This window comes from Carassius gibelio, chromosome A16, assembly GCF_023724105.1.
Source record: "Carassius gibelio isolate Cgi1373 ecotype wild population from Czech Republic chromosome A16, carGib1.2-hapl.c, whole genome shotgun sequence".
NCBI classification, from domain to species: Eukaryota; Metazoa; Chordata; class Actinopteri; order Cypriniformes; family Cyprinidae; genus Carassius; species Carassius gibelio.
In genome coordinates, this window is record NC_068386.1 from 26,504,770 (window position 1) to 26,567,470 (window position 62,701).

Sequence of the window (62,701 nt, forward strand, 5' to 3'; positions counted from 1 at the left end):
TCCGGTAAATCTGCAAACAGCAGTGTACTTGATAACTTCAGTCAGCTGACCATAGGCCACTGCAATTTTCCTCTCTGTATATTTACAATAAAACGAAATAGGATATCAAATACCACTGCCTCCTTTCGGTTTCATTTTAACATTAAAACAGCTGCAGAAATGTACTTAGTTCAGGGATATGTGTATATATATATATATATATATATATATATATATATATATATATATATATATATATATATATATATATATATATATATATATATATATATATATATATATGCAGCCATTACAATGAAACAAAATATTATATAAATTTGCCTTTTTTTATTTTCATTTTAACATATAGATAAATTGAATACAGAGCAAAGAAAACCTGTTAGATTTACCCCGCAGCTGAATTATATTTTATGTTTATGTCATGATTCTGCCTTCATGTCCTGATTTCCCTCTGGTCTTGAGGCAGGATCATGACAGACCCGTGTTTTGGCCTTGTCTTTGGGCCATGTGCTTGTGTTGTCTCGTTGCCCTTGTCCCGCCCCCTTGTTATCCTAGATTGTTCATTACTGTCTTACCTGTGCCACCTGTTGTGTCTTGATTAGTCTTCCTACTTATATCCCCTAGTGTTCTCTGTCTGTTGTGGTTCATTCTGATTGTTTCCTAGTGAGATTTGGTATCATTGTTAACCCTTGAAGAAGTAATTGTATTACCCAGGAGTGTTTGTCTGTAGTTAGTGTTTAGAGTCTTCGTTTATCGTGCCAACCCAGTCTTGTTAAGTTATTTAGTCTCTGCCCTAGTCGTTGTTTTCCCCCTCGTGGGTTTTGTTTTCCCCTTTTTCCCTTAATAAACCCTGTGTTTTGTGCATTCCTGTCTGCGCTTGAGTTCGTCCCAACCCCCCTCATGACAGTTTAACCACTAAAGAGACATCAGAGCTCACGGCACACATCAGAAGGTCTAGCTGAGGTGAGGCTGCTTCTCGGCGGATAGATGATCACTGAGCTCTCGCTGATTGCGTGGAGCTGACCGTCTTTGAGATCAGCGAAACACATTTTTAAATAGACGCTGTCTTCATAAATAAACCACAGATTTGAGTTTTAAACAATTACATTTTCGCCTGAATTTTTTTAAAGGGGGGGTGAAATGCTGGTTTTCACTCAATATCCTGTTAATCTTGAGTACCTATAGAGTAGTACTGCATCCTTCATAACTCCAAAAAGTCTTTATTTTTATTATATTTATAAGATAAAGATAGTCTGTACCGATTTTTCCCGGAAAAACACGAGCGCCTAGAGGCGTGACGTGTGGGCGGAGCTAAAGAATCACGAGCGCCAGTAGGCTTTTGCGTTGAGAGCATGTGGAAGCTGTGAAACAGATCCAGAGGCTGGAATTTAACAAGAGCAGCATCAGCAAAGGCGGTATGCTATGTGGTATGTTCTGAAACTGTATATATTTGCTTAGCGGTTTTGGAAAATGACTAAGTTCCACTTTATGTCGTCTTTTTTTTTTTTTTTTTTTTAAGCTGTACATGTGGAAAGTGCAGTTTGATGACAACATCGCATGTTGTTTACTTGATGTGCTTACGCGCTGATAGCTAAGTTAACAACACAGAGATATTTGAAGCAGTTTTACTCACCGCATGCCGTTCCAACACACAATCGTGACCCTTTTCCGTTGGGACTGCATTATCCTTAAGAAATAAACGACGTGCAATCCGAAATGCAGGGAACAAACAAAAACACTTGCACAACTCCGTTGATGCTCTGTAAAAATAAACTCCATCCACTGGTCCCTTAATGCTGTTTCTCTTTTGGTAATCTGTGCAGGGTTGTCTTGCCCTGGCAACCAAAAACACACTTCTTTTGTGACTTTTCGCGACGCTCTCGCTCTGATCAGGCTGTGCTCAGCCTCTCTCTGCTCTGCTATATGGGAGCGCGCGCTCTTCCGGCAGAAGAGCGCGCACTTAGGACCCATATAAGGAAATTCCGCTCCATCTAACGTCACACAGAGCCATACTCGAAAAAAACTTTCCGAAACTTGTGACAAACCGGAAGAGGTTTTTTTGGAACAAAAATACTCCTTCAAACGTACAACTTAATTTTTGAAACTTTGTCCATGTTTAGCATGGCAATCCAACTCTTTAACAGTGTAAAAAACTCAGTATGCATGAAATAGCATTTCACCCCCCCTTTAAATTACATTTCATGACTCAATAACAGTAATATTTTGAAAATTTTGATCCGAATAAATGGTGGTTGAACTCATCCAATGCTGCGTGAACTCAACCAATCAGCATGTTTAGCGTTCAAGTCCCGCCCCCAAAAGTTCCGGAACTTTGAAAAAGTACCACCTCGCCAGCAGGGACTTTCTGAAGGGCATTTTTTTACCCGGAACTTTATTTAGTTCCTGGTTCCTGCGGTGGAAACACACCGAGTACCAGGCCAAAGTCCCTAGTTCCTTGGTAAAGTTCTTGCGGTGGAAACGCTGCATTTGAGGTGGGAGCCTCTCGCAGAGGCGGAGCGGTGGTTGTGCTCGCGGGATTCGCTTTCGGATCTGCTGGAAGGAATGTAAGACGGTCAAGTCCTTATCCCAAGTTCCTATCTTCTTCCTTAACCACCAGATCGGGCTCCTGCTCTAGGAAGCCCACCTCTGTGATACTTTCTCCCCAATGAGAGGGCGCGACGCGCTGCCTGTCTTTCTCTGAGGAGATTGATGTGGAAGTCGTCGATTAGCTAGCTTGTTGCACAAGCATCAGTTGCACAAGCACCAAGCATATTATGCCTAATATTATAATAAGCAGCATTAATGAAGAGTGGAGCTCGCACAGTCAGTTCTCGGGGGGCTGATTGTGTTTTTATAGCTGTTAAGTGCTCCTCTCTCACTGGGATGGCTGAGATGGCTCGTCCTATCTCCACCCGTGTTCACTAGATCTAGAACTCGTTCTTGAGGCTTGGAAACCCGTGCTGCGGTTTCTTCGTTCACAGAGGCAGAGCTCGCTGCAGCATTCATCTTTCTCTGAGGAGACTGATGTTGTTTATGTGACCGAGTAGCTAATAATAATAATAATAATAATAATAATAAAGTAAAAAAGACACGAGGCAATGCGTGTAATACATTGTTTAGTTTTTATGTGATTTTTTCTACACCAGACCGTGTTGACTCATCTGGTTGTTGACTACATTTAATTCTGAGGAATAAAATGACATATTTATCTGATTATGTGACATTAGATGTAGAAGGCCGAGGCGGTGCCCGATGCTGTTCCGGAGGCCGAGGCGGTGCCCGATGCTGTTCCAGAGGCCGAGGCGGTGCCCGAGGCCATTCCCGATGCGGTGCCCGAGACCGCTCCCGAGGCCGAGGCGGTGCCCAATGCTGTTCCAGAGGCCGAGGCCGTTCACGATGCGGTGCCCGAGACCGCTCCCGAGGCCGTTCCAGAGGCGGTGCCCGAAACCGAGGCGTCTCTACAGGCAGTCAAAGTCAAGTCAGGTGCCCATTGACTTTCCAGAGTTGAGTCAGTTCCCGGTTGACCCTCTTGAGTCGAGTCAGGTGTTCATGGACCCTCCTGAGTCAGGGTTAGTCACCGTCGACCTTCCAGAGTCAGTACTTTGGACAGTACAGTGGGCCCTCCAGAGTCGAGTCAGGTTCCAGTGGACCCTCCAGAATCAGGGCCAGTCACCGATGACCCTCCAGAGTCAGGGTCAGTCACCGATGACCTTTCAGAGTCAGAGCCAGTCACCGCTGAGCCTCCAGAGTCAGGGCTAGTCACAGATGACCCACCAGAATCAGGGTCAGTCACCGATGACCCTCCAGAGTCAGGGTCAGTCCCCGCTGACCCTCCAGAGTTAGAGCCAGTCACCGCTGACCCTCCAGAGTCAGGGCCAGTCACCGCTGACCCTCCAGAGTCAGAGCTAGTCACCGATGACCTTCCAGAGTCAGGGCTAGTCACCGGGGACCTTCCAGAGACAAGGCGGGTCACCACTGAACTTTCAGAGTCAAGTCAAGTCACTGGGTGGCCTTCTGCTCCGCCCTGTTGGACACCGGCATCGACCACGGGGGTGTGGTGGTCATCTGCTCCGCCCTGGGGGACTCCGACGTCGACCACAAGGACATGGTGGTCATCTGCTCCACCCTGGGGGACTCTGGCGTCGACCACGAGGACGTGGTGGTCTTCTGCTCCGCCCCGGGGGGACTCTGGCGTCAACCACGAGGACGTGGTGGTCTTCTGCTCCGCCCCGGGGGGACTTGCGCTCTGACCACACAGACATGGTGGTCTTCTGCTCCGCCCTGGGGCGGCTTCATGTTACTGTTTGTTTTTTTGTGTCTTCACTCCTGTCTCTGTTCCTCTCTGTTAGTCTGGCCCTCCGTCCCTCCCCCTGAGCCTCCACCTGTCCTCCTCCCTCCTGGTCTCCCTGTGTGGTGTTACATTCTGGTACCTGTTCCCCATGTTTTTCTTTTCTGGACCTCCGTCCCTCCCCCTGAGTCTCCGCTTGTCCGCCTCCCTCCTGGTCTCTGTGTTGTCTATCGTGGAGCGTCTGGAAGCCACTCCGTAGAGGGGGGGTTCTGTCACAGTGTCTGGGTTGTGTTCCCTGGGTGTCCACTAGGTGTCCTTCATTCCCACGGTGTCTGTCATCTTATCACTTCCTATTCCCTTATTTGGTCACCTTCCTCCTTGTTTTAGTTAATTGATTGTTCCCCCACCTGTCTCCTGTTTCCCCATTATACTTTTGTGTATAAATACCCGGTCTGTCTGAGTCTTTGTCTCGGAGTCCTTGTCGTACGTATGATACTTTCCAGAGTCTGCTCATCCCGTGTGTTTTTTGTTTGTTCTTATGTTTTTGGATTTTCTGGTTTTGACCCTGCCTGGACTGTTTACTCTTTTGGATTGCCCCTCAATAAACCTTTTTACCTGCATTTGGATCTCTCCCGTGATTCTTGTATCACCGTACGTGACAAAATGTAACTGGAAGCCGATGTAAGGACCTGAGGACTGGTGTGATATGCTCAGATTTTCTGGTTCTAGTCAGAATCCTGGCAGCAGTGTTCTGGATGAGCTGCAGCTGTCTAATGGTCTTTTTGGGAAGGCCAGTGAGGAGCCCATTACAAGAGTCCACCCTGCTGATGATAAAGGCATGAACAAGTTTCTCCAAGTCTTGGCTGGAAACAAAACATCTAATTCTTGCTATGTTTTTTAAATGATAGTATGCTGATTTAGTTACTGCTTTGACATGACTACTGAAACTAAGGTCTGTCTCCAGAATCACACCAAGATTCCTGATTTGATTTTTAGTTGTTTGACCCCTAGAGTCAAGGTATGCATTCACCTTGAACACTTCATCTTTGTTTCCAAATGCAATGACTTCAGTTTTTTCCTTGTTTCATGCTCAAAATTCTTAGTTCATCTCTCGAAAATACATATCTGTGTCAATGAACATGTCAGTGCAATCAGAATGACAAGTCCTTGTGTCATAGATTATAGATAAGACAGTCAAATCGCTTAGTCATGTTGTCAATATAACAGTATACTCTGGAGGGATGTTCTGGTGTAAACCATGGCAACATTTTGGATGACAGTTACTGTATTGAACAGTATGCCATATGCTTATGTATGCCATATATCCATTTCAAAAGTACAAATTTACACATTACAGCATTGATTGAGAGAGACTGGATAGAATTCCCAGTTACACTTTTACTAGTGGTCTGACCCAAAAAAATTAAAAATGTAAAAACTCTTTACGATGTCATTGTGATATAGGAAATGAAAAATAAATATTGGCACAAAGATGAAAATAAGTAAATTGTCAGAATTTGTAACTCTTGTGTTGTCCTCGGTCTATACGGTATAAGCTTTCTAACTGGAGATTCATGAAATGAACCTTTGAGCTATTTCAGAGAAATAGTTTATCATTGGTTTATCATCTACATTCTCTTCATTAGTCAAGATTCACTTGCATAATGCATGCCAAATTTACAAAAAATCTAATAATAATGTGTTAAAATAAAAAAGTTGTTAGGCAGTTTATGACAACTAGATGAACCATTTTGCATTTATAGTTTTTTACAGACGCTAGGACACATTTCTCAATACTTAGGTCACTTTTGCAAAACTCCAACTTTCAGCTGGGCAAAAGCAGTTCGTTTCACATTCAAAATGCACTACAACTACCAAAACACTTTCTTCAGTTATCAAATCAACTCATTCTTCCACAACACTAGCAAAGGTTCACAGCCGACAAACACACTTTGTCACCCACAAAACAATGACCCAAAAAACACTAACAACATGTAGCATTATACAGTGATTTATTGTGTAAAACAAGGACACATATCGGTTTATAATTCACTGCAATATATGTTACTGGAATGAATCAGACATGATGCAGAATTCATCAATATTTTATGTTGTTTATTTATTTTTATTGTTTTGCACTGAGTAATTCCAAAATACAATAATTTGTATCCACACCATCTACTGATACAGATACATTAGTAATGCTGATCTACTCGGTCTTCTCCATTTGGCCACGGGTTCTCATCCACATCACATCTTGATGCAATACAGCTAGGAGAGAATCTTCTGGCATGCCTCATCCATCCCTGGCAATCTTCTGCTGAAATCTCCAGGCATCCAGTATTCACTGTGTCAAGGAGGGACATTTGATCAGGTCGATGGTCATATTTATAATTGTTTTTATAGGATTTAATTTTAAGATTTAAAATATATTTCATTAAAATATTACTGTTGAAATGTAGCATATTGCTGTCTTATTCAGTTTTGTATTATGTTATTGTTTTGAACATAAGTTTAACAGTTTTAAAACAGTATGTAAGCATGTGTAAATTGGTCTGTACGTACAAAGAGTTTTGTCAGTTGTTGTGTCTGAGTGAGAAAAGAATTCATGAAATTTGAGAGATGTAGTCATTGAATGCATCTTGTGCCAAAGCAATGATAATTGATCCTCAGTTTAGCTCACATAGACTTCTGTTGTGCTCACTGTGTGAAGAGTTTGACAAAAGTGACCTAAGTATTGAGAAATGTGTCCTAGCATCTGTAAAAACTGTAATGATTTATGCGATGAACTAAAGACTAGATGTTTTGAGGGGTAAGACTATTGCACATAAAACTATATAATCAATTTTGAGCAACACGACATTAGCAAATGATAAAGTAGGAAACCGCAGATAAATGAGCATTTCTGTGTTCAGTGCATTTAAAAAGTGCCATTTTGAAATGCAAAATGTGTGTAAATTATGTGTTTAGATGTTTGGAGACTTGAGGGCCTTAAAGGGAAGTTAATGAAGCATTTGTGAAAAGAAAGATCTAGGATTTTGGTATGGGGTAAGCTTGTGTGAAAATAACATAAGCATTTAAGTAAGCATTTAAGAAACGTGTTAATTTACTGAATATTGTGTGAAAACAACATTACTTGTATGGTCACAACAGACTGATGTTGTGCTCATTGTGTATAGTGTTTTGAAAATGTGACTACAGATTGGACAAAAGGATGTTTAGTAGAAACCTTATGCTATAAAGGTGCCTTTTTTCAGAGATGTAGTATCATTTACTTGAATGGGAAAAGAACAGAAGCTACACAACTAGTGGATCACATTCTAATCACATAGTTTTAAACTGTAAAACTTATATATTATAATATATATAAAAGCATGTTTTTATTCTTTGGCGTTTAATACAGTCTGAGAGCTGTGGGGTTTTTGTTTGTTTCCTGATTTGTAATGGTTTGTATATTACCCCTTTTATTGTTGTTGTTTGTAAAGACTGGAATCTAGTTTGGGAATATACATTTTTACTCCACCACTTGACATGTATTGAATATGTTTTTCTGTGTTTGTTCTCTGCTGAAGGGCATCAGACGGCAGATTCACAGGTTTTGTATTTCCTCTGTCCTCACAAGCCAAACTTCAGTCTCACGGTCAGGAGAAAAAGCTTGATGTGATGCCTGGAGAGCTCTGTGTGGCTCTGTTCCCCTCTCTCTCTCTCGCTCACATCACTAGAGCTCCTCCATCTGGAGTCCGGCAGCACTGCAGCACATCTCCTCAACATACTGTACTCATGAAAACAAACGTCTTGCATTCAGCTAATGGCATTCTACAGTTAGAGAGAGACTAAATCTGTTTTTAAAGCTTGTGACGGGTCTTTAGCGGTGCAGCTGCTAACACCTTCACAAACACAAAACATACACCTCTAAATGGGTGATTTTATCCACATGTTCACATGCGATCTGACATAAAATGCTGATATGTGTGTTTACCATTCCACTCTCATTGTCTTACCAATTACAAGTGTGTTTGGGGTTCGGCCAGTGTTTGAGAGCGCTCTCAGGTCTCTGATCTTTACCCAAACACACTGCTCTGAGTGGCTAAGAGAGAAAAAACAGAAAGTGCTCGCTGGCCCTGGAGAGCCATATAAAAGCGGGCTCTGTTTGAGACACTTGAGCCCGCTGGAGGAAACGCAGGAGGAATTTCATCACTTTGATACGGCACTCATCACCACAGATGCTTTCCACATTAGACCAAACAGCATCTGCCTCTCGCAGGCATTCTTTGTGTGAGATCGTACACTGCTGCTCCGCTCCAGCAGGCTGCATTTGTCGCCACGATGATGGACAAACTGATGCGAAAGGGCACCTTCCTACGCTTCCTGGAAACATAAGAAGGAACAAATAGGGCAGCGAGAGCCACTCGGCCAATCAAAGGCATTGCTTCTGCCGTCTTTTTGATCCGGCTTGTCGAGCAAGCATTTGCGGTTGTTCAGACTTTCTTCTGTCGTGTTTGACATTGGGCCGTCTGCTGACAAACTGGGCCACTCGCCTTTGATGCTGGGGTTTAATTATGGCAAAGCTGCCGGCGCTGACTGATCGCCGTGTTCTTAATTGCGCTTGTTGTTGCGCATTTGAGCTCTGGTAAATCGGCGCGTGACGGTCAGATCAAATCAACAGCAACTTCCAAGATAATTGTTTTATTTCAAGAGTCAGTTTCTGAAAGCTAATTAAATACTCTGCATTCACCATTTGCAGATAAGAAAACAAGCAAACGAGTGCTATTCTGACCATTCTGAATCAAGCGCTCCTTCAAGAGCTTCATCAAAGACTATAACTCCAGATAACCTTAAAATAACAAATGATGCTCGGGTCAATCGCCCCGACTCTTACCAGCTTCAGACGGAGCTGGAGATTGGCTCACGGTAAGCTAACACTTGGCCCGTCAATACCTCAAGGTGTTCTTCTGCGCCCCTGAGCCAACTTCCTCAAGTCACAAACACAGTCACTGATTAGGATGAGTTTGTTTCTTCATCAGATTTGGAGAAAAGCAGTGCATCAGTGTCTGAGCAATGGATGGCATCAGAATGAGAGTCCAAACAGCTGATAAAAACATCACAATAATCCACAAGTAATCCACAGCACTCCCGTCCATCACTAAACATCTGGAGAAGACACAAGATGAAACAGATCCATCAAGATGTTTTTAACTGAAATGATCCATAATAATCCATAATAACACTTCCTCCAGTGAGAAAGTGTTCTGGTGTGAATCAGGAGAGACATTTGCACAGATTAAGCAGAGTTTAAACAGCTCTAAACAAACGTGGCTGGATTTTGATGGATTTTGATTGTTGATGATTTTCAACAAGAGAAGAGAGATTTTCATCTTAATGCTGGATTTGTTTCTTACAAACAAGCAGCTTTTAAAAACAACTATTCCTCTAAGAAATAGTCTGACCAGCTAACAGTTAGTCTTGGGGTAATTAGTCTTACTTCTTGGGTTTAATTAAGACCAGTTTACATTTTTATTAATAAAAATACAAATCTGTTTGAGATTAAACTGAATGCAGAAGAGGAGAGTGAAAAGTGCAGTGCAGTCTGATAACTCACTAGAAAAACATGCAAACAACAGCAGAGATCATATCAGGGTGAAGAAGTAATCACCTACTACTGAATCTTCATCCATTTCAGTTTAATAAAGACATGATTTCAGATTCTGATATCATGAAATCACATACTGCAGAAATCTGAGGGTCACAATCTGAAACGAGCTAATGACTGTTTTCAAACAGGTTGCCCGCACCTTCCTCCATTGGTCAGACAAAAAAGATAATCCTGCCCCAAACTCACATCATTGGCTAAGTAGATGTTCTTGAAGCTGTTGGACAGGTCATTTTACCATAATATGGACAATGTTCAGCTCTTCAGGTCTTTTCAACAGGCCTTCTCTGTTTGTGTATGGCTGACTATCATTCCACTCTCCACATCTCCAGTTTTTCTTGTCCCATTTCCATCAGTTTACTGAGTTTGATTGAGGGACTTATTTGCTTTGTTGAAAAAAAAAAAGTCAAGTGTTCAGTCTATGTTGTGACTTAAGTTGGGTCATAATACAAACCCGATTCAAAAAAAGTTGGGACACTGTACAAATTGTGAATAAAAACAGAATGCAATGATGTGGAGGTTTCAAATTTCAATATTTTATTCAGAATACAACTTGAATGACATCAATTGTTTAAACTGAGAAAATGTTTACATTTAATGAAAAAATAAGTTGATTTTAAATTTCATGGAATGAACACATCTCACAATAGTTGGAACAAGGCCATGTTTCCCACTGTGTGTCATCCCCTCTTCTTTTTATAACAGTCTGCAAACGTCTGAGGACTGAGGAGACAAGTTGCTCAAGTTTAGGAATAGGAATGTTGTCCCATTCTAGTCTAATACAGGCGTCTAGTTGCTCAACTGTCTTAGGTCTTCTTTGTCACATCTTTCTCTTTATGTTGCTCCAAATGTTTTCTATGGGTGAAAGATCTGGACTGCAGGCAGGCCATTTCAGTCTTCTACGCAGCCATGATGTTGTAATTGATGCAGTATGTGGTGTGGCATTGTCATGTTGGAAAAGGCAAGGTCTTCCCTGAAAGAGATGATGTCTGGATGGGAGCATATGTTGTTCTAGAACTTGGATATACCTTTCAGCATTGATGGAGCTCATCTTTCCAGATGTGTAAGCTGCCCATGCCACACACACTCATGCAACCCCATACCATCAGAGATGCAGGCTTCTGAACTGAGCGCTGATAACAACTTGGGTTGTCCTTGTCCTCTTTAGTCCGGATGACATGGTTTTCCAGTTTTACAAAAAGAACTTCACATTTTGATTCGTCTGACCACAGAACAGTTTTCCACTTTACCACAGTCCATTGTAAATGAGTCTTGGGCCAGAGAAAACACCTGCGCTTCTGGATCATGTTTAGATATGGCTTCTTTTTTGACCTATAGAGTTTTAGCCAGCAACGGCGAATGGCACGGTGGATTGTGTTCATGACAATGTTTTCTGGAAGTATTCCTGAGCCCTTGTTGTGATTTCCATTACAGTATCATTCCTGTATGTGATGCAGTGCTGTCTAAGAGCTGAAGATCATGGGCATCCAGTCTGGTTTTCCGGCCTTGACCCTTACGCACAGAGATTGTTCCAGATTCTCTGAATCTTTGGATGATATTATGGACTGTAGATGGTGATAACTTCAAACTCTTTGCATTTTTTCTCTGAGAAACTCCTTTCTGATATTGCTCCACTATTTTTTGCCGCAGCATTGGGGGAATTGGTGATCCTCTGCCCATCTTGACTTCTGAGAGACACTGACACTCTGAGACGCTCTTTTTAAGCCCAGTCATGTTTTCAATTGATCTAATAAGTTGCACGTTGGTCCTCCAGCTGTTCCTTATGTGTACATTGAACTTTTCCAGCCTCTTATTGCTACCTGTTCCAACTTTTTGGAATGTGTAGCTCTCATGAAATCCAAAATGAGCCAATATTTGGCTTGACATTTCAAATGTCTCACTCTCAACATTTAATATGTTATCTATATTCTATTGTGAATAAAATATATGAGATTTGTAAATTATTCCATTCCTTTTTTTACTTATAATTTGTACAGTGTCCCAACTTTTTTGAATTGGGTTTGTACAAGAACAGATGTATGAGCTGCTCCTGAACATTAATTTGAGAACTTCATTAAAAATCACACTTAAATACTGTAGCTGTCACAGTAGGTTTGGGAGACACGTGACAAGGAAGATGATGGAACAAAGTCTTTAATAATCCACATAGGGGTAATCCATAGGAAGAAGGCATAAACACGCTAACACGTCGATGAGACCAGACAACCAACACTGAACTGAATGCAGCTTATAAGGGGAATGTTAATGACAAGACACACCTAAACATAATGACACAATGAACATGGGACATGGAACACATGGAGGAAAAACACAACATTATGAGTCCAAGGGGCATGAAATTACTCCTCCCTCCCGGAAGGTGTGACCTCGCACTGTGGAACAGCAGAGGTGAGGGGACTGGGTGGGAACCAAGGAGGATGTTCCAGTGGATGACGGATCCCCAGGAGGGGGCCAGCAGACAAAGACCATGGAGGGAGGAGCCAGGAGGAACCCAGAGCAGGAGGAGCCAAGCGGGACCCAGGCCACAGCCATGATGGTGGCCCACGGTGGAGCCGATGGATGTAGGGGGCTGACAGATGGCAGCGGAGCAGTTGGAGGAGGAGCCTGAGGTGGAAAGCCAATGAGCCAGGGGGAAACAGAGTATCCGGAGGGCCAAGGCGGACTAGTAACCAAGGCGAAGATGGGGATCCGGAAGGCCGTAGTGGAGCCGGAGCGACATGGAGGAGTGTGACAGAGCCAGAGGGATGAGGTGAAGCCGGAGGAGTGGAGTCTCGAGGCAGCGGATGGTCAACAACAGACCAAGAGGGAGCCGGAGGGAAGAGGGAGCCCAGTGGACCTGGTGGACTGATGGGCCATGGTGGAGAGGAGGGAGCTAGGAGCCATGGAAGGGCAGCTGGGTTGAAAGGCCAAGGCGGAGTCCGGGAATCAGAGGCTGGAGGCGGAGACAAGGGATCCCCCAGCCACGACATTGATGGAGAGTGGCAGACCAAGGTGAATCCAGCACACAGATGGTGGGCTGAGAGTGAGCAAAGGGGCTGACAGGTGACAGCGGTGGTGATGGAGAACCAGCTCTCGCACCTGGTCTGACATTGCAGTTTCTGGCTCCAAGGTGATCCTCAGGTCTGTCGCTATCTATGGCAATGGCTCATTTGTCGCGGCGGCCTCTGGCTCTCCGTCAGTGGTGGGCTTTGGCTTCGGCTCAGTGGGGAGATGGTGGGCTGGGGTCTGGGTCTGGAGTGGGGCTGGTGTCATCCGCAATGTCCACAGTCAGAGGCGAGCCACAGTAAACCAGCACAAACACCACAGAGGTCGGCAAAATTAAAGTGCGCTCTGCACTTGTCGCTCAGGCTGATTTTGTAGTAGTGGGTATGGTTGGCGATTTCCACAAATAGTTTCAGATGATCCTCGAGGGAAACTTTCCTCTGCTCCGGCAGGAGGAGGAAAACAGCAGGATCATCAATAACATAAAACAAAAACTGACAAAAGGAAAAAAACTAAACGTGGGAAACATCCTGTTTTATATTTTGCGGTCCGGTCTTCTGTCAAGGTGTGGTGCGGGAAGGAAGCACGTAAATGAGGGAGATAATGATGATACAAAGTCTTTAATAATCCACATAGGGGTAATCCATAGTGTCACGACCGGCTCAAAGCCGTGACAAATGGGAAGGAGGACATAGTCAGGTTGGTATGTTGCAACAAAGATATTTATTAATATAAATAAAGAACGTAAAATAAGAAATCAACAAACCAAAACACGATTCCTTCAAACAAACGAATGCTCCAAGCATCCAACAGAACAGAGTTAAACTAATCATAACCTCAAAATAGCCAAAGCAAAACCAAACAACCGGGAATTCACACTCCACACCAAACAGAGCTGAAACTATATAGGGAAGGAACAGGTGTACACAATTCTGTTGACGAGCCTTCCAACCACACCCACTGATCGGTCTAAGTGGAAGTAACGAGGGACTCGTCACAATAGGGAGAAGGCAGAAACACATGTACACATCGACGATATATGTACATATACAATATATATATATATATATATTAGGGGTGTAACGGTTCACAAAATTCACGGTTCGGTTCGATACGATACACTGATGTCACGGTTCGGTTCGGTACGTGTTAGATACAGAAAAATTTAAAAACATCTCAACTTTCCAGAGAGCCGCATGTGACATGTGACAAGAACTAACCAATCAGCTTCATCCTTTCCCGTAACAACATTGAAAGCTCAGCCAAGATGAAGGAACAGCTCATCATAGTTGTATATGGATTGCAATTTTGAAATAAATTTAGTAGCAGAGCTACTGCAAGCAATTTTTAGAGCTGCAAATCCATTTATCCTTTGCTGAAATTTCCGCGTCTCATGGAGAGAGCACGTCATTGTTGCTTAGCAAAGGCAGACGCCTCAGGGGTGCTTCTGCCCGAGCTCTTTGGAAAGGAGGAGAAAGACGCACCTAGCGTTTTCCACGCATTTTTAGGCACAATATGTGAATGGCCCCTAAGGCGCTCGCTCACTCAGCACGCGCTGAAGGCTCGTTGCGAAATGTCTAATGCATTTAACAGACCAGAAATAGAAGATCCTCCAATAACCAACAGGTCTGGTGTTTGGGTGCACTTTGGATTCCCTGTAAGCTATAATGGTGATGACAGAATGAATGGTAAATAGTAAGGTCTCATATCCACGGCTATAATGTAAATGAAGCCTACCGTTCGCCGCGGTGATGTCTTTTGCCCTGTTTGAATCAGTTGGAAATGTCGGTCTAAAGGCTGCGTGGATAGTTTGTTGCGTGTATGTTTCTCCTTTTTTTCATCTTTTCCCAGATACTGACACAATAAGGTGATGTCGGCGTGAATGAGTTTCAAGTATTCCCGCTGGTGTTTTTATTTTTTATTTTTTCGCTGGTGTAGCTATTGTCATGTAGCAGATGCGACCGTTGTTTATTTATCCACCACTCTCTTGCCATCACCATTATAGCTTACAGGGAATCCAAAGTGCACCCAAACACCAGATCTGTTGGTTACTGGAGGATCTTCTGTCTCTGGTCTGTTAAACGCATTGGCTATTTTGCAACGAACCTTCAGCGCGTACTGAGTGAGCGAGTGCCAGACTGAGTAGCCTAACATAAACATATAACTATAAGTTGGTGTTTTTTTCTTCCTCGGGAGTGTCAGGGGCGTTGCCTGTTACGTCGTTTGGGTTATTGGGCTACCTTGTTGAACGCATATCATTGTATTTCTCTTTTTTTTTTCAAATATAATTAATTAGTCTAACGAACCATTCGGTATGCGTACCGCGTACCGAACCGAAAGCCTCGTACCGAACGGTTCAATACGAATACGCGTATCGTCACACCCCTAATATATATATATATATATATATATATATATATATATATATATATATATATATATATATATATATATATATATATATATATGTATGTATATATTATTATTACTATTACTATTATTATTATTATTTAAACGATTTAACTAGTAGCCAAGTCAACATTTCTCAGTTTAGTTTAGTTTAGTTTAACCTGTAAAAAATGTACAAAAATAACAAAAACTGAATAAACTAAAACAAGACATAGCCATGTCATAAATTACATGTAAAAAATGTAAATTAAATGACACACACACACACACTCAAAACAATTAAAACTTGAATTTAAAATGAAAACTAATTCAAAATATTACTAAAAAAATTATAATATAAATAATATAAAAAAATAATATGACTAGGATCTCAAAATATGAACAGAAACAATCGTAGTGTATTAATGATACTGTAATAACATCTCTTCCTGAAAGGTCAGATTGTGTTGCCTGTCTTATGGTCAGCCAGGTGAAAAGTCATTGAGGAATCATTATATCTGCAGTACAAACGACTTTAATACTCAGCGTTAGAGGTTTCAGCACATCACTGACTCCAAGCATGAACAACAGAAGTTATGATCACACTATCATTTCATATTTCTTTGAAAATAGCACCAAATAGGATCCACATCAAGTAGATCAAGCTTTTGCAGTGTCTCCGGTTTCACAGCATCCAGAGGAGACTCAGACAAGCACATCCCAGAAGCTGAGAGACACAGACGAGATGTTCCTCCATGACACCTGTGAGCCTTTCATCTGTCAGACTCGCTCTGCCATCTCTAAACCGTTTAACATTACGGTGCGCAGGTGTTTGGAGGCAGGACGGGGCTGACAGACGGGAATGTCACCACACAGCCAAACACTTGTGTTCCCCACAAAGATCTCTCTTGTCCAACAACAGCCTCGCCTCTGTAACATCACGGCTTGGGTTACTTCACTCGTATCGGAGCGGCGCAGGCCGGGTTTCAAAGCGGCAGCCAGTTAAACAGGGTCCTGTTAGAAACGGTGAGCAGCTGTCCGAGACGAGAGCCAGCAGATCTGTGTTTAAACAGAGCCTCATCCTCACACGCAGGAGACACCAGGAGACACCAGGAGACACCAGGAGACACCAGGGCCAAAGTGCAGAAAAGGCTCAAAACACTAGCATTGACTCTGGGAAGGGAAAACAACAAAAGCTGTGTTTATTCCATTAATTAGTGCAATGCAGTAAACAGTGAATATTAATCTTCTAAATAAAGGACAATTAAAATAAATAGAATTAGAGGTGTGAAAAATGTGTTAAATTCAGGGTCAGTGTGTGAAAGACTTTGACAGATCCAAATTCTATTCTTTTCTTATCTATTATATTTGCTTTTCTTTAATGATGTTTCAGCATTATTAAACATAGACTAGTAGTTTTTTTTTTTTTAATGGTATTATAATGGAATTAAAATTTGTGAAAATTCACAATTATTTTAAAAGTGAACTTACTAGAAATCAAGATTATATGGGTCAAAATCCATCAATTTATTTATTTATTTATGTTCTTTTATTTATTTATGTATGTTGTTTTATGTTTATTTTCATGCTTATTTATTTGTTGATTTTTTATTTAGTTGTGTGCTTATTTATTTGTAGAAAGAAAGAAAGAAAGAAAGAAGTTATCATTGTTGTGTGTGTGTTTGTGATTGTGTGTGAACAAGAGAAGGGATTCTAACAACAGAAAGTGACAGTCTTCACCTCTACAATCAATTATATTTTGAGTTTGCTTTGTACTTTTTTATCATTATTATTTGTACACGCTCAACTTTATTGTGTGAGCAGGTAATTTGTTAACACAGGTTCTGTGTGAAACTCTTGCAGAGGAGCAGGGAACAGACGTCACTCAGCTCGCGCCCTGGAGGCTGTAATCCTCGCAGCTGATGCATGCTGATATTAGTGTTTGGATATGTTGTGTTTGATTGACAGCTGGCTGCGTCTGTGGCCTGAGGCTGAAGCAGAAACACAGCCCGAGCACAAGCATCCTGACCGACACAGCTTCTGTTTCTCTGATTATTTCAGCATCTGTGTTCACAGTGGAGGAGAGTTACTGGATCAGGGGCAATGTAGACCAGTACAGTAATAAACAAATAACACGTTGCATCATGAATTCTGGAAGCAGGGTGGTGCCCAGTGTTTTGGACATGTACAGTGTGTTGACAGCAATGTGCTGTGTTTGTGTTGTACAGGAGGAGATCGTCTGCTGTGTGAGCTACAGGGAGCTCAGGGGTTGTAAGAGCTTAACTGATTCCTGCATGAATCCTGCTGCTTTCTCCGTGAAATCACCAATCACCAGCTTCAGACTCAAAATACAGCCTGTTCTCTGACAAGCCTCAGCACAATTAATAAAACAGTCAAGGTGACCGGCCATGGTACTTTTTTAGTAAAGGTAGTTATGAGAATTTACTTCAAAATGCATAGAAGTCTCTCCTAGCCACCAGTTATTTGTCATTGAATGGCTTGTGTTTTTCTGCAATGCAGTCAGTCTTAAAGGTTCATACTGTGTCTCTTTATGAAACCTGTGTTTAACAGACTAACACACCGAAATGTAGACTTTGAACTTTTTTTGATTTGAGCTTGTGGGACAAGCACGCCGAACCCTGTGTGGTTTGCGGTGCTGGGAGTAGTAATTGTCTCAGGTTTCTGGTAATTGTGCTGCAGTGCACTTGATTTCAGAGAGACTTCAGGAGTTTGTGAGCAGGAGTGCTGCGGTGGATAAAACAATGTTTGACTGTGTGAAATGTCAGAGGGATTGATTCGGCTCCTGCATTACCATTCTAATCAGTGGTGTAGAACCAGGTGTGGAGAAACACACACACGCGCCCCGGGCTACTGCCGAATTGGACAAGGCCCGGGAAATTGTGTCCGTGCTGGAAACAAGTGTTCGCTGATTGTTTACTTCATGTCTTTAAATTGCATTTCTGCTGTTTTAATTCCTGCGGCGTCAGGAGAGCGACGGGCTGGGTCTTTCTGTTCTCTCGGATGCTTACCGAACGCAGATGTCACGACCCGAGGCGACTACAGTCTGATATTAGAACTCAATACAGAGCGGTGTTTTCCACTTCAGCAGCTGAGAACACGGCTTCAGCGACGCTGTCCGCTCCGCGTTTCATCTGCAAGAGCACAGACCTCAAGAATATACACCTTCCATGATTATAACAAGATATATACCCTAAGATCATGACATTATTATTATTATTATTATTATTATTTATTAATTTATTTATTAATTTATTTTTTTATTTTATTTTTTGTTCAAATTTCAGTCATTTTGAATTAGTTTTTATTTTTATTATTTTTATTTTCATTTTAGTTCAATGTCATTTTTAATTAGTTTTTTTTTTTTTTTTTTCAAGTTTCAGTCATTTTTAATTAGTTTTTATTTTTGTTGGGTGTTTTGTAATTTTAGTTTTTGTATGTCTGTTTTGTATAAAAATTACCATTTTATTATTTATTTATTTATTTATTTTTACACAGCAAAAGTGCTCCATGAAAGTGTCTTAGGCAGTTTGCATGAGCTGTGCACTCCATGTCAAGTCTTCTGGAGTCATATGAGCTTGTATGAGGAACAGACTCTCACCTTTATTTCTACAGCACTTTATATAATACTGACCGTATCAAAGCAGCTTTGTAATGTCGAACAGTAAATAGTTTGTCAGTAATACAAGACTCATATGTCTCATGTCTTGTGAGCAGTTGTTGAACCTTACAGTAAATGTTTTTAACTACAAAAATCATGCTGATGTGGTCCCTTTTTTTTTTTTTTTTTTTTTTTTGATTGACAGGCCTAATTTACAGAAAACATTAGCTTCTTTTAACATCTGAAGAGAAGCAGGTTTAAATCCTTTTAAATCAATCTCAGGTTAGAGAAAACAATGTTTTGATCACTGTTTATGGCAGTTTGATAAGACAACCAATCATCCACATGCACATAGTTCTGAAAACAAACAAACAAACAAATAAACTCAAAAGCCATTTTTTAACTAAGATAATAAATATAAATACAGTGACTTGCTCAGCGAGGAAAAGGCAAGAAAATATCAGACACAGTTATGTCTGTGTAGATGACGATTCAGTGCTCCAGCACGAGAGTGTTTGGCGCCCTCTCGTGGCTGATGTACTTGATCTGTTTTACTGTCAGTGTCAGTGTCAGACACAAGAGGGCGCCAAAGCCTGTAGAAACACCTTCAGCTCTCACAGCTCTGCTCCATCTCAACACATGTGTACTGGCTGCTGTTTTACTACATATCTCAACCCTGAAAAGCTTGACTTTATATTTGATTTTTTTTATTTTATTTAACCTTTATACAAACTATTTTTAAAGTTTTGCTTAAGTGTTTTGTTCGACTATCATAGAGTCTGATATAGTGAGAATATGAAGGGGAATCAATTTTATTAAGAGGCTCAAACTCTGCAAAAATATAAACTCTCCTCAGAAGATGTGAGATGTTCTAGAGGCTTGTGAAGATCATTCCTCCGCTGAGGAACAGTGAAAGTAAAGCTTCTGGAAACAAACGCTCCTCAAAAGGAGTAAAGCTGAGCTGCTTCAGTCCAGGAAGAGTTCATCTGGAGATATTACTGACCTTATTCTGACCTTTACTTGATCACAACCAGACAAGATCTGAGTCGAGCTGAAGCTGGACGCTTGAACAATTACATTTTTTATTTATGTAGTGGATTGTGTGAGAGATGTTCAGCAGCAAAGTTTGATCATTTAGAGGCCTTAGAAATCAATGATCAAATATAATACAGTAGGCTTTGTATCAGTCAATAACATGTATTTCTGTAGCACATGTCTGCCAAAGAGCTTTACCAGGACCTAACAAGTCATACAACTTAAGAGCATGAAAACAATACTAAACGAACTCATAAATCACATGGTCCCAGATGAACAGCTCTAGTTTCAGAGTAAAGTGCTGTCTTTGTTCTGATCAGATCGGCGGCTGTCTCTGTGCTGTCAGTGCTGGATTATTGTAATATCATCTACAGTATATGCAGGCGCCAAAGCATTGTTTACAGGCGTGGGGTTCTGTTTATGGAGCATTAAAGTTTATTACTTTTCAAAAGCCCTGACCCATCATTGTTTGCTGTACTCTCTCGGCTGGGATGGCTCCTGCACATATCTACATACTGTACAGTTTATGTACAGACTTTAACTCAGCATCTCAAACAACACCAAGACTCCTTACTTCACTGTACCTGGGACGAAGGGAGGCCTGGCTGATTAATGTTTAATTGATCTCAGAGGACCAAACAGCGTCGCTTTAGTCTTTCTTTCATTCAAGTGGAAATAAATCAACTTCTAAATGTCATTACGATAGTAAAGGCAGAGATAGGATATATTGTGTCTCTGAGAAATAGATTCAAGGGAAATATACCCATTACAATAAAAGCTTAAGAACATTTAGATTTTTAAATAATTTCAATCAAACACTGTCATATAACACCACAGAGTTACTATTGGCTCAGTGTGAAAGACAAATCAGCCGAAATCTGCCATCATGATTTCAGGATCAGGGGAAATTTAGGAAATATTAATAAGCATGTATGTATCAAAATTTTGCATAACACCACAGACCCATGCATCCCTCAGATCATCCAGCACCTGCGATGACCTTTACACACAGGAAGTAGTTCAAACTGAATTCTCAATTTCCATAAAGGGGCGATATCCATTGTTGTAACACCAAAAACATGATTTTGGAGGACACACCTTTTCTTAAATATAACAAAATATTTACTATTAATAATAATAATAATAATAATAATAATAATAATAATAATAATAATTGTATGTTACATAAAATATTTATTCACAATATAACAACTTTATTTGTTTTAAAAATGTATAGGCTATTGTTGCCATTACATTCCATGATACATATGGCGAGAACATCCATATTTTGTTACAAAAGCAATCTCTAAAACTCAATTCGAGTTTATAAAGAGAAAATATAAAGAAAAGAAAAAAAAGAAGATAAAATTGATATTGGGAAAATGATAAAAATAAGACATTAATCAAAGAGTAGTATTAGATTACATAGTAGAGACAGGATTAAATAAACGGGTTTTATCGTTAAATAAATAAATAAACAAAGCAATGGAATGCCTTTTTTTTTTTTTTTTTTTTTTTTTTTTTTTTTTTGGAATGGGAGCTTAACTCGCAGCAGCCAGAAATACAGAACCCGAAATAAAATTAATATTAAAATAAATAAATACACAAATAAATAGATTCTGAATAGAGGCGGGACTATCATCCAGGTATGAACATGTGGTGGCGGTATGTGCCAGCGGTGCGGAATACGTCAATAATTCCAAAGAAGAAGAAGAAGGAGCGGCCCCGCGCATGCGCACCGCCGGCAGGACTGTGCCCCTCCAGGACATCCAGCAGGACCGACTGCTGCCACTGCGCGCACGAGAACAGAAGACAGCGTCTAATACATGATCCGCCTTATCCCTCATCCCTTCTCGAGCTCCGGGACTGACAGATAATAACGCGCTCGAGCGGAATCTAGAGACGATACAGCGGCGCTCTGGTGGCTTTGGTTGACCGGGGTTCGTCGAAGATGAGGCTGATGGAGAGCACACACGCGGATGGAGAGGGGAAGCGCGAGCTGCCTCCACCGTTCAGGAACCCGTTCGTGCACGACCTGCGATTCACGACAGCGCAGAAACTACAGGTACGTGTGTGTTTGCTGCTGTGAGCCGTGAGATGCTCCTCTCAAGCTGTTCGAGTCAGAGTTTCCTTCCTGTGCTACATGTTGCACTCGGTCTGGAAGAGCCTATCAGGATCGAGGAGTCCGGCGCGAGCCGCTGCGACAGAAACACGCTTCAGCACGAGCCTCTCAACGGCCACCACTCCTGATAGTGTCTGTCTGTCTCTCTGTCTGTCTATCTGTCTATCTATCTATCTGCCTGTCTGTCTATCTGTCTCTCTCTCTGTCTCTCTGTCTGACTCTCTGTCTGTCTGACTGTCTGTCTGTCTGTCTGTCTGTCTATCTGTCTATCTATCTATCTGCCTGTCTATTTGTCTGTCTATCTATCTATCTGTCTATTATTCTCTCTGTCTATCGTTCTGTCAATTTGTCTGCATTCGGTCTGGCTGTTTGTCATTTTGTCTCTCATTTTATTTATCTGTCTATCCTTTAGATTTTTTTGTTTTGTCTGCCCATTCATTCTGTCTGTCCTTCTCTCTGTTTGTAGTTCTGTCTGTTGCTCATTAATTCTGCTTTTTTGTTTGTTCTGTCTGTCTTGTTAATTGTGTCTGTTATTCTGTTCATCTCTCCGTCTGTTGTTAGGTTAAGATGAATCACTTGTGATTGTTGTACGTATCTCATCAGTTAAGCTGGTTCTGTGATCAGTAGTAAATCTCCAGCACCTGTTCTCAGATGGAGCACGAAACCACGATCATATTTTGTGCAAAACAAATGCAGCTTGTGAGAGATCCAGGGCTCTGTGTAGTTAATGCTGCTCCATCTGAGAACACATACTGGAGATTTACTACTGATCACAGAACCAGCTTAACTGACGAGATGGGCGTTAATTATCATATTCAGCACCTGCTGTAGGGATTTCCTGGGTTTCTTCTGCGGGGTGTATTTGGAGTTTCTCTGGCCTTCAGATGGAGATTTAAGATATGCATGACAGTCGCAGCTTCTGCCTAATCACGATTTATCGCCTTTGCAATTTTAATGCAGCACTATATGTCTGTTTGTCTGTCTGTCAGTCGTTTTATTCTTGTCAGTCGTTCTGTTATTCTAGCTGTCTGTTTGGCTGTCTGATGTTTTATTCTATCTGTCTATCTTGTTTGGGTAATGTATCATGTATACAGCTCGACTATCTAGCGCTGTGTCTGTTGTCTGATGAGCGGTGCATGTGTGGTTTCTGCTCGACTGATAAGCAGCTCTGCAGGTGAAGATGAGCCCATGTGTGTTCCTGTAGGCCTCTAGAAATAAACTTGTAGTTACAGTTTTCCAAGAAAAGTCTGAAACTGCATGTCAGAATGTTTCTGTGGTGCATTTTTTTCTAATTAAATGCACAGTTTTTCATGAGCCGTATCTGTATTCTTTGATAAAAATTCATAATTTTTTTTTTTTTTTTTTTTTTACAAAATGAGATTTAAGACCAATTATAAATGAAAAGGTTTCCTTTTATAATTGCTTGGACAAAATGATGTACATTTCTTCATGAAATTGAAATTTGTAGAATAACAACTACATTTTAATGGGGGCGGGGCATGGTCATAATGTATATAATAAAATAATAAATAAAAGATTGTTATGAAAATAAAAAAAATTAAATCTGACATGAAAATGTGTCTATGAAAACATAAACACATGATTAGGACAGGTTATATAATGATTATGATGAAGCAATGTTATTAATAAAGGAGCAAGAAATATCTGCCTGAGGTGAAGAGTATACCAATAAATGGAAGCTAATTCTATGACACATCCTATGATAAATCAGATAACTGAGATACATATCAGACGTAACATTACAACATGTATCAGCACAATAGGATGCTAAGTTATGCATCAGATGGAGAGAGAGAGAGAGAGAGAGAGAGAGAGAGAGAGAGAGAGAGAGAGAGACAGAGAGAGAGAGCGAGAGAGAGAGAGAGACAGAGAGAGAGCGAGAGAGAGAGAGAGAGAGAGAGAGAGAGAGAGAGAGAGAGACAGAGAGAGAGAGCGAGAGAGAGAGAGAGAGAGAGAGAGAGAGAGAGAGATAGAGAGAGAGAGAGCGAGAGAGAGAGAGAGAGAGAGAGAGAGAGAGCTCCCGCTGATGCGTTTTCTTGACAGCGCGCTGAAAGATGGGCAAGGACAGATTTTACTATAGATTCCTATAAAGTTCTCATTGTAAATATATGGCAGATTTGTGCTATATTTTCATCTACGTTATTAAGTGTAATAGTTGTAATTAAGTTTTATTTTTAAGTTAAGTTTTATTTTCCATAAACCACCTGCACGTTTTCGAAGCCATATGAATTGAATTATGCCCACAAATATGACGGAAAAAAAGCTCGGCTGCATTATTATAACATCAATAATAAAATATCAATAATAATAGAAAAATAAAACATTTAAGAGCAATATTATCTGGCATTGGTTATATGAGCATGAAACAAATCACTGATATGTCACTGTCGTTTTTTTAATGTATTTTAATATTTAATTAATATTTTGTATTCAATTTGCACTTTCTGATCAACCAAAATATTATTTAAATATAATTTAACAGCATGGAAATCACTGATTAAATAATTGAATAAGATGTAAAATATATTTAAGATAAAAACTATGACAAACAAATAATTTTTATTTTCGTCATCTCTATGAATATGATATAATTAGGCTACAAATATATCCAGTGCATTTTTATTTTATAAAGACCATTTCATTATTTGTCTGTGATTTAAAAATTAATACACAAAGATACTTTTTTATTTTTTTGCTACTTATTCAACGGCATTTTTTGTAACAAAACATGGTCTTCCAGTATAACTTTAGTAGCATATTTGATCCTGCGGTGAAACGTAGTTTTTAAAAGATAAAGAAAAAAGTTCACCAAGTTTAACCAAACAACTATTGTAAGGTATAAAACAGAGACCAAATAGCCTAGATATTTTAACTATGGCTAAAGCTCAAAACTGAAATAATAATATTATATTTAAAAAAATGGATATTAGGCTATATTTACCGCGACCGGTTTCTATTCAAAAAGATAAATCGGTCTACGTGCTCAGGTGAGAGCCGAGTGCGCAGTCTGTTCACATTTAGTGGAATAAATTCGCTCCGCTGGAACAGATGTTGCAGGAACAGACAGGTACCACTGGACAAGTAAACCTGCTCTGTCCCTGAAACTAATGGGCAGCAAATCTTTCACCACCATTTCAGCGAACAGCTTTGTCGTCTTCTCGGTTCTGCATGCGTTGCATTTAGGTCTTACGGCAAGTGATTCAATGGTCGTCTGAGTTGCCCCTCTGTTATCGCCAGATATTTTATCTACAAATTTTAGATGATAGCGGATTGTATTTGTTGTAGATTTGTGTGACAGCTTGGCGCTGCACAGCTTACCCTGAACTGAACTGTTTTTTCATCGTTCTTCTCAAAGGGAAACCAGCCATCACTACGTGACTTTGAGGCCATGATTATCTGTCGTCTTACGTCTTTTGAGGCATCAAGTGGGAAGCTAACCAATTAGAGACCAGGGCGCCGCCCAACGTGCTGCCATAACCAATAATAATAATAATAATAATTTCGATCATCGTTTACGTGATCGATCATCGCTGTCGCGGTCGAGTACTCGAGTACTCGATCACTGTTGCACATCCCTAGCACATGCCATGGTCTGAATTGACCTCTCCAGGCTTCTTTAGCATCACGATGTTGAAAACGTTGCTTCTGAAAGCTTTTAGTCTTCAGCTCTCTAATTAACAGACAGATCCTGAAGCCTCAGTAATGAGCCATTGAAGACAACAGTTCCTTGTTGAGCTGGCTGTCTGTTTCATGCTTGGTTTTCTTGGTCAGTAAGTTTAACACTGTATTTTTAACGTGACATTAATATCAAAAGAACTTCTGTGGCAGGAGCTCTTTTATTCTCATCAAGCGCAGGCTCTGGACTTGTGCAGTTTATTCTGCTTGTGCAGTTTCACAGGAATAAACTCACGTTCACTGCTTTCATAGTCTGTTTTTGCAAGGGCTGCTTTAAAACAGACACCGAGACTAGTTATGGCTCCAGTGTCTGAAGTCTTGTTCATCGTGTCTGTGTTGGACAGATCCGGGTTTCCCACACATTGATTTATTTCTGGCCGGCCAACACAATATCAAAACTGACCACCACACAGAGATTTTCCAAAGGGCTTTGAGTTCATTGAATGAACGTGAACACTGCACATTTCACAATCAAAAACCAGTGCGGGTGTTTTTATATCACTGTATTTTAGAATGAAATTGACTATTTAGAAAATTGTTATTTATTTTCATTTCATTTTGCATGTAATGATTGATAAATCAGCGTTTGTGAGCTCAGCTCTATCTCTGCTGCTCTTAAAGCGCCTCCTGCTGGCAGGAAATGAATCTGCATGTATATGTATATATGGGGGCGGGGGGGTGTAAGGCTGTGGGAAACACTGCTGACCTTTGACCCCATCATTCATTCAGAGACAGCTCAGTCCTAGCACATCCATTTATAAGCACAGATTCACATGTTTTCAGACGTCTTCTCTTACATTGCTCTAAACACTCATGCAGTCCTGGTTAGAACAGAGCTGGCTGGAGTCTTGCACATTGCAGTGGGTTTGTGAGTGTCGAGGTTGTATCTTGCAGCTGTGTGAGGATGAAGTTTGTCATCTAGTTCCACACTGACTGTTTCCTGTGCTTGTGGCTGTGTGTTAATGATCATCTTTAGCTTCCTTGTCATGCCTAACGCTCAGTCCTTCAGTCAGTGAGATGATTCAGATTGTGATGTACTCATGACCAGTGTGTTCCAGTCTTAAAATGAGGCTAGCAACAGGTTGCCTGTTGTCTTCTTGTTAAGTCAGATGTTTTCAGCTTGTGAACTGAACCTGAGGTCACAGAGACTCCAGATGAACTCCAGGACGGCCGGAAGCAGAGTAGACCTGGAGTTCATCTGGAGTCTCTTCTGCAGAGTGAAGGAAGACACTCTGTAAATGCTAACTTTTTGAGTTTCTCTCTTGGCTGCATTACATCACAACTGTTTCGAAACGTTTTGAAATTTCAGTGGTTTGCTCACTGTACACGAGGCGTGAAATGTTGGATGAAAATATAAAATGTATGCATTTAACAGACACCTTTATCCAAAGCGACTTACAGTGCATTCAAGCGAATATTTTATTATGTATTTTTTGCTTGCATTTGTTACCGGTATATGTGTTCCCTGGGTATTGAACCCACAACCTTTTGCACTGCTAACAAAATGCTCTACCACTGAGCCAGAGGAACACGATAGTAAATACTGAATCGTGAGTGGGGGTTTTTATGAATATATATTTAGTTTATAAGTGCAGCGCTGCTTTGTTTACAGCGGTAACCGAGGAAACGCTGTATCTGCTGCTCCATGAGCGCCTCCTGCTGTCAGAGAGTGGATCTGCGTCTCTTTCTGTCCGTCTGCTGTTTCTGTTTCATGGGATTCTCTTATGTAGCATAGTTACACAAAGCTAAGGTCAGACCATGCTGTTTTTGCTTTAAATTGTGAAATTACACAATATAATGTCAATCAAAAACTTCTCATGCTGCATTTAACATGTTGGTTTGGATATTGATTAAAACGCATTCTGATTCATATAAAGGCAATCAAAACAACGTGATACAGATTTTTGGTCAAACTGCCCAGGACTAGTGCATCAATGTTTTTGAGTTAATACTTTTATGATGTTCAAAATATTAAAAACTCGATTTATTTTTTTTCTTATTGCTTTAAATTGAAATCTACCTATTTATTAAAAGATAATAATGAATTAAAACAGCACATTCTATACTGAAGTATGACTGAAAGCACATGATTGTTGTTCACCGTTTTCATGCGACTCCCCTGCAGTAACACACTTTCAAGACTTTAACATTTTCACTTTTCTAACTGACCCACTTCTAAAAACAGATGTCTTTGTAAAGAAATATGTAGTTTTGGAGACGCTGACGTGAAGCGGACACTTTTCTGCTCCTCAAACACATAAAACATCAGCCTTCATAGAGTTTCTTGATTTAAGCAGACACTGCACTTGTTCAAACAGACAGTTCTTTATTTACGCTTGCATTGCAAACAAGCAGAGACCGTCTCAAAAATATGTGTGTGCGTAACTTCATTCAGCGCTCTCAGATGCAGCACAATAGAAGACACCACGCTGGCTCACCCTCATGTGTGGATTTCTTGTGGACACAAAATAAGATATTTTGAATTTCAGTTGGGTCCGAACAATAACGAAGCCCACCGCGTTTCACTGTGAGAACAAAATGATGTGTTTTGTGCTGATTTGTCATTGTTGTTGAAGTGCTCTTGAATATGAGGAGTGTCTTGCTCTCCTTCTGTAACTCTAGTCAGCAATCACAGCAGTATTTAGACCTCGGTGAAACTGTTTGTGTCCTTCACCTGATCATGAAACTCCATCAGCAGAGCTGGTAGATGGATCGTAATCTGTTACTGATGCCAAATCACACGACAGAAGCTGTAGTTAGTAACGTAATCCATTACATTACTCATTTTAGTTAATATAATCAGCTGATTTTAGATTACTTTTGACCAAACTTGTGTATCCCAGTGATTTAAATAGGATAATCTGGAACCATATTGATCTAAAATGCTAAGAAAATATATTAAATTAATTGATATTGACAGAATGAGTGCATTAAACATTACATTATGTCAAGGTTTCCCAGACTGGGGTTTGTGAAGGAACTGCAGGGGGTTGTAAATTAAATTAAAAGTAAATAATTAAATTTAAAAAGAAAATTAATAATAAAAAATATTTACTAAAAAGACATTTTGATTTGGTTACCTGCATGTCATGTGACCATTAACAGATTAATCAGAGAACCTTGAACATGTAAATGTGTTTCTTAATAACATTATAATAGGGGTACTTCAGGTCAATATATTAGGTATAATATAATTTTAATGTTTAAAAGAAGAAAAGCCTTCCAAAAACATAGTAATTCATGACAAAAAAAAATAATAATAATAAATGTTAATCAGTAGTTGAAATGCTGAGGAAACACACATTAAAACTGAAGGGATTTCTGTCAATCCAGTGCTATTATTAAAATTTAGTTAAAAAAGTTCTCATAATACAGTATAATCTGAATAATTTGTAATATATAATTATTCATGGTATTTAGAAGTGCCCATAATAACAATATTGTGCATATTCGTTACCGTGACACATCGCATTACTGAATACCGGCACAAGTCTAATTATTATTATTAGTATAATTATTGTTTATAGCCTATGTTTTTTGCTCACATTTTTTGTACAATTTTTGATAATTTTCGAATGCCAAACATTTGGTGCATTTCTTACTTCCCCTCCTCGTTTACAAATCTGAAGTAAGCCCTTACATCTGATTTAAACACAGAAGGGGCTTTCCAGATAACTTTCAAGGATGCCATCATCTTTATTTGAATAACTTACTGCATGCTGAAGGTGACCCAGCTGATCTCACCAGAAAAAAAAAAAAAAACACCATCTAGTGCAGTGGTTTTCAACCTGTGGTCCGCGGCCCCCAATTATTTTCTGTTCATTTCCAGTCCATTCTAGGGCTGTGCGATTAAAAGAAAACGTCCTAAAATCACGATTTGAGCGTGCGCATATGCCTAACTCCAGGTTCACACACTGTCTGTGATGCGCCTTTTTTCTGAGCCAATGTTGACGGATCAGAGCGTTCTCACTGCGGTAAAAGGCTAGAAATAAAAACGTGCGAAAATAATTCATGTCTAACACATGAGCATAGAGTGAATTTGTTAGTGAACAGGATGCAGTTTAAGTGAGAGGAGACACGTTTTAAGTGTGCACACTCTCTCCTCGAAAAGCAGTGTGTATCTGAGCAAGCACGACCGGTGCTTGCGACCAGCAAAGGAAATCTGCTGCGAACAGATAGATTTGCACTCGTGCATTATTTTAATGTGCTTTCGCGTTATATTTATGCGCTCTCACTGCTGACCGCATACACATACTGTATACTCACTGCAAACACCTGAGGCACCGCTACAATTAATGAGCTCTATGAACAATGCATGGCAAAAAAGAAAAAAAAGTCCCTACAGGATGTTACAACTTTTTGATTAAGCTCTGATTGGTTTTCTTTTGGAAATATGTTTAAAATTAATCCTGAATGCATTTATGACTGTAAAAGCACAATTGCAAAATTGATCAAAAAAATCGCGATAGTTTTTTTTTTTTTTTTTTTTTCATATCGCACAGCCCTAGTTTATTCAATAAATACAGTTTAAAATCTAGCTTCTGAATACTAAGTTATTAACCCAACAATAGCGGGGTCAGTTAATTTTTTTGAAGTGGGCCGCGCAAACATATGTGTTTGGTTGTGTGGGCCGCGAGTTGAAAAAGTTTGGGAACCACTGATCTAGTGGATTGTCAAGAAATTTGTTTTATTTTTCTACCAAATAGTATACTAAAAAGATCGATACTTGGCGTCCGTGTCCATGTGTTTTTCCCCCACCCCTAGTAATTTGTGGTCAACCGATATATCGGCAAGGCCAACATATCAGCCGATTTCTGGCATTTTTCAAATATTGGCATCGGCCGGCGTGTTCGAGGTGGGACTTTTATTTTGGCTGCGCTGAGAACACATTGCCTGAACACACGGTGCTCACACTCTCGCTCTTATTACTGTTGTTGTTAACAGTTCTGTCTAAATACGGATAGATAGTCTGTTTAATGATCAGAGAATGGTTTAACAAAGGAATTAATGTATACAGACAGTATTATAACGATTGCTTTTAATAACAGAAAGGCAAACATTATAATACTTTCTCGTTTACTGTCAGCACTAAGTAAATACGCATTTATATGATTTAAACAAATCTTTGAATGACTGATGAACAATAAATCTCACAAACCTTGCAAACTTAGTTGAATCCAGCCGTGAGATCTTGTGAAGTGTGTGTCAGCATGATCACGTGTTCTCTGTGTAATGATGGGTCCGTGTGAATTAAATGCTTTAAACTTTAAACTCATGATTTAAAATGATGCTGCACTTTATGCATTTGTCCACTGTCATATTTATGTAATTTTACTGTGTGCCGTATGTAAAATGAGTGTTACCCCTGGCTTTGTTTGAAAAATATTATTCCCAATGCACAAACTTCCCAGAATACTGAGTGCTGATGGTTACAGTGTTCACTTCTTTTTTTTAATTATATATTATTTTACACATTTGTAAAAAGATCACACATTTACACACGTTTATTTTAAACATTTAATTTTTTAATCCACTGTCAAATGATTTCAAGTGTATTAAATATGAAAAAAAAAAAAAATATATATACATATATATATTTACATGTTTACATTGGCTATCGGCTCCCTGATTTCCAAGATATCGGCATCGGCTGTCAGAAAAACCAATATCAGTCGACCACTACTAGTAATCAGTAAAAAGTAACTGTAGTCTGAATTAGAGTATTTTAAAAAGAAACATACGAGTACTTTAGTTTCTCCCATTCATTGGAATAAAAGTGAAAGTTTTTAGTATTTTTGAGTTTTAATCATTTATTTCCTAACTAAAGGAGATTCCAGTGTTACAGTAATGCAGAAGTTATATCATGTTGCTGTAATATCCAGCTTGATCAGTGCGGTTTGACACAAGAGTTGTAAGGTGAGTGAATGGCTTCACCAAGCAGCTCACGGCTGGTCGGCAAATTGGTTTTTGTGAGATTTTGAGCAGGAATCTGTATTTTTAGTGCCTCTTTTTGCTGATATGGGATTTGGCAGCCTGTTGGTCTAATCCACTCAATTAAAGCAGCTCGGTGGAAAGCATGAAGGCCTCCTGAATGTCTTCCAGCGCTGGTAATTGGTCACTTTGAAAGATATCGGTGTGCAGATGCAGTGGAGTGCTGATAAGAGCAAGGCAAATATTGACTGCTGATATCTGGTGTCTCCGCTGCGCTGATAAGAGCTGCTTCTGTTTGATAACCACGGGTTCAGGGCCCATAGAGCTTGTGTTTGTGCGTGAGTGATCTGTTGAATGCGTCCTGTATCACAGCTCATCTTAGAGGTGTCTAGGGGGTCTACCAAATTGGCATCAGATGAAGTCACGATCAGGCTGATGTTATTGCCTGTGCTGCTGGATCGGCTCGACATCGACACAAAAGTGAGATCCGGGCTAAACATGAGGAAAATCAGCCAATTCCTATATATATTTTTTTTTTAATCATGCATAGGCCTGTCACGATAACACATTTTGCTGGTCGATAAATTGTCCAAGAAATGATCGCGATAAACGATAATATCTTCATTCTAAGACCAGTTTCAAATAATATAAATGAAAATGGCAGAAAGTGAAAGTGACGAAAGTGAAAAAGTGAAAAAGAATAATAACGCAGGTACACCTTTTCAAAGATAAATAAACTTATTTTACTTTATGGCAGATTCAGAGCAAGAAATACCAACAGGTTGACTTTGTGTGGCTTAAAATTAATACATTTTGTATGTTATATTATGTTTATATGCCAGTTAGGGATGCTCATATTGACCGGTTAACCGTTAACCGAAAGTAAACATGTTGACCGATGAAGGGGCCGTTCACATATCACATCTTTTTTTTGTGCTCAAGTTTGTTATTTCAAATGCAATATGTGCTGCTCATAATGGAAGAGACGTGCTCATGTTTTCCAGGCAAGACCGCATCGCATCTAGTTTAAAACATCTCCACTGTTCACAATGACACAAGCGCACCAGGTCATGTGACGAGCCAACTCAATCAGCTTCCTTCAGGGTGAAAATACCCGTTGTGTGTGAGAAATGGGGTGCACCCAAACACAAGCAAACACACGCCTACTGACATATTAAGCTGAGCAAGCCAAAATAAGCGATCGAAAAGTAGGCCCAGTTCGACAGAAAGGGCAACGAAGTTACTTGCAAAATATGCTACACTGTATTAAAATAAAGCAGTAGTGTAAGTACAATGCTGTATCACACAAGCAAACTTCCCAAAGCTGCCCACTCTAGCGAGACGTTATCTCTTTATTCTAGTGTCTGAAACAGGACACATCCCATTTTTTATTAATTTTAAAATGTTTATTTTTCCCCCTAAAATCCACCTATGATGTTATGAAGTTGTTCCATAAGTCATAATTTATTTTTGAATGATTATTTTCCGTCCTCACGATGAACCGTAGGCCAGTGGCACGAGGGTTAACCCTGGACTGCTGGAAACTAACCTAGAGTTTGTCAAGACTGCTGAGAGGAAGAGCTGAGCTCTGAAAGTGATAGTGTAATGAGCTCTGATCTGTCAGTTTGACCCTCGTGAGCTCTGAACAGGAAACATGCACCTCTCTGATCTGCAGAAACGCTTCATTTTAAAGCTTTGTGTGTGTGTGTGTGTGTGTGTGTGTGTGTGGTTCTCTCTGCAGATCGGTTTGATGACGTTGACGCTCTTCCCCATCCGGCTCTTCATAGCGGCGTTCATGATGCTGCTGGCCTGGCCGTTTGCCTTCATCGCTTCGGTGGGCCGCTCCGAGACGGCGGTGGAGCCGCAGTGCTTCTGGAGAAAGTAAAGAGCTGCTCTGCTTCACTTCAGCTGACAGAAACACTGAAGCTTTATTACTCGCTCAGATTCCTTCACTCATCTGGCTGTAGTGTTTGTAGTCTGTCTGTGGTGAAATTGACTTCAGATCCTCTATTTCATAAATCAGGAAGTTGCTGAAAGATCCGATGTTCAGCACGAGAGCAACACAAGCACAGCTAGACCGCTTCTGTCTTGCCACACCATGCACCTGGAAGAAAAGAGATCTAAATGAGTCCCACTTAAAGGGGTGGTGAACTGCCTTTTTTTTTTTTAGCTCCATTTATAATGTTATCAAGATTTTTACATCAAAAAACATAATTATTCAGAAGTAATAGGCTATTTTCTGTCCTGTTTTGACCCGCTCATCAGCACGCTCTGTTTGAACAGGTGTACTCAGAAGTAAACACACGCTGCTGTGATTGGCTGACAGTTGTGTGTGATTGACAGCGTACATCCTTCACAGATGGACGCATAAATACTGTTCACATCAAACCATCTGTAATAACAGACAGAGCAATATTGATCATATGATAAAAACAGTTCCTCACACTTGTGTTGCGACATTACTGTCAGATCCAATATAGTCACACCTCATCGTCTTTCAGTTTTAATCTTTCTGAAAATCCTGTCTTGAATTGTGCCTGTAAACGAATCCACAGTGAAATGAAGTGATCAAAGGACCGAGTTCTTACTGACATGGTCTGGATCCTTATAAAAAATAAAGTCCAATGTTTCCTAATGTTGGGATCAGAAGGAAGGCATCTTGTTGGGTTTGGAGCATCTTTATCGCCGTTTTCTGTGTGGACCTTCCTTTAGCACATCTCATTATTTACACTACAGGCGTGAACCGGTGGGCGGAGTTAAACAGGCAGTGATGCAGAGTTGGTGGGCGGAGCTAAACAGTCTTTGATGCAGAACTGGTGGGCGGAGCTAAACAGGCAGTGCTGTAGAACCAGTGGGCGGAGCTAAACGTGCAGTGATGCAGAACCGCTGGGCGGAGCTAAACAGGCAGTGATGTAGGACTGGTGGGTGGAGCTAAACAGGCAGTGAGGTACAACCCGTGGGCGGAGCTAAAAAGACAGTGATGTAGAACCGGTGGGCGGAGCTAAACAGGCAGTGATGTAGAACCGGTGGGCGGAGCTAAACGTTCAGTGATGTAGAACCAGTGGGTGGAGCTAAATGTGCAGTGATGCAGAATCGGTGGGCGGAGCTAAACGTGCAGTGATGCAGAACCGGTGGGCGGAGCTAAACGTGCAGTGATGCAGAAGCAGGCATGGCAAGATCTCCTGCGGAGGCGGGGTTTACCCCATTATTATGTCATAGAGTGGTTTATTCCACAGCCTGTCATTTTTTCAGATAGTCTTCAATTTAGGCTGATTTTAGCCTAACCAGAAAATGTTGTGTTCTGAAACTTACAGGATGTTTTTATAGTACAATGACCTCTTAAAAGGTTGAGGGATTTTTAAATTCTCAGTTCATGACCCCTTTAAACTTTAAATCATTTGGGTGTGGGTTTGCTCTGTCAGCATCAGCAAACATTAATTCTCCCACATCAGTATTTAAACATGTTAGAGTCACACATTTCTGCTGAAATATTAGTATTATGCTATGGTTCAAAAGTTTGGGGTCAGTAAGACCAGCTCACCAAAGCTGCATGCATGGAGTCATTTTTCAGCTTTGTTTACACTGATTTAGAAACACTTTTACTTCACAAACTCACCCTGATCGTTCTAGGAGTAGCTCTTTCCAGAGAGAGCTGTTCAGGTGTGTGTTGTCTGTATGCTGCGGCTCATTGCTGTGCTTCAGAAAGCAGTGATCAGATGAGGCCAGGGCTGTGCTCTGTCTGACGGTGGATGTGCTGGCTCTTCTGCAGGCTGGTGGACGTGGTGCTCAGGACCATCATGCGGGTCATGTGGTTCGCCGGAGGTTTCCACTGGATCAGAATTAAGGGCAGACAGGCTCTGCCCGCCGAAGCACCCATCCTCACCCTCGGCCCACACTCGTCCTACTTCGACGCCATTCCTGTCACCATGACCATGGCTTCGATCGTGATGAAAGCGGAGAGTAAAGACATCCCGGTGTGGGGCAGTAAGTCCTCTGTTCTGCTCATTCATCCTCTTCATCACTGATATCTTCATCATAGCTCGAGTTCATTCACCTTTCCTCATTTTGAAAATGTTGCTGATTTATAAAAAACATTAGATATAGGCTGATTGTGTTTTAAGGACGCTTTTCTGCTCATCAGTGCTGCTTTTATTTAATTTATAAATATAGGATACGCAATATTTGTTCAAATGTAATTTATTGCTGTGATCAAAGCTGCATTTTCAGCATCATTATCAGTGTTGAAAAGAGTTGTGCTGCTCAATATATTTGTGGACGGCGTTTCTGCAGCTCCTTAAAGTCTCAAAAAGTCTTACATTTTAGTTGTATCAAATATAAGGTCATAAAAAGTCTTATGTTACACGAAAGTCTTAATAATGATTTCTAAATGTTTTAAATTTTGATACGGCTTAATGTGACAATTAAAGATCACAAGGCTGTGATTTCACTGAATAAGAATGAACACTACACAGAGTCACCAGTGAAACCGCTGTATTTCTGCTGTTCCCACAGCGCCACCTGCTGGCAGAGAATGATAGTGTGTTCAGTCAATCTTCTGCTGTTTTTGTTCAGACCAATGTGAAATCCACCCGTGTTTTTATGCTTCAAACATGCAGCTTTATAAATGTGAACTGATGGATTGATAAGAATATAATGCATTATAAAAACTTAAACCATTAAGTAAAATATATTTATGTGTTTTTTAATTTATATAATAATTGGTTGATGATAATTGTTTAAATTAATATAATAATTTGTTTGGCTAATCTATTTTCTTAAAAATCTATTTTCTTTATCATTTTATTAAACTTTGTTTTTGTGAATACCTGTGTCTGAACTGTCATTTTTCAGTTTAATATGTAGACCTATTAAGACACAGACACTGACACCATCCCATTCACACGGTGTTAATTTGATCTGTGCAGCTCTTAAAAAGTCTTACATTGGAGCTTTAAAACCCTGCAGACAGCCTTTGTGGAAACTGTGATGCATTTTATTTTCCAGGATTCACAGAAGAATACAAAGTTCAGAGGAACAGCATTTATTTGAAATGAAGGTGTCAGGAAGACAGTAGTAGCGTATTATTAGCTTTGCTCAAACAGCTGTGGTGCGTCTGGTTTCAGGGTTTATCCGTCTGACAGGCAGCAGCTGCTCACGTGATCATTTAGACGATGGATGCCGCAGACAGCAGGTTAACTACGGTTTAGATGTGTTCTTCACGATGCACCATTGAGACTGATCACGGATGAGCGCTGGTTTTGTGGCCAGGTGATTAGATGAAGCTGGTTAGTGCTAATTTAGTCTCTTAATCCCTTGATAGTGCAGATGTCCGTCTGTCTCTGCTCTCCACTCGCAGTGATCTCGGTCATCGCCGGCTGAAGATGATGAAGATGATGATGATGAGTTCAGCAGCTGTAGGGAAGTGAAAGAGGACGATCTGAGTGATTCTGTGACGTCTCAATACACAGCGAATCAGAGCAAACAGAGAAAAGCAAACAAAAGCTTCATTAAATAGAGCAAACGTCACGAATATGGGCATATTTCACATCATTGCCTTTTTATATACCTCACAGAGCAGTAAGATTTGTAATGTTTTTTTAAACCAATGTCTAATGCTCACCAAAGCTGCATTTATTTGGTGAAAAATAGATCAAATTATATATGTTGTTACTATTTTAAATCATCTGTTTTCTGTGTGAATCTGTGTTAAAGTGTAATGTATTTCTGTGATGCTCCGCTGTATTTTCAGCATCATTCCTCCAGTCTTCAGTGTCACATGATCTTCAGAAATCAGAATAATATGATGATTTACTGCTCAAGAAACATTTCTGATTATTATCAATGTTGCACACAGATATAACACATACATTTTATTTTTCAGGGTTCACAGATGAATAGAAAGTCCAAAAGAACAGCATTTAATTGAAATAGAAATATTTAGCAACATTATAAAGGTCTTTGCTGTCACTTTTGATCAATTTAATGCGACCGTGATTAATAAAAGCATTCATTTATTTAGACCGTACTGACCACAAAATGTTAGTGTAATAATAAGTTAAGGTAAAGTTATAATGCAAGAAAATTAATCGTTTTTTTTTCTTCTCTATTTTAATGTGTTAAGACGGTTTAATCATGTAATTCCACACTGCTCTATACGCTTATATAAAAATGTTAATTTATTTTTTGAATGTAGTGAATTAAATAATCATCCAAAAACAATGTCTTTGAGGTGAACAATCTTAATGTTCTTTATGTAAATGTAACTGATTTCGGTGTATGATGTGACCGAGAGGGATTGACCCTATAGCAGGAGACCCAGATCTGTTCCTCACAGATAATTCGTGATATATCGTGTCATTGACTCCTGCAGTCGAGCGGCTCAGTGTGTTCTGGAGAGCAGAAGAAGCTCGTCACCTTTAGGAGAGCGCTCTGAACCCTGTGTGTGTCTCCTCAGCTCTCATCAAATACATCCGGCCCGTGTTCGTGTCGCGCTCGGACCAGGACTCCAGACGGAGGACGGTGGAGGAGATCAAGAGAAGAGCGGGCTCCGGAGGACAGTGGCCACAGGTACAGGTCTTTCTGAAACCCTGTACATCAGCTTGCAGAGATACTCTACTCATTATCAGTTCTTTATCAAATTGAAAGGTTGGTCTTCACAATCTGGGGAATTTTAAAAAAAAAAACAATCCAGAATGAACCAGTCAGATTCAGTAATAAGACTGATGCTCAAGCATTGATTTCCCTCTAAAATGATGTCACTTCCTGCAGAGTAAAGGAGTAAGGAAGTGACTCGTGTTATACAAACAGGATGGAGTGATAGTAAAGACACAGGACGATACTTATAACACTGTTCCCAAGAAATCATGTCACGTTTGAAACATTGTTCATGATTACATTAATAAAGAAACCCCTGTAATATCTGCAATAAAGTGTTAGTTTCTTTCTGTGACATGAACATTCAGACAAATCAGAGCGGTGAAATGATTTCAGATTCACCTGACTGATGATATACAGGTTTGATATTTTCTCCATTTGTCAAAGTCATATATATGGTAGGTGTTTTATCATGCAGGGTCAAATTATAAAAAGGTGGCTTTTTTCACAGTTCAGACTTGTTTTTTTTTAAAGTTCAGAAGAAATAGCATCTGCACTTCTGATTGTGTTTTTCGCCACTTTAAGAAAAAAACAATCTCATGTGTGTTTGCTGAAGTGATGCCTGATCAGAAACTGTGTGTTTTCCAGATCATGATCTTTCCTGAAGGGACGTGCACCAACAGATCCTGCCTGATCACATTCAAACCAGGTGTGTGTGAGTTTACTAGTGACTTGCTAATCAAGTTAGCAACATGCTATTATCATGCTAATCGTGGTAGCATCATGCTAGTAGCTTGCTGAACAATGCTAGAAACATGCTAATGATGTGCTAATTCTGCTAGCATCATAATCATGCTACCAACATGCCAGTAGCATGCTAATCGTGCTAAAAACATGTTAGCAACATGCTAGTCATGCTAAAAACAGCCTAGCAGCCCCCCCAGGTAGCCTATTAATGTGTCTGTTTTCTAACTGTATAGCCTCGAACACATTCAAACTGAAAACTTTCAGATTGTAAGCTTTTAAAACTACTTTTAAAAGAGTTGGTGTAGGGTGATAGAAAATACAGCTTGTACAGTATAAAACCATCACGCTTATGGAGAATCAGTGTGTGTGTGTGTGTGTGCTGCCTAATGGACAAAACTACATTTCTGAAGCAGATTACAAGCTGTGTGTGTATGTGTGTGTTCAGGAGCGTTCATTCCTGCGGTTCCTGTACAGCCGGTTGTGATCCGCTACCCAAACAAACTGGTGAGATCCTTACACACAAACCCTGAAGACTGTGCTTGATCTCCTGAGATCTGATTTGATTGGGTGTCCAGGGTGTCATGTGTAGTTGATCCAGTAATGAGAAGTGTGTGTCGTGCAGAGCTGCTCGGGGCTTGATGCTGTGCTTCTGGTTGCAGGACACCATCACGTGGACGTGGCAGGGTCCCGGAGCGTAAGTGCCTCATCTCTCACTGCTGTAGTCTCGATGAACATCAGAGCAAGGAACGCTCACACACCAGTGTCGCTCTGCTCTTTTGCAGGTTTAAGATCCTGTGGTTGACTCTCTGTCAGCTTCACAATGAGTTCGAGATCGAGGTGAGTGTGTGTCCTCTCTGACGTGTTTGTGTTGTGTTCTGGAGATATAACTGATCTTCTGAAGAGTCTTCAGTGTGCTTCTCTCTTTCTCTCAGTATCTGCCCGTTTACTCGCCCTCAGAGGAGGAGAAGAAGAACCCGGCACTCTTCGCTCACAACGTGCGCCGCTTGATGGCAAAGTAAGACCTCAGTCTCTGTCTGTATTTGACAAAATATGTACAGAAAGATGTTTAAATATTAGTTTGATTAGCTGCTGTTGTGTGTTTAGTTACTGTGACCTGTCCATAAAAAAGAAAAACTCCAAATCACTGTATCATGTACAGCATTGTTATTATTATCGGTTTATTTTTAGTATTTAAGTTTTTAAATTACAAATTCAGCATAAGCAGAAAACCTTTTTTATATTTTATTTATCTGGTAACAGGCCTTTATTGATGAATCTCTAACCCTAACGAAACCTGTGAAGACAATATATCCTAAAAACTTAACATTTAGCATAAAGAACATTAGAAACTATTTTAATCCTCCTTCAGAGTAGATCAGAGATGGAAGTTGAGCAGTTCCTCTGATGACCGTATACACTGAACAGAGAATGAGCTGGACGAGCTGAGCTGAGCTGAGTCTGGGTGTCTGACGCTCATGTGTTGTGTCTGAAGGGCGCTGCAGGTCCCCGTCACAGATTACTCGTTCGAGGACTGTCAGCTGACCACGGCGCGGGGTCAGATCCGGCTGCCCGTCCACACGAGTCTGCTGGAGTTCGCCAAGCTGCTGCGCGCTCTGGGGTGAGTCTCGTCCTCGTCCTCGTCTCAGACGCCTCACACATCAGTCCTCTGAAGCTTGCACAGTCTGGATTTCTGGATTTTCCGTTTTTTCATTTAAGTGATTTTTACATCACATTTCTTTATCTCCATTTTTAATAGTTACATTTTAACAATCAAAAAACATGACTAATTAGTTGAAATAATGAAACGTTTAATTTAAAAGTATAACAAAAACTTTGTTTTTAGGGCCCTAGGAAATCAGTTTTATTTTTCCTCCCATTTTGATCTTATTATTATTTATTATTATTTTTTTTTATTATTATTATTATAAATTTTTCCATTTCCAATTCCATTGTTTTCTGTGTCAATAGTTAAATTAAATTAAAGTCATTAAAAAGCATGCCTAATTAATTGAAATAATAAAACTTGTACAATTTAACAACAATTTATTACAAGCTTAGGGCCACATGATCTATTTCATTTATTTATTTTCTTTCCCCCAACATTTGATTATGTATAACATTGTTTTTATTTCCTATTTTTCTGTTTCTGTTTTAATATTTTCTCTATTTATGATATAATACAAATGTATTATCAAAAATGGTTAAATGAAGGCATTAACACTTTAATATTTTTCAAACAAAGTGCTGTACATCACATGTTTACCGTTTACATCCAAGCATGAAAAGAACAATCCCATTTGACCAGGGTTGATTAGTTTGATGAGTGATGCTGAGTCTGGATGAGGTTTGTTCTGATCTGCTGGTGTTGGATCTCAGGCTGAAGCGTGTGAACTCGGAGGAGCTCCTGCAGGATTATGGGAAGCGTGCTCGTGAACGGCAGGGTCAGAGACTGAGTCTGGAGGATTTCTCCCAGTTCCTGGAGCTGCCGGTGTCAGACGAGCTCAGACGCATGTTCACACTCTTCCACGAGGTAAACTAGGACTCTGTTGCTTCATCATATCCCTTCCACACAGACGCATGTGTTTATCTGGGTCTGGTCTGTTTCTGAGCAGAACGAGGAGCACTCGATGGACGTCCGGGAGTTTGTGATCGCCTTCTCTGTGGTGTGTCGACCCGCACAAACACTGGACAGCATCAGGCTGGGCTTCCAGGTGTGTGTCAGGAGATATCTGTGACTGAGCGAGTGACGCTGGCTCTGAGACTGCTTTGTGTGATGTCTTCAGATGTTTGAGGCCGAGGAGGACGGGGCGATCACAGAGAAGCAGCTGATGTGCATCATGAGGACGCTGCTGGGGGTCGGAGAGCTGGAGGTCAGCCGTCTGTTCAGAGCCATCGATGAAGAGCACTCGGGCACCATCTGCTTCGGTAAGAGACCGCTCATGTTCCTGCGTCTGTGAGCTTCCTCCTGGAGCTCTAGTAATGGCACTGCTTCTGATTAACACCGTTTGACCTGGTGTGATTATTCTCTCGCTGTGAGTGAGTTAGATGTTGGTTTACACACGAGCAGCGCAGGATTCAGTGATGTTTCAGAACATCTTCACAAACTCAGAAGCTCCCTGCAGCCGTCCAGCAGAATAAACGTTTGATGGTGTGATGTTTAAAAATGAAGAAAGAAGGTTAATATTAGATAATCATTTGCCATAAATATGACTATTGCAATTTTACAGATAGAACGTAAAACGATGCACTTTCTTTCCATTCTTTACAGTGAAATATCACTATAGTAATACTTATTACTTTGTTTTTATTTAGTCATTTTTATCATTTTAATATTAATATATTAACTGAATTATTTGATTAAATAATATAAATTTAGTAATAAATAGTACTATTTATTTTGGTTTTTATTGTGCCACCTTACAAAAAAGTACAGCAAAACTGGATCGCATTTTAATTTACAATCACAACTTCTTATTTTATTACATTTGTTTAATTGGTGCATCACTTAAGGCCATCTAACGTTGCAGTGTTTGAGATCAGTGTGGTTGTGTTGGAGTCTCTGATGCTGAACTGAAGGTGCGTGCGTGCGTGTGTGTGTGTGTGTGTGTGTGTGTGTGTGTGTGCGTGCGTGCTACGTGTGTGTGTGTGTGTGTGTGTGTGTGTGTGGTCCTGCTCTGACTCTCGTTCCTCTGCCGTCTCCCGCTGACAGAGAGCTTCAGGGAGTTTGTGGATCAGCATCCAGACTTCGGCGAGCAGTTCCTCTACTCAGATAACGCAGACTTCGGCAGCTCCCCGTCCCACGCCGCCAACGGCTTCTGCGCTGACTTCAGCCCCAGAGAGCAGAAGAAACTCGTCTGATCCGTCCTGCTGCCCCAGACGTCTCCTCAACGCTTGCTGGTTTTCTCTTCTACTCAAGGGAATTTTGCTTTGCTTTTTTTTTTTGGGAAAACAAATACTTGGAAGCCAAGCACATCTTTTGTTTCTGGAGGGGTGATCTGTTTGTGTGACTGATACTGATCAACTGTGACGGGATGAAAATGATGCAAGTGAACTGAAAGTCCCAAGAGGTTTCCGGCGCTCTCTTTCAGTCCTCTCCCTCCTCGTCTCTCACGACTGTAGATGCCTTCATGAGTTCAGGAGTGAGTATGTGCATGGGCTGGATGCTGGAGTATTTGATCTGATCGTTGAGCGCCAGTGACAGATATCTGATCTCTGTCTCCTCCTGCTGGACGGACCGAGCGTCACATCTGAGGTGCAAACACGACTGGATCCAGAACCAGAACGTTTTTATTATATCTCCTGATTCCTTGATATTTCGTCTCTTCGCTCAGGGGAAAGCGGCTTACAGCTTTTGTTTTATTTCTTTTCTCATCCTTTTTTACACTCAGTTGCACATTCCTTAATTATGGACGTCCAATAATCATTTCATGATCACACCGAAATCAGCCATTTTTTTTATTTTTTTTTTACTTCAAATTCTGAAATAAACTGCTAGATTTTAGCATGTATATGGACCAAATAAAGGATAATGACTGTGGTTTAGCTAGAGAATCAGGAATCTGAACAATGTTATTCAGTAGATATAGTCGATAATAGAGCGTTTACCGTTTTGATAAACATATTGCTGTATTTTTCTATTTTTCACTTACAGAAGAAAGTGAAAAATTGACTTGGTTCAAGTCCAATAATTTGGCTGATAAATATGGCTCATTCTAAAATGATACATTTTGATCTGTGTTTTACATCCAGGAAAGTCTTCCTTCCTTCGTTTGAATCCCTCATGAATGATGTTGTGTGACAAATGGACGATATGTTTTCATTCGTTCTGCTTTCTCAAACGCTGAGTGAAGACATCTACTGCCTGCTGTGATAGAACACAAATAATTCAATTGTTTTTTATTGTATTATTTTTTTGATTGAAGTCGAGCAATATGCAGTTATTTTCTTAAAGTTTGGTCTTAAATTTGTTTTAACACAAAGATTTCAAAAGTTGTCCGTTTATTTTGCTTAAGATATTCTTATTGTTCATAACTTTTTCTAAGATTTTTTTTTTTTATGGTTGATGATCTGCGATGCGTTCTCACATGTTTGGCAAAGCAATATTTTATTGATGTCAGCACCTTTTTAAAATCGATTTCTGATATGTATTTTGAATATTCCGAGTGCTGGGCATTTTGTGAATTTTGATATACATAAAAGAATGTCTTCTCACTGCCATGACAGATCTGTGATCTAAAGTCTTCTTTTCAGATGGACCTGGTTAACTCGTTTGATTAGCTTCTGTCTTTCTACACTTTCTGTGATGTGTTCCTCGCTGATGCTGTTGTGTTTGTAATTATTATGGTTACAGTTTTTTATTTTTCTTCTCAAATCATGGAGTTCTTAAAGGTTATTGTTGGCCTTGAATGTCAGTGTAATTTTTGAGGAAAAGAGAATGTATTGACAATCCACACAATCAGTGTTTAAAGTGCGTCATATTTGAGTGATATAGTCTCAAACAGGAAGTGGTGAGTAGCAGATCTGGAGCCTGACTAACAGAGTCTCTGTTCTCATGACGGCTCTGGTCTCCAGCTCATCTCAAATTTAATGTGTATTTACATGTGCTGGCACTTTACATTTTTAAGCTTTGAGCTTTTGAATCCTCTGACAAATGTGATGTTTGCTGGTGTTATGTTCATGTGAATGTTTACATGTTACAGTGATCAGTTACTGTTTTACAGTGATCGGTTACTATGTTACATGTTTCAGTGATCGGTTACAGTGAACTGTCCCTGTGTTACATTGAACTGTTGCTGTGTTACATTGAACTGTTGCTGTGTTACATTGAACTGTTGCTGTGTTACAGTGATCAGTTACTATTTAACATACTACAATGATTGGTTACTGTGTTACATGTTACAGTGATCGGTTACTATGTTACGTTACATTGATTGGTTACTGTTACAGTGAACTGTTGCTGTGTTACAGTGATCGGTTACTATGTTACATGTTACAATGAACAGTTGCTGTGTTAGTGAACGATTACTGTATTACAGTGATCAGTTACCATGTTACGTTACAATGATTGGTTACTGTGTTACATGTTACAGTGACCAGTTACTATGTTAAATGTTACAGTGATCAGTTACAGTAAACTGTTGCTGTGTTACAGTGATCAGTTACTATGTTACATTACATTGATTGGTTACTGTGTTACAGTAAACTGTTGCTGTGTTACATTGGCCAGTTACTATGTTACATGTTACAGTGATCGATTACAGTGAACTGTCTCTGTTACATTGAACTGTTGCTCTGTTACAATTGTTGGTTACTATGTTACAATGGTAGGTTGCTGTGTTACAGTGATCGGTTACTGTGTTACATGTTACAGTGATCGATTACAGTGAACTGTCTCTGTGTTACATTGAGCTGTTGCTGTGTTACAGTGAACGGTTATTATTTTACTTGCTACAATAATCGGTTACTGTGTTACAGTGATTGGTTACTGTGTTACATGTCATCACTTTTGTCGTGAATTGAGGACCCAGCATCTCTCTGGTGTGTAATTTGATTATTTTTCAGTGTATGGTTTATTTTAAATACCTCACAGAAGACCTGCTCTCCTCTGTGTCTGTAAAGGTTCCTGTGTTTATATCTCTCTGGTTTCTGTGATGTGTGTCTAACGCTGAGCTGAAGACGAAAGACTGAACTCCTCCAGGTCATGGGTCTTTCTGAGGGCTCTCCTGACACTCGTCCGGCCGAAGTAGATGTTTTAGCTCGGTTTTCCATTTTGCCCTGACTTTTATTTTGTAATGTATTAAAAGAGTCCTTTTTACAAGATACCTGGGCTTGTCTGTTTTGCCTGCTATGAAATGATTTGTCATTCTGACACCTGAATTAAAAAGGGACACTTGAGCACATTGTCTCTGGCTCTGCTTGATTTCTGCAGTAACTCTGTGGCCCTCTAGAGGAGCGGAGGGGCTTCTCTGAAACACACGCGCCGCTGAGATCACATGAGCTTGTGTGGTAATGGGTTCAGATTGTCATATCAAAATGACAATAATGATAAAAGTTCCAGTTGAATTTGGTATTTCATAAGTATTATGTTGTATTTTCAGGATTTGTGCAGATTGTAAAAAGTCTTAATTTGCCCTTCTACAAAGTGAGGCTTCAAAAGGTCTCAAATCAGAACAGAAAGTCTTAAATTCACATGTGTGTGCCATTAAATGTATGCTCCCCTCACCCAATATAAATATCTAAACATCCTTACTTGAGATGTAAGTTGAAGGTATGAAGTCTTGTTTTCTGAGAAATTGAACAAAATGAAATCCATGCTTAAACCAAAAACAAATGTCAATGGGGAACAAATTTTCCCTTTGAATTAAAGGCAGGGTAGGTAAAAAAATTATAAACAACTTTCTTCCAAATTCGTTTAAACTTTCTATTTATATCAATGCATAATTAAAATGTAAGTACTCTGATAAAAAGAGTATAAAAATCGAGTGACTCTAGACCGTTTAATCTGTATTAAACACAGCTCATTATTTCCATTCGGGACGAAACATAGGATTGGCTTAGGCGACTGTCACTCTCTCGCAACCATGGCAACCACACTTTTGCCACACATGACCTGCCCACTTGCGCGCGTAGGTTTGATTTGAGGAATTCAAGAGGCAAGGATCCTAGGAATACCAAAACAATTGTAGAGGAACAGCAAGCAAAATTCACAGTACCGGCCTATGCAGTTAGTGAAGGCGAACCAGGCAAAAAAAGGAAGACAGTAACAGTACAAGAAAAGGCAATGAACAAAAAGTCTTTGGATAAACAAAGAAATAAAACGTGAGTTAATATCGGCGTGGCTTTCCAGCGATGCGAGAACTGAGGGAACTCAAGGGGCTGAAAAGTGACTCCTTGATTGCTTTATTTCTGCTGGACAGGTAAATCTTTATTTTTGTATTTTGATCATACATATTTTTTTGTTTATTTTTTCATGAAGCATGTGTCATTATCACACGTAGCTGCATAATATAGCTAACATAACATTACTTAGCGAGCCTTAGTAGAGACGATAAATAATCTATAGGCCTAGCTCAAGATGATAGCTATAGCGTGGCTTTGGAAGGAGCCCAGAAGGGAGGGGGTGGAGTGAATGGAAATAATGAGCTGTCTTTAAAACAGTCGTGAGAGGTCTACAGACACTCGATTTTTATACTTTCTTTTTCAAAGTACTTACATTTTAATTATGTATTGATATATAAATAAAGTTTAAACAAATTTGGAAAAAAAGTTTTTATATATTTTATATAGCCCTCTGGATATTTGTTCTTGTGATCATAAGCTCATTTTATTTTGATCACTTTGTTATAAGACAAGACTACTTCTCTTATGGAATTCTGCTTTCCCATCAAATGAGTCTTGATTTAAGAAACTTTAGAAGTTTTAACTGAAAAACAGGATAAAAATACTGAGCAAAAAAAATGTTTGTTTATTTTGTTGTTAATTATTTTATTGTTTTTAATTTTGTCATTTTATATGAAAACCAACATTTGTGTGATTTCCTCAGTCGAAACCATTTTGAGGTTGATGGATCTGATTTTGTGTCTCTAGAAAACAGGCATCTATGACACTGTGTTATGTTAAATAATGAGGGATCTGTGGACACATCAGTGTTTTTGGAACTGGAAAGATAAAATGAGACCCTTGGGGTAAGATGGGCCACAAGATTCAGGAGAGTTTTTACTTGGCTAATTGGGTAAAATCATTAAATTTGCAGTCATGGTGCTGTTATAACATTTATTAAATTATGAGTGATTAAGTAAATATTCATATGCCTGTATATGTGAATATATATATATACAGTACAGACCAAAAGTTTGGACACACCTTCTCATCCAAAGAGTTTTCTTTATTTTCATGACTTAGAAAATTGTAGATTCACACTGAAGGCATCAAAACTATGAATTAACACATGTGGAATTATATATGGAATTATTTGCATAACAAAAACGTGTGAAACAACTGAAAATATGTCATATTGTAGGTTCTTCTTTTGCTTTGATGACTGCTTTGCACACTCTTGGCATTCTCTTGATGAGCTTCAAGAGGTAGTCTCCTGAAATGGTCTTCAACAGTCTTGAAGGAGTTCCCTGAGAGATGCTTAGCACTTGTTGGCCCTTTCTCCTTCTGTCTGCGGTCCAGCTCACCCCTAAACCATCTGGATTGGGTTCAGGTCCGGTGACTGTGGAGGCCAGGTCGTCTGGCGCAGCACCCCATCACTCTCCTTCTTGCTCAAATAGCCCTCGATGCCTTCAGTGTGACTCTATAATTTTCATAGTCATGAAAATAAAGAAAACTCTTTGAATGAGAAGGTGTGTCCAAACTTTTGGTCTGTACTGTACATTTGGTCATTAAATATTGTCAAATAGTTTAGGTCTCTTAAACTGCTCCTGCAGCCGTAAATTACATGAATTGCTAGAAGTGAAACCATAATTTCCTTGGAGGGAAAGCAGCTCCAAGAACAAAGCATTAGTCACAAAATTTTATTTTATTTTTTAAAGTCCACTCAGTAAGTTGCACTATAAAGTCACTGGGAGGCATCACATGTTCAGGTCTGGATGACAGATGGTGTTTGGTGTTTGGTGTTTGGTTTGGTTTGGTTTGGTTTGGTTTGGTTTGGGCAGCTGTGGCCTAATGGTTAGAGACTTGGACTAGTTACCAGAAGGTCACTGGTTCAAGTCTCGGTGCTGGCAGGAATTGTAGGTGGAAGAGAGTGAATGAACAGTGATCTCTTCCACCCTCAATACTCATGGCTGAAGTGTCCTTGAGCTCCCCGGGTGCTGGATATAAAGCTGCCCACTGCTCCGGGGGGGTGTGTGTGTTCGTGCTCACTGCTCCAGGTGTGTGTTCACGGTGTGTTCACTTCTCACTGCTGTGTGTGCACACTTGGATGGGTTAAATGCAGAGCACCAATTCAGAGTATGGGCTACCATACCTGGCAAATGTCACAACTTTCACTTTATTTTCTATGAGATTGCAGAAATGCTCGGCCCTGACAGCTTTTAGAGCCGGTCTATCGCTGGACATACTTTTAAGCCTTTTGTTTACGGGGACACAGGAAGTGTCCTCATAAACCTCTTTTACACTGTAGTACCACTTTCATTATACATATGTGTCCTCATTGTCACGGGCCGGCAAAGAAAGAACAGGGTCTGGGTCCAAATGCAGGGAAGAATCTTTTAATTAGAATAAAACTTAAAAAGCAAACAAGGCAAAAACAAAGCAAAACAGATAAAAAGGACAAGAGCAGAATCAGAAGCAGCCAAAATGCAAAACACGATTAACATATAATACAACCAGACAGAGTGGTGTGAGAGACGAGAATATATAGTCCATGACAGTGAGCAACAGCTGTGTGTGATTGAGAGACAGGTGTGCGGAGTGAAGGTAAATGAGTCCGGGAGCAAGGGAGAAACACAGGTGTAGCAACTAAAACAATGATGAGATGACAAGATAGGCGGGGTAAGAAAAGAGACAGGACTAAAGCACATGGCACCAAACAAACACAACACTCACAGAAGACAGTGACAGAAAGACAGAAGACTGTGACACTCATAAACCATTGTAGCCGCACTGGGTTGTACATAATAATTAACTCAAATGATATATAGGGAATTTTAATAATTAATCAGGAATATGATTAATATATATCTCATATGACAGTTACATTAATATTATTGATTATGAAAAATAGCTCAATTGCATTTATCAATAACTCATTACAGGGCACGGTAATTTACTCATTAATATGTCAATATTCCATTCTTCATATCAATTATTGTGATATCTCTTACTGTAAATTACTGCAAATCAAACAGTGGTTTGTCCAGCAAACGGCCGTAAGATTAACTTATCAATTTTCAATAAAGTTATCACTTCTTATAATTCAAGGAAAAATATTCTCTGGCCATGAAAACATTATCCTATCATTATGATAAATTTAGTCTCAAAGTAAAGCTTGTAGCTAAAGATCAGACACTTCATTGACTCGTAATGCGAGCGGTTTGGAGGCAATCATGAATATATGTTTTTTTTTAATAATTGAACTAATAATACATCAAACTACAAATCACACAGAGTAAATATGCGTACAACAATACAGACAGTAAACTTTGTACAAGACATAACGGAATCCAAATAAGGGGGAGAGAGAGAGAGAGAGAGAGAGAGAGAGAGAGAGAGAGAGAGAGAATGAATGAGAGATAAGGGACGAAAGAGAGGTGAGATAGAGCGTGGTCACAGAATGAGCTCGGTTTATAGAAACTCACAGACAGTAACCCTTAGAAGCCAACACGAATAAAATCATAGACCAACTTTAAAGCAGCATTTAAATCTCCATAGAAAACGATACTTGCAAGTGTCCAGTGTGTGTGGCGTGAGACCGGCAACGCGCGTGTGAGCTGCGCTGGAGTTTGGCGTGAGCTGGAGCAGCGTGGTCCTTTGTGGCAAGGAGTGCTCGTTCATCTTCCGGGCTGCTGCGGAATCGCGCGGTATTTGAAAGGTTCAACAAACAATGTTCCAGAATTCGTCTTCCTCGTGTGGAGAGGCGAATAAACATAGTAAAGAAAAGAAAAGAAAACAACGAAAATGAAAGCTTCCGAAGGATAGGAGTGCGGCCCAAGGCCGCGCAGAGGGACAAGCGGGAGCGACCAGGGTCGAAGCAGGTTAGAAGAGAGTAAAAGAACGAAGAGAGGGTGGACCTTCTTCGGTTGGCTCGTATGGCTTGAGATGGTTCACGCCTCTGTTCGCGTGAACAACCAATGAACGATCTGAAGCGGGAAAAAGTTCCTTTGTCTCTGTGGAAACACCCACCCTAATAACTTAGGCTTGTCAGATCTCAGCAGTGATATTCTAGCAAGTTCGTAATTCAAGATTAAATAAATATTTCATTAATTTGCTTTAGTTAAATGAGTTCGTCAAAGCATGACGATTAAACAGACACCAAAAGTGACATATATAAATGATCAAAACATGAAGTTATATTCAAATGCAGAATTACACACATTTAAAGATGAACACACGCTAATAAATTGCAGATAGTCCCAATTTACATGGGAAACATCTAATGCACCAACAAAAACAATACTATATACTTTTAGACTACGTCTGAGTACATTTTACCATTCTTTTTGTAAGAGTTAGCCTTCCTGTCCTGTTTCCCAGTGGGATCATAAAGTTTTACGACCTGGTCAGGAGTGGGGTTACAGAAACATGACTCTATTTGAGAAAGTTAAAATGAGGAGAAACATTTCCAATTTATAAGATAGTAAAATTATAATCCTTGCATGACAAGGATTAACCATTTTACGCACAAACATATTCAAAATACATATTATTAATAACTTTATTTATAGTGTGTGTTCAGAAATGTGGGGGGGTTTCGTGTCTCCTTTGAGGCTCGCATGGGTATCATAAATAATTTAAGTCCAGCCAGGCTGGTGCCAGGCCAGGCATTTAGTGTAAAAGGGTTTCATGTTATATGCCTGAATTTAACCGATGAATCGATGACCTGCATATGCGTTACACCTTATATACCAGTACACACACAAATACACACAAGTCTGAATCTGTGTGAATGACTGATCACAACTGTGGCTGGTTCTCAAAAGAGTGGACGATCTTGAATGATAAACCCTTTTGTTGTTCTTTAATGCAATTATATTCTATTTTCATCTAGAATATAATTATGAGAACTCATTTCTTGACAATTATCTTTAAAACATACTAAACAATGTTTTATTAAAAAAAGTAGAAATGTCTGTATTTTGTGAAAGGTTGAAGGTAAGGGGATAGAAAATATGGAATGGAAACATATAACATGGAAACCAGTGTGTTTGTGTGTTTATGAATCAGTCTCATATGAATCGCTCATGTCCTCGTGGCGTAGCGGCAGGTGAAGTTAATATCAGCCTTAAATAAGTTTTTACACAATCTGTGATTCTTTTCTGAAGCACCACTTGGCAAACAGACCTCAAAGTGGCAATTTCAGACTAAGATTAGACACATTTGTGCAGCAACAATTTGCAAAATTACCCTGTGTTCACAAGTGTCTTTCATCTTTCTGCTGACTGAGTTTCCTGCTGTTATCTGTAATGATAGCTGTTGTACGGGCCCTTTGTGTGGCAAGATCTGCTTTTCTCTGGGAGTGGGGTTTGGTGTGCTAATCAACTTCTCCAGCTACAACAAATTCAGCATCAACTGCTACAACTGCTAAGATCAAGATGGCGGCGCGATCACATCGCGAGGCTCAGCGTCTTACCAGATTTCGGAAATTAGTGTTAATCTACCTGGTTATTTCACTCGTGTTCGCGCGATTCAGTTATGCGAACTACATCTATACTAAACAGTCACTTTTGGACATCAACAAACGGTGTTCCAACATAGTTTTAGATTATCCTTTCGACTTCAGCGAACTCCCGCCGGAGCTACTGAGATCACCGCGGACAAGCGGATCACTCGTACCGACCGGAAGTTCTCGGCGTCGAGACCGTAAACAAAGACGAGGAAAGCGTGGAGGGCTGCGTGCTAAGCTAAGGCTAAATCCACATCGACCAGCTCTGCCCAGCATCTTCCTTGCCAATGTACGGTCTCTGATGAACAAGATGGATGAACTAAAGATCTGGACCCTCACACAGAAATGGCTTATGGACTGTAATGTTATGTTTTTCACTGAAACATGGCTCTGCAACGATGTCCCAAACAGCGTGGTACATATGGATGGACGCTCTTTCTTCAGGGCTGACAGAGTAGCAGCAACCTCTGGTAAAAACAAAGGTGGTGGAGTATGCATTTATGTTAACAAATCATGGTGTAAAGACTCTGTCATTGTTGATACCTACTGCTCTGCTGATCTGGAGTTCCTGATTATCAAGTGCAGGCCATTCTATCTACCACGTGAATTTACTTGCATTGTTGCAGCTGCAGTTTATGTACCTCCGGACGCTAATGCTAACGTGGCTATGAAAGAACTTTGTGCTGCTATTAGCAAATTACAAACCCTGCACCCGGATGGAGCCTTTATTGTTGCTGGGGACTTCAATCACTGCACTTTAAGATGTTTTCTCCCTAAATTTCATCAAAATGTCTCCTGCACTACAAGGGGACATAAAACACTGGACCACGTTTATACTAATGTGACTGATGCCTACAAAGTCACACCCCTCCCCCATCTGGGTCAGTCAGACCACCTCTCTTTGTTCCTGCTCCCCAAGTATACCCCGGTCATCAAATGTGTGAAACCTACAATAAGGACTGTTAAAATCTGGCTGGAAGGTGCAGACTCCACTCTTCAACATCAGTTCCAGCACACAGACTGGAGTGAGTTTGCTGCCCAGGCCACCATAAACTCTCAGATTAACATTGACACTTACACAAATTCTGTCCTGGAGCACATCAACAGATGTGTAAGCAGAGTGACCACACTCAAAAAAATAAAAATTTTCCCCAATCAGAAGCCCTGGATGAACAGAGAGGTTCGCCTCCTGCTCAAAGCAAGAGATGCAGCCTTCAGGTCTGGAGACCAGGAGGCTTACAGCTCAGCCAGAGCCAACCTGAGGAAGGGTATCTGCCAGGCCAAACTCACACATAAACAAAGGATTGAAGAACACTTCAATTCTTCAGACCCCCGGCGTATGTGGCAAGGCATACAATCTATCACAGACTACAAACCACCTAACTCTGTGCCCCCCTCCAGCTCTGCCTCCCTCCCAGACGAGCTCAATCACTTTTATGCTCGCTTTGATAAAAATAATAAGGAGATCTCACTCAAAACTGAGCATCAACCCAGTGAACTGCCTCTCACACTCTCCACATCAGATGTTTACTCCACTCTGCGTAAAGTGAATGGACGGAAAGCAGCTGGCCCTGACGGAATACCTGGGCGTGTGCTTAAAGCCTGTGCGGAGCAGCTGGCTGAGGTCTTCACAGACATTTTCAATCTGTCCCTGGCCCAAACAACTGTCCCCACTTGCTTCAAAACCTCCACCATCGTGCCTGTACCGAAGCACTCCACTGCCTCGGTCCCTAACGACTTCCGTCCTGTTGCACTCACCCCCATCATTGCCAAGTGCTTTGAGAAACTGGTCGCATCCCACTTAAAATCCTGTCTCCCTGCTACATTAGACCCTTTCCAATTTGCCTATCGCAACAATAGGTCAACAGAGGACGCCATCTCAACGGCACTTCACTCTGCCCTCACCCACCTGGACAGTCAGAACACACACGTGAGAATGCTGTTCATAGATTTCAGTTCTGCATTTAATACAGTAATCCCCTCCAAGCTGATCTCCAAGCTCAGCCATCTTGGAATCAGCACACCCATCTGCAATTGGATTCTAGATTTTCTGACTAACAGACCTCAGTCTGTTAAGTTAGATAACCTCTCCTCCTCCATCATAACCCTGAACACTGGAGTGCCACAAGGCTGCGTACTTAGCCCTCTCCTGTACTCCCTATTCACCAATGACTGTGTTCCTGTTTATGGCTCCAACACCATAATCAAATTCGCAGATGACACCACGGTGGTAGGTCTGATCAAGGATGACGACGAGTCAGCCTACAGGGATGAGGTGCAGCACCTGGCTGAGTGGTGTGCCACCAACAACCTGGAACTGAACACCCAGAAGACTAAGGAGATCATTGTGGACTTCAGGCGGACTAGGAATCATGCACACACACCCATCTACATCAACGGAGCTGTAGTGGAGCGTGTGTCGAGTTTCAAGTTCCTTGGCATCCACATCTCAGATGATCTCACCTGGTCCCTAAACACCTCCACCCTGGTCAAAAAGGCTCAGCAGCGCCTTTACTTCTTACGGAGCCTTAAAAAAGTTCACCTCAGTCCTAGGATCCTTTCTGAATTCTACCGCTGTACCATTGAGAGCATACTCACAAACTGCATCTCAGTGTGGTACAGCAATTGCTCCGCATCTGACCGCAAAGCACTCCAGCGGGTGGTGAAAACTGCTCAACGGATCACCGGCACCCAGTTAACATCCATCGAGAACATTTACCAGAAGCGCTGTCTGGGCAGGGCAAGAAACATCATCAAGGATGTCTCTCACCCAAACCATGGACTTTTCACCCTCCTTCCATCCGGCAGGCGTTACAGAAGCCTACGCTCTCGAACAAGTAGGCTCAGGAAGAGCTTCTTTCCTGAGGCTGTGACACTCCTGAACGCCACACCACCAATCTAACCTGCACCTGCTCTTTTACTGCACTGGTCACAGTACTTTACATACATGTATTGCACTACTCATATTTTGCACAGACTGCACATGGTTAAATCCATTACACTATAAACTGTCTAAAGCTGTTACTGTACAAGCACAGTAAACTATTCTACAAAAAATATAATTGCACTACTGTTATTTTGCATATAATTGTTAAACAATACTTTTGCACACTCATTCAACTGTATTTATTATTACTGTTCTCAAGTTCCTGCTATTCATAATGTATATATAATCATTCTTTGCTCTGTTCATAATGTACATACAATCCCTACATTACATTAATATTTATATTCTGTATATACTCTGATCAATATTGTATATAGCAACTCCACTGTACATTCTGTATATCATAAGCTTTACTTACTCTGCACTTTTATGTATATATATAACACTATATTCTTGCACTTCTGGTTAGATGCTAACTGCATTTCATTAGCTCTGTACTTGTACTCTGCATAATGACAATAAAGTTGAATCTAATCTACAGGTGAGCAGAGAGTCAAATTAATCAATATTACAAATTAATATTGATTCATGTTAATTTGTATGTACTAATGCATTTTTAGCATGTCAAGTTGCAAAAATTAACATTAGTTACAGCAGCATGAACAAACATGAATTAACAATGAACAACAATATAGTTATAGTTCATAATAACTAAAATTAACAAATGTAACTATATTGTAAAGTGTTGCAATAATATTCATTAACGAAATTCCTTTGAATTCAAGTCAAAATTGCTCCAAAAAAAAAAAAAATAGTGAAATAAACAAATTAAATCTCAAGAGTATTATACAGCATTTAAATAATTTATTTTACAATTATTGCATTTATTTATTCAGTACGTATTCTAAACTATAACACTGGATTATAATTATACAAATATAGCTTTAGGGCGCTGCATGCTCAGTGTTTCATATTTGTCACACTTATTCTCAGGCTGAAAGGGACGGATGAGGAGACGCTGGAGAATGCTAGAACTTGCCTTTATTTCCATAGATCAAGGGAGACAAACACAGGTTGACGTATAACAGCCGACAAGGGAGAATAGAACGGGCTAGAAGAAACAGTCGAGCTGCAGAGAAGGACAGCAGCTTGTGAGTGTTTTGTGTCATTTTCCGATTAGACGACTGTGTGATCGTCATTGCTTGGAAAGTTTTTGGTTTAAATTGTGTGTGTCTTACCCTGGTAAATATGTGCTGAAAGTGGCACTTGGTTTTGTGCCTAGTTTCGATCTGCCAAAATGTGAGGCGTGGCCAGCTGACTTCAATCACAGGTAATCAGGCAAATATAAAAGCGGTAGGTTTCACTGTGGCAGGCCTCGTGTGAATCCTCCTCGTATGAAGATGGACGAGTGTAAAGACCATCGACTCTACCTAAGCGACTCCGCCGAGCAAGGACACCGGCAGGACACTTGAGTATTGCTTTTCTCCTCTTTCTTTACTTTTTGTATAACTTGTTCTCAAATATCTCTTAAACTTGTAGTCACTATGTGCTTTCAGATCTTTACTATCACTACTAACACTCGGAGAGCACGCTATGTACATCGCAGGAAGGCCTGTCTGACAAACCTATGGCCTGTCCCTCTGACCTCTACTACTATACTCTCTATTCCAGTTGGTCTCTGGAGCTGCCAGTCTGCAGTTAACAAAGCAGACTTCATTTCTTCTCTTGCTACTCATTCCGGTCTCAACCTCATGGCTCTGACTGCGACTTGGATCAAACCTGAAGATACTGCCACCCCTGAAGCCCTCTCCACTAATTTCACTTGTTCCCACACTCCTCGTACCACTGGGACGGGTGGGGATTCAGGTCTCCTTATATCAAACGAATGGAGGTTGTGGTCCCTACAACCCTACAGGTTGTGGTCATTTATCGTCCCCCAGGTCAATTAGGAAACTTCTTGGAGGAGTTGGATGTGCTGCTATCAAACTTTCCTGAAGATGGTACTCCTCTGGTACTGCTTGGTGACTTCAACATCCACCTAGATAAACCCCAGGCTGCTGACTTCAACACTCTGCTCACTTCATTTGATCTCAAGCTAGTGTTTACTACAGTGACTCACAAATCAGGCAACGAACTGGACCTCATCTACACACGCTGTTGCTCTGTGGACAACTCTTCAGTTGCTCCACTGCACACCTCAGATCACTTCCTCATTACTGCTAATAAGTGCCTCACACACCAAAGCAGGTCACCTTTCGACGAAACCTATGCTCACTCTCTCCATCTCGCCTATCTTCTGTGGTTTCATCCTCACTTCCTGCATTCTCTCAGTTTTCTGCTCTGGACACGAACAGCGCTACGGACACTCTTTGCTCCACTTTAACATCTTGCTAGGACAACTTTTACCCACTGTTGTCTAGACCAGCACGCACCACCCCATCTGCCCCCTGGCTGTCCGAGGTTCTCCGTGAACATCGCTCTAAACTCAGGGCTGCAGAGAGGAAATGGCAGAAATCAAGAAACTTTACCAACTTTACCAACTGTGTATCAGTCTCTCCTCTCTTCCTTCTCCTCAAATGTCTTCATGGCTAAAACATCCTACTACCACAACAAAATTAACAGCTGTTGTGACACTCGGACACTCTTCAAGACTTTCTCTTCTCTTCTTAATCCGCCGCCACCACCTCCTCCATCGACTCTTACAGCGGACGATTTGCAGTTTTCTTCACAAATAAGACAAGATCCATCAGTGACCAATTCTCCACACCGCAGACTGAGGATAACTTCACAATGACCGATGCACACTCTTTCTCCTCCTCCTCCCCACTCTCATAGATGGACGTCTCCAAACTTCTCCTGTCCAATCATCCTACTACTTGTCCACTTGATCTGATCCCCACTCACCTCGTTCAAGCGATCTCTTCTTCAGTCATACCTTCACTTACTCACGTTATCAACTTCTCTCTTCACTCTGGAACATTTCCCTCAGCATTTAAGCAGGCTCGGGTAAGCCCACTGCTCAAGAAACCATCTCTAAATCCAGCGCGTCTTGAAAACTACAGACCGGTATCCCTTCTTCCATTCATTGCAAAGACAGTTGAGTGAGCTGTGTTCAACCAGCTTTCTATGTTCCTTGTACAGAACAACCTCCTGGACAGCATCCAATCTGGCTTCAAAAGCAGCCACTCAACTGAGACTGCTCTGCTCTCGGTTACTGAAGCCCTGCGACTAGCAAGAGCAGCTTCAAAATCCTCAATACTCATCTTACTGGACCTGTCTGCTGCTTTTGACACCGTTAATCACCAGATTCTCCTGTCCACCTTCAGAAAGATGGGCATCTCTGGAACAGCACTCCTGTGGGTTAAGTCCTACCTCTCTGACAGATTCTTCAGTGTGTCTTGGAGGGGTGATTTTTCTAAGTCACACCACCTTGCTACTGGGGTTCCTCAAGGCTCAGTACTTGGACCACTTCTCTTCTCCATCTACATGACGTCATTAGGCTCTGTCATTCAGAAGCATGGCTTTTCTTATCACTGCTACGCTGATGACACCTAACTCTACTTCTCATTCCAACCAGATGACCCGACGGTAGCTGCTTGCATTTCAGCCTGTCTGAGTGACATTACCTTCAGCTTAACCTTACGAAGACAGAATTCCTGGTGATTCCAGCAAACCCATTGCTTCATCACAACTTCTCTATACAGCTGGGCTTATCAACCATTACTCCTTCGAGGACAGCCAGAAACCTAGGAGTTGTGATGGATCATCAGTTAAGCTTCACAGACCACATTGCTACAACAACCCTGTCCTGCAGGTTTGCATTATACAACATTAGGAAGATTAGATGTCTCCACTCTGTGCAGCTTGCGCTCGAGGCTGTGGGGAAGCAGAGTCGCGACCTGGAGGAGAGGCAGGCCCAGCTGAGAGAGCGGAGAGCCGCGCTGGAATCATCCTGGGCTGAAGCTCACAAGTCCGGGGTAAGTATACAGCAATTATACACATCTACTCCGTGTGTTTCTCTGCACAGGCACAGTGCACCCAGGATGCGATCTTCCCAGATGTCCTTCACTGCGACACCGGGACACCACGGACCCTGGGTGCATCCACAGCGGAGGACGCGAGCCGGGTCCCGGGCAATGACCTCTCCCCCACCGCTTCGCTCCCCTCCGCGAGACAGGATGCGACGCTGTGATCATCGGAGATTCCATCGTCCGTGCTACGTTAGCCGAAGGTAAAGTGCACACTCATTGTTTGCCTTGTGCTCGTGTTCTCGATGTTTCTGCGCAGATAGCCGCGATCCTGAAGGCCGACGAGAGCCCCAGAGCGGTCGTGCTTCACGCCGGGGTTAACGACACCATGCTGTGGCAGATGGAGACGCTGAAGAGGGACTTCAGGAGCCTGATCGAGACGGTTTGCAGCACGACGCCCGCGGCCACGATCATTGTGTCAGGACCACTGCCCACGTATCGACGAGGACACGAAAGGTTCAGTAGACTTTTTGCTTTAAATGAATAGTTGTTGTCATGGTATAAAGAAAAGAAACTGCTATTTGTTAATAACTGGAATCTTTTCTGGGAATGTCCTAGGCTGTTTCGCGCTGATGGATTACACCCCAGCAGAATCGGAGCGGAGCTGCTCTCTGACAACATCTCCAGGACACTTCGCTCCATGTGACTAGTAAGTCAATTCTCAAATAACCATTATGATGAGTTTTGTTCCACCCGCTTAAATGCTAAAAGTACTTGCACTGTAAAAACTATTAAGACTGTGTCTGTTCCCCGAATAGTGAGGTCAAAATGTAAATAAAATGTAGGATCTAGAAAAAATCTTATTGCAATTAAACCAGAGAAATGTAAAGTAAATGAACAAAAACAATTTTTAAAGTTTGGGCTCATAAATATTAGATCACTCACACCCAAAGCAGTTATTGTAAATGAAATGATCACAGATAATAGTTTTGATGTACTCTGCTTGACTGAAACCTGGCTAAAACCAAATGATTATTTTGGTCTAAATGAGTCTACTCCACCAGACTACTGTTATAAGCATGAGCCCCGTCAGACTGGTCGTGGCAGAGGTGTTGCAACAATATATAGTGATATTCTCAATGTTACCCAGAAAACAGGATACAGGTTTAACTCTTTTGAAATACTTCTGCTAAATGTTACTCTGTCAGACATGCAAAAGAAATCTAATGTATCTCTTGCTCTGGCTACTGTGTATAGACCACCAGGGCCGTATACAGAATTCCTAAAAGAATTTGCAGATTTCCTCTCAGACCTTCTAGTTACAGTTGATAAGGCGCTAATCATGGGAGATTTTAATATTCACGTTGATAATCCAAATGATGCATTAGGACTTGCATTTACTGACCTAATAAACTCTTTTGGAGTCAAGCAAAATGTCACCAGGCCCACTCATCGTTTTAATCATACACTAGATTTAATTATATCTCATGGAATCGATCTTACTGCTATAGATATTGTATCTCAAAGTGATGATATTACAGACCATTTCCTTGTATTGTGCATGCTGCGTATAACTGATTAACTATATGTCTCAGTGATACCGTCTGGGCAGAACTATTGTTCCAGCCACCAAAGAAAGATTCGCAAATAACCTGCCTGATCTATCTCAACTGCTATTTGTACCCAAAAATACACATGAATTAGACGAAATTACTGACAACATGGGCACTATTTTCTCTAATACATTAGAAACTGTTGCCCCCATCAAACTGAAAAAGGTTAGAGAAAAACGCACTGTACCATGGTATAACAGTAATACTCACTCTCTCAAGAAAGTAACTCGTAGTCTTGAATGCAAATGGAGAAAAACTAACTTAGAAGTTTTTAGAACTGCATGGAAAAACAGTATGTCCAGCTATAGACAGGCTCTAAAAACTGCTAGAGCAGAGCATATACACAAACTCATAGAAAATTACCAAAACAATCCAAGGTTTTTATTTAGCACAGAGGCTAAATTAACAAATTACCAGACGCCACCTGATTCAAATATTCCACCAACGTTAAATAGTAATGACTTTATGAATTTCTTCACTGATAAAATAGATAACATTAGAAATACAATAGCGAATGTAGATTCTACAGCATCTAACACTTCAGTTTCATCCATCGCACCCAAAGATAAACTGCAGTGCTTTACAACTATAGGACAGGAAGAGCTAAATAAACTTATCACTGTATCTAAACCAACAACATGTTTATTAGATCCTGTACCCACTAAATTACTGAAAGAGCTGTTACCTGTAGCCGAAGAACCACTTCTCAATATCATTAACTCGTCGTTATCTTTAGGTCACGTCCCAAAACCATTCAAGCTGGCGGTTATCAAGCCTCTTATTAAGAAACCAAAACTAGATCCTAGTGTACTGGCAAATTATAGGCCTATTTCAAATCTTCCATTTATGTCAAAAATTTTAGAGAAAGTTGTGTCTGCTCAATTGAGCTCCTTCCTGCATAAAAATGATCTGTATGAAGAATTTCAGTCAGGTTTCAGGCCCCACCATAGCACAGAAACTGCACTTGTTAAAATTACAAAGGACCTGCTCCTTGCGTCAGATCAAGGCTGCATCTCATTTCTAGTCTTACTTGATCTTAGTGCTGCGTTCGACACCATAGATCATGACATACTCATAGATCGATTACAAAACTATACAGGTATTCAAGGGCAGGCTCTAAGAAGGTTTAGATCCTACCTGTCCGATCACTACCATTTTGTTTACTGAAATGGGGAGTCATCTCATTTATCATCAGTAAAATATGGAGTGCCACAAGGATCCGACCTAGGTCACCTTCTATTTTCAATATACATGTTGCCCCTTGGTAATATTATTAGAAAATACGGAATTAGCTTCCACTGTTATGCTGATGATACTCAGCTATATATCTCAACGAGACCAGATGAAACTTCTCAATTATCTAAGCTAACAGAGTGTGTTAAAAATGTAAAAGATTGGATGACAAATAATTTTCTCCAATTAAATTCGGATAAGACGGAGATACTAATTATTGGACCAAAAAACACTACACAGAATCTTGTAGATTACAATCTGCAACTAGACGGATGTACTGTTACTTCCTCTACAGTCAGAAATCTGGGTGTTATATTAGACAGCAATTTGTCTTTTGATAATCATATTTCCAATGTTACAAAAACTGCATTCTTCCATCTTAGAAACATTGGCAAGCTACGAAACATGTTATCTGTTTCTGATGCAGAAAAGCTAGTTCATGCATTCATGACCTCTAGACTGGACTATTGTAATGCACTTCTAGGTGGTTGTCCTGCTTCATCAATAAACAAGCTACAGGTCGTCCAAAATGCAGCAGCTAGAGTCCTTACCAGGTCAAGAAAATATGATCATATTACCCCAATTTTACAGTCTCTGCAC

General features: G+C 40.5%; 1 protein-coding gene across 2 annotated transcripts; it reads left to right on the forward strand.

Annotated features, from left to right (window-relative positions):
- Positions 1–21,625: 21,625 nt before the first annotated feature.
- LOC128030111 (lysophosphatidylcholine acyltransferase 1) lies at positions 21,626–45,972 on the forward strand. Of its 2 annotated transcripts, XR_008187817.1 has the most exons (15): positions 21,689–22,048; positions 33,474–33,613; positions 35,502–35,716; positions 38,187–38,299; positions 38,975–39,035; positions 39,519–39,577; positions 39,733–39,767; positions 39,856–39,910; positions 40,006–40,088; positions 40,566–40,691; positions 41,450–41,603; positions 41,686–41,784; positions 41,857–41,998; positions 42,783–45,358; positions 45,401–45,972. XR_008187817.1 is itself a non-coding variant. In XM_052617610.1 (14 exons), exons 1-14 carry the CDS (start codon positions 21,935–21,937, stop codon positions 42,929–42,931), a joined length of 1,545 nt encoding a protein of 514 aa, XP_052473570.1. In that variant the 5' UTR covers positions 21,626–21,934; the 3' UTR covers positions 42,932–45,972. The 2 variants fall into 2 exon arrangements, 1 of the variants encoding a protein (XP_052473570.1); XM_052617610.1 differs by having other exon boundaries at positions 21,626–22,048; positions 42,783–45,972.
- The last annotated feature ends 16,729 nt before the right edge of the window (positions 45,973–62,701 follow it).

Bases quoted from the DNA above. Each gene is read 5' to 3' on its own strand.
- LOC128030111 (XM_052617610.1), top strand. From the start codon at position 21,935: ATGAGGCTGATGGAGAGCACACACGCGGATGGAGAGGGGAAGCGCGAG. The intron at 39,036-39,518 runs GTGTGTGTGAGT...GTGTGTGTTCAG, and splicing joins CCTGATCACATTCAAACCAG to GAGCGTTCATTCCTGCGGTT. The intron at 39,911-40,005 runs GTGAGTGTGTGT...TCTTTCTCTCAG, and splicing joins ACAATGAGTTCGAGATCGAG to TATCTGCCCGTTTACTCGCC.